This window comes from Erpetoichthys calabaricus, chromosome 13 (assembly GCF_900747795.2).
Source record: "Erpetoichthys calabaricus chromosome 13, fErpCal1.3, whole genome shotgun sequence".
NCBI lineage: Eukaryota > Metazoa > Chordata > Cladistia > Polypteriformes > Polypteridae > Erpetoichthys > Erpetoichthys calabaricus.
In genome coordinates, this window is record NC_041406.2 from 11,427,486 (window position 1) to 11,499,574 (window position 72,089).

Genomic DNA, 72,089 nt, shown 5'->3' on the forward strand with positions numbered 1-72,089 from the left:
AGATGTGAAAGGCACTATATTACAGATAGATAGATAGATAGATAGATAGATAGATAGATAGATAGATAGATAGATGTGAAAGGCACTATATTATAGATAGATAGATAGATAGATAGATAGATAGATAGATAGATAGATAGATAGATAGATAGATAGATAGATAGATAGATGAAAGGCACTATATTATAGATAGATAGATAGATGTGAAAGGCACTATATTATAGATAGATAGATAGATAGATAGATAGATAGATAGATAGATAGATAGATAGATAGATAGATAGATAGATAGATAGATAGATAGATACTTTATTAATCCCAATGGGAAATTCAGGGGCCTGCCAGAATTGTTCATGTGTATCTGGGGCAGAAAGATCAGAGGCCTGGCGCCAGAGATCAGGGTCTTAAGCCGCTGCAGCCCCCCACCTCCTGATGCCACTGTCCAATTCGACACCCATCCCGGGTTTCTATCACTTAGGGCAGCTGCCCCTTTCCTGTGTTATTAATGAGTTCAAAGCCCATTTAGCTGCAGGTTTATAACGTCAATTCTTCACAATTACAATCCTCAATAAGAAACAGGAGAACTCTGTGAGATTGCTGTTCATTGACCACAGTCCAGCATTCCATACAACAACACCCTGTTAACGAAACTGAGGGACTTAGGACTCAACAACCACTTGTGTGCGTGGGTGCTGGACTTCCTCACAGGCAGAACACAGGCAGTGAGGGTTGGCAACTGTGTTTCCTACAGCATCACCATTGACACAGGAGCTCCACAAGGGTGTGTTCTTAGCCCACTGCTGACTGCACAGCCACGTATTCCTCCAATACTATCGTGAAGTTTCCAGATAACACATTGGTACTGGGCTTCATCGCGAACAACGATGACACGGCCTACATGGATGAAGTTGCGAACCTGACATTGTGGTGTCAGGAAAACTGCCTCCAGCTCAACGTCAGCACAACCAAGGAGCTGGTGGATGACTTCGGCAGGACTATAAGCCCCTCATCATTAACGGGACTCCAGTGGAGAGGGTGAACAGTTTTAAATACCTGGGGGTTCACATCTTGGAGGACCTGGCATGGTCTGAACACATCCAAGTTCAGACCTAAAGGGCAAAGCGGAGACTCTACCATCTCAGACAGCTTGGGGTCTCTTCACGGATTCTGAAGACTTTCTACTCTGGCGCTGTGGAAAGTATCCTGAGACAGAACATCACATCCTGGTTCGGAAACTGCTGTGTTCAGGACCATAAAGCCCTACAGAGAGTGATCTCCGCAGCTCTACCATCTCTGCAGGACATTTACACCAGAAGATGTAGGACCAGAGCTCTCAGGATTATCAAAGACTCATCTCATCCCAGCAATGGCCTGTTTCATCTGTTAAAATCAGGTAAAAGGGTTTGTAGCATCCTGGCCAGGACAGAGAGACTCAGAAGGAGTTTCTATCCTCAAGCCATAAGACTGTTAAATCAGAACATGCCATCTCATCCATGATCCTCCACATACTTAGACTGGACTGCAACTGTACCATGACGTCTACCCATACCTTGTTTCGAGAATTGGTCCTTTAACACTCTGCACCTATGCATCTGTCTAACATTGGTTTTGCACAATAATCACTGCACTATTGCACTTTAACACTTAATTCTACTTTATTTCACTTAAATTTACTATACAGTCATATGAAAAAGTTTGGGACCCCCTCGTAATTCTTTGGATTTTTGTTTCTCATTGGCTGAGCTTTCAAAGTAACAACTTCCTTTTAATATCTGACATGCCTTATGGAGACAGTAGTACTTCAGCAGTGACGTTAAGTGTATTGGATTAACAGAAAATATGACATCAATACTTAGCTGAGCCTCTAGACGCTGTCCTCCTATAGCCTCTGATGAGTGTCTGATTCTGGATGGAGGTATTTCTGACCATTCTTCATACAAAATCTCTCCAGTTCAGTTCAATTTGATGGACAGCCTGCTTCAAATCATCCCACAGATTTTCGATGATATTCAAGTCAGGTGACTGTGATGGCCATTCCAGAACATTGTACTTCTCCCTCTGCATGAATGCCTTTGTGTTTTGGGTCATTGTCTTGTTGGAATATCCAACCCCAGCGTAACTTCAACTTTGTGACTGATGCTTGAACATTATCCTGAAGAATTTGTTGATATTGGGTTGAATTCATCTGACCCTCGACTTTAACAAGGGCCCTAGTCCCTGAACTAGCCACACAGCCCCACAGCATGATGGAACCTCCACCAAATGTGACAGTAGGTAGCTGGTGTTTTTCTTGGAATGCGGTGTTCTTCTTCTGCCAAGCAAAGCGCTTTTTGTTTTGACCAAATAACTCAGTTTGTGTCTCATCGGTCCAAAGCACTTTGTTCCAAAATGAATCTGTTTTGTCTAAATGAGCATTGGCATACAACAAGCGACTCTGTTTGTGGTGTGAGTGCAGAAAGGGCTTCTTTCTCATCACCCTGCCATACAGATGTTCTTTGTGCAAATTGCACTGAATTGTAGAACGATGTCCAGATACACCATCTGCAGCAAGATGTTCTTGCAGGTCTTTGGAGGTGATCTGTGGGTTGTCTGTCACCATTCTCACAATCCTGCTCATATGCCGCTCCTGGATTTTTCTTGGCCTGTCAGACCTGCTGGTTTAACAGCAACTGTGCCTGTGGCCTTCCATTTCCTGATTCCATTCCTTACAGTTACAGAAACTGACAGTTTAAACCTCTGAGATGGCTTTTTGTCACCTTCCTCTAAACCAGGAGACTCAACAATCTTTGTGTTCAGATCTTTGGAGAGTTGTGGTGAGTATTCCATGCTGTCACTCTTCAGAGGAGAGTCAAAGGGAAGGAAGCACAACTTGTAATTGACCACCTTAAATACCTTTATATCTCATGATGGACACACCTGTCTATGAAGTTCAAGGCTTAATGAGCTCATCACACCAAGTAATCAGCATTGAGCAGTGACAGGCATTCAACTCAGCACAATGACAAGGGGACCCACATTTGTGCACAGCCAGTTTTTCACATTTGATTTAATTTCATACGACTAAATACTGCGTCACTAAAAATCACGCAGCAGTACTCAGATGTTCCTAGGAAATGAAAGACATACCACTGTTATCTTTATTGTTGACAGGAGAGTCAATTATTATGCAGGCAGAGAGGGGTCCCTAACTTTTTCATATGACTGTATTTATTTATTTATGTCCTACTTGACAAAGAGCCCGTTTCGACAATGTAAGATGAAACGGGCACGAGTTTGTGTCAGCAGTGTATGAAGAACAAATGAGAAGTGACGAAGAAGTTGTTTTGTAATGATTGTAGTCCGCTTCACTCACTACTGTACAGGCTTGTACTGTTACTTGATGAATTTCCAGGCCTATAGTATAATATTGAATGATGAATGTTCCAGTACAATATGGAATAGTAATAAGTATAAGCACCACAGACCTGATATCGGTGTATTGAATGAATGCGTAATTAGGCCTCGAGCTGTAGTCGAAATCGCCTTTCAGGCCTCCAGAGCTTTAAGTGAAGTCGCCTTTCTCTTTGAATTTTTAAATAAATAAAAATAAACTTACCTTGTGCATCAGGTGGAAGGATTCAATCACCTGATAGCAGCGGGCAGTAAAGACCCCCACAGAGAGAGAGTACCTCCTGGGGGGTCGTTTCATGGTGGCATCCAATTTTGCCCCCATCCTCTTTTTCCACAGGGTTAGCCCTGTGATGGCACAGGTTCTCCTGATAAGTTTCTTCAAGTGTTGTGCTTCTTTTGCGCTCAGGTTGCTACCACACTGACCACCACACTGGCTACTATGGGTCAGTAGAACATTTCCAGCAGCTTGCTGCACACATCTAAAGCCCTGAGTCTTCTCAGGAGGTCCAGTCAGCTCTGGCCCTTCTTGTCCAGCGCCAATGTGTGGTCAGGCCAGTCCAGTGTGTTGTTCATATGGACCCCCAGGTACTCGTAGCTCTGCACCACTTCCACGTCCTCCCCCTGAATGGTTGACTGGTCTCAGAGGCTCCTTGATACTTCAGACATCCACCAGCAGCTCTTTTGTGTTGATCTTCAGCTTGTTGTCTCTGCGCCACAACACCTGACGCACCTCCATTATGAAAGTGGCCTGTGATGGACGAGTCCTCTGAGGTTTTCTGTAGATGGCTGGAAGTCCGTTGTGTAGACGGTGAACAGGAGAGATCACTGCGGTGCCCCAGTGTTACACCCCACCATCTCTGACACGCGCAGCCCCTCAGCTGTCTGGTGGTCAGGAGACATCAAGATGCATAGCCTTGAGCGTCTCCCCCAGTTAATGAGGCAGGATGGTGTCATTTATTTCGATCACCTTACAGTAAACGGCCATTAACAGACGGTGAGAGATTTGTGAAATACCAGCGGCTGGTGATTTTAAAAGAACGCAGAGGGTGAGGGTGCGAGGAGGGAGATGTTAAGAGTCGTGCCCAGCAGGGGGCAGTGCTGGTGCTGCGCTATTTAAATATTTATAAATGAGTAGCTGTGCCCCGCAGCTTTGCCCGCATAGTAGTGAAACAGGACAAACTTTAAAAATCAATAAAAAAAAGTAATAATTTATATTGAGAAGAATTTATATTACCTGTGGTGAGCTGGCACCCTGCCCGGTGTTTGTTTCCTGCCTTGCGCCCCGTGTTGGCTGGGATTGGCTTCAGTAGACCCCCCGTGACCCTGTAATTAGGATAATGGGTTGGATGATGGATGGACGGATGGAATTTATATTAATAGCTTTCATATCTGGCGGTCTCTTGATGTACAATATTTTTGGTTTTGGTATCAGGGGCAAGAATGTAGCTGTGATCTCTTGGCCAAAAATGTAAAAAGTTGTTGTGCTATCTCTGGCCAAGTGGAAGGTCGGTACCCTCAATCATCAAACATGTATCTTAGCTCAGCTCTGAAGGGAGAGCGTCACCCATGTGGGGAGAGGAGCACGTGGCCAATAAGCAGCTACCCTCTAAAACACACGCAGCTCTGATCTCTCTCTGAAAAACATCAAACGTTACTCCTTAAGAATCTGTGGATGATAATGTCGCCTGAACAAACAGGTATCACTAGCTCAGAGGAGGCGAGGTGCGCTCCAACATGTGGCGAGACGTAGAGCGACTCAAACAGAGGCTGGCGAGTGAATGAGGAGGGAAGGCCCCGCCCAGCTGCCCGCCTCCTGAGGTCCCGCCTCCTGCTCCCCTCAGCCCACAGCCTGACTCTCAGATTCATGCGAAAAATTCAGTGCCACAACCGAACCGTAATACTTAGCGCGATGAGAGAAGTCGCAAAATCAACTGGAATGTTCAAGCAAATTCTAGAAGAAAACCCAATCTAAATCTGTTAAGTAATTCTCTTGTGAAAAGCGGACAGACAGACAGAGAGACAGACAGACAGACATTGGATTGTATGTATAGAGACAGATTTGGAGAGGACTATCAATAATAAGATGGTTAAGTTGGCAGATGATACCAAAATAGGTGGACTGGCAGATCATCTCAAATCCATTGAATCATCACAGAGGGACTTGGGCAGCAGACAGGCATGGGCAGATTTGTCAGTAATGTCAGTAAATGTAACAAGTTACACGTACAAAGTCAAAATGCGAGGTTTGAATACACAATGGCAGGTCTGAAAATCAAAAGTACACCTTAGGAGAAGGACTTAGGAGTCATAGAGGACTCTAAGCTATCAACTTCTCATCAGTGTTTAGAAGCCATTAAGAAGGCTAACAGAATGTCAGGTTATATAGCGCCTTGATGTGTGGAGTACAAGTCACAGGAGGTTCTGCTCAACCTTTATAACACACTGGTGAGACCTCATCTGGAGTCCAGGGTACAGTTTTGGGCCCACCAGACATAGCAGCACTAGAGAAGGTCCAGAGAAGAGCAAATTGGCTGAGTCCAGGGCTACAGGGGATGAGTTATGAGGAAAGATGAAAAGAGCTGAGCCGATAGATAGATAGATAGATAGATAGATAGATAGATAGATAGATAGATAGATAGATAGATAAAGCACTATATGATAGATAGATAGATAGATAGATAGATAGATAGATAGATAGATAGATAGATAGATAGATAGATAGATAGATAGATACTTTATTAATCCATCCATCCATTTTCCAACCCGCTGAATCCGAACACAGGGTCACGGGGGTCTGCTGGAGCCAATCCCAGCCAACACAGGGCACAAGGCAGGGAACCAATCCTGGGCAGGGTGCCAACCTACCGCAGGACACACACAAACACACCCACACACCAAGCACACACTAGGGCCAATTTAGAATCGCCAATCCACCTAACCTGCATGTCTTTGGACTGTGGGAGGAAACCGGAGCGCCCGGAGGAAACCCACGCAGACACGGGGAGAACATGCAAACTCCACGCAGGGAGGACCCGGGAAGCGAACCCGGGTCCCCAGGTCTCCCAACTGCGAGGCAGCAGCGCTACCCACTGCGCCACCGTGCCGCCTACTTTATTAATCCCAAGGGGAAATTCCCATACTCCAGCAGCAGCATACTGATAATAACAATATTAAATTAAAGAGTGATAACAATGCAGGTAAAAACAGACAATAACTTTATATAATGTTAACGTTTACCCCCCCGGGTGGAATTGAAGAGTCGCATAGTTTGCGGGAGGAACGATCTCCTCAGTCTGTCAGTGGAGCAGGACGGTGACAGCAGTCTGTCGCTGAAGCTGCTCCTCTGTCTGGAGATGATCCTGTTCAGTGGATGCAGTGGATTCTCCATGATTGACAGGAGTCTGCTCAGCGCCCGTCGCTCTGCCACAGATGTCAAACTGTCCAGCTCCATGCCAACAATAGAGCCTGCCTTCCTCACCAGTTTGTCCAGGCGTGAGGCATCTTTCTTCTTAATGCTGCCTCCCCAGCACACCACCGCTCGCCACAACGGTCTGATAGAACATCTGCAGCATCTTATTGCAGATGTTGAAGGACGCCAGTCTTCTCAGGAAGTATAGTCGGCTCTGTCCTTTCTTGCACAGCGCATCAGTATTGGCAGTCCAGTCTAATTTATCATCCAGCTGCACTCCCACATATTTATAGGTCTGCACCATCTGCACACAGTCACCTCTGATGATCACGTGGTCCATGAGGGGCCTGGTCCTCCTAAAATCCACCACCAGCTCCTTGGTTTTGCTGGTGTTCAGGTGTAGGTGGTTTGAGTCGCACCATTTAACAAAGTCATTGATTAGGTCCCAATACTCCTCCTCCTGCCCACTCCTGATGCAGCCCACGATAGCAGTGTCACCAGCGAACTTTTTCACGTGGCAGGACTTGAGTTGTATTGGAAGTCTGATGTATATAGGCTGAACAGGACCAGAGAAAGTACAGTCCCTTGTGGCGCTCCTGTGCTGCTGACCACAATGTCAGACCTGCAGTTCCCAAGACGCACATACTGAGGTCTGTCTGTAAGATTGTCCACGATCCATGCCATCAGGCATGAATCTACTCCCATCTCTGTCAGCTTGTCCCTAAGGAGCAGAGGTTGGATTGTGTTGAAGGCGCTCGAGAAGTCCAGAAACATAATTCTTACAGCACCACTGCCTCTGTCCAACCATTTAATGTCCATAAATGTAGAGTATTACACATGGGAAGTAAAAATGTGAGGTTTGAGTACACAATGGGCGGTCGAAAAAGCGAGAGTACGCCTTATGCGAAGGATTTAGGAGTCGTAGCGGACTATCAACTGCTAGACAGTGTTCAGAAGACATTAAGGAGGCAAACAGAATGTCAGGTTATATAGCGCCTTGATGTGTGGAGTACAAGTCACAGGAGGTTCTGCTCAACCTTTATAACACACTGGTGAGGCCACATTTGGAGTACTGTGTGCGGTTTTGGGCCCACCAGACATAGCAGCACTAGAAAAGGTCCAGAGAAGAGCGACTTGGCTGATTCAGGGCTACAGGGGATGAGTTGTGAGGAAAGATTAAAAGAGCTGAGCCTTTACAGGAGATGAAGAGGAGACCTGCCTGAAGTGTTTGAATTAGTCCAGTGGATCGAGACTGCTATTTTAAAATGAGTTCATCAAGAACATGTGGACACAGTTGGAAACGTGTGAAGGGGAAATTTCACACAAACATTAGGAAGTTTTTCTTTACACAAAGAACCACAGACACTTGGAATAAATGACCAAGTATTGTGACGGACAGCAGGACTTTAGGGACCCTCAAAACTCAACTTGATGTTTTTTTAGAAGAATTAAGTGGACAGGACTGGCATATTCTCCTCCTGATGGTTCTGATGTTCTAGCGCGCATTTATTTAGATTCATATGGTAAAAAACATAAATAGATGGTAAGAGATTTGTGAAGTACCAACAGTTCCTGATTTAAAGGACTCTCACTGCATACGACAACACCAGCTAAGTTCAGGTTGTCTTAATCTATTTGGTGTCCTGCTAGGTGGTCTACCACACATTAAGGGCTTCAGTTTCTTTTTTCTACACGTTAACGTGATGCAGGGGGCCCTTTCCAGCATTGCCTTGTTAAGTTATTGGTCTACCACCCCAGTAAAGAACCATGAGGTGCCATTAAAGTCGCGTCATTTTTACGAGTGGCGGTTGCCCCGTTTCTATGCTTTTTATTTCTTTTCATTCGGTAGATTTGACCCCGCCGCTTGCTGGTTCTTCTCACGCTGTTATCTTCGTGTGTGAAAATAGCAACAACAAAAAAGGTCCTTTGAAAGGAAGCCCTCGTCCTGATTTGACTGAGCCGCTGGCCGACTACACCTGTGGCCGCAGTTTGCTCAAACGCCGCACGCCGCCAGCCAGGAGCGGCGACATGTCGACGAGATGATGTCAGGGATTGTAGGTGTCGACTGAGGAGGGAGCGATTTAGACGGGCGAGCGGCGGGACGGGCAGCACAACTCACTGATGCGTCGATCGAGGCAGAGGCAGGACCTGCGGGCTGCGGTTCAAGGGTGACACTCGGCGGCGGCAGGTGAGTCTCCTCTCCAGTCCGCGCTGCTCTCTTCCTCCTCCTCCTCCTCCTCGGCAGGAGCTTCACGTGCGCTTTGATGAGCCGACCTGACGCGCAGCGCAAAGCACTCAGAGATGGAGATCTCAAAGTGAGATATGGCTGGCGCGATTTAGGAAATCAGTAGCGCCGTCAGATAAAGAAAGAGCTGATTATCAATCGGAGCGAAACGAAGAGCTTCGAGTCAGAGGAGCGTCTGGCACCTCAGCCGCATGAACTTCCTCTGCGTGTCAGAAGGGCGCTGAAGTCCGTGGATCTCCGCTTTGTTATTTATAAGAAAAAGGCTCGGAATTACTGAAAGGTGTTACAGAGGCACCCCCAGAAGTGACCTGCTAGGCGCTATAGAAAGTAAAGGATCACTTCAGGAAATACTCGGCGGGTCTTGATCTTGATTCGGATCAGCGCTAGAGGACAATTGACACAAATGTCGCCAAACATAAACATTAATAATAATAATTAAAAAGTGCTTGGCTGAAGGGTCTCAACGTGCGGGGTGACCGCCTTAGACTTTAATTCAACGGAAATTCAGTATGAAGAAGGCAGGAAATAACTAAAAACAAAAAAATAAAGAAATAAATCATACACACACATATATAATTATGTGTGTGCGTGCATATATGTGGGTGTATGTGTGTGTACATATGTGTCTAAAAATGTGTGTATGTACGTGTGTGATTATACAGTAAAATGTGTGTGTATGTATGTATATATATTCGTCTGTACGTATGTCTGTGTACGTGTATATGTGTGTATATTTGTGTGTATGTGTATATACTGTATATATATATATAATATATATATATAAATAAATATGCGGTGTATATAATCATGTGTGTGTGTATATATATATATATATATGCATGTGTTTATATATCTGTGTGTTTATGTATATAAATGTGTATATAAATAGGTTTAAGGTTTCTTTATTTTGTCATTTTTACACAATAAAACATGAAATTTGCCTTATCAGTTGCATCTAATAACAGACAGAATGAAATAAAACAGACAAATAGAAACAAGAAAGGTTAAGGTAAGGCAGTTAAATAATACATACTGTATTTACACCAAAAAAAATAAGGTTACAGGATATATATCAACAACCTTAATCATTATCTCCGATATTTCTTATTGAAATATGTGTGTGTGTATTTAAATGTATATATATATATATATATATATAAATGTGTGTGTGTGTATATATGTATGTATATATATATATATATGTGTGTTTATATATATATATATATATATATATAATAATATATATTTATACAGTATGTGTATGTGTGTGTATATATAAATGTATATCTATATATAATGTGTGTGTGTGTTTGTATATGTATATATGTGTATATATATATATATATATATAATATGTGTCTGTGTGTTTATATCTATATGTAATATGTGTGTGTTTGTGTGTGTATATAAATGTATGTATATATATATATATATACATATATATATAATATGTGTGTGTTTATATCTCTATATAATATGTGTGTGTGTATATAAATGTATATATATAATGTGTCTGTGTATTTATATCTCTATATATAATATATGTGTGTGTGTTTATATCTCTATATAATATGTGTGTGTATATAAATGTATATATATAATGTGTCTGTGTGTATTTATATCTATATATAATGTGTGTGTGTTTATATCTCTATATATTATATGTGTGTGTGTGTTTGTATCTATATATAATATGTGTGTGTATATAAATGTATATATATATATAATGTGTCTGTGTATTTATATCTCTATATAATATGTGTGTGTGTTTGTATTTCCAAGCTGACTGTCTGATGGCCCCTCATTCTCCTTACTGACACTTCACTGGGTTGTGTGCTCCTCTCTTTCTTTCTTTCTCTCTTTTTCTTTCTCTCCCCACATATGAAGTTTCTTCTTTGGTCTTTGAAAGTCTCCCAGTATGTGGTCCAGACATGTTGTACAGCAGGCTGTTTAGCCAAATTGCGGCCCATCAGGGTCTTTCTCTTTTTTTTTTTTTTTTTTTATGAATCCCGTAATGAATTATTATTATTATTATAAATGTGTGACTCTGAGACTCGCCTGCTCTTTGCAGTTTATTAGTCTGTCATCCATCCATCCATCCCTCAGTTTTCTAAATCCGTTTATCCTGAGCAGGGTGGCAGGGAGGCTGGAGCCCACCGCAGCAAGCATAAGGCACAAGGCAGGAACAACACCTGGGCAGAGTGCCAGTCCATCGCATGGTGATCACACACACACACGGGCCACTTAGCATCACCAATCCACTGAACCCGCACCTCATGCAGACACAGGGAGGACATGCCGACTCCACACGTGGTGAATGTGAACACAACAGTCTGGTGGGCCTCCCAGCAGGACACTAAGAGCTCAGACCCCAGCACTTAGCCGGTGTTACTGTACGCCCCCCTTTTCAAATTAAGAAGGACCGATACAACCACAGATCTGCTGTCCTGTCTCCGTGGCTATTTATGGGACCTGTCACCGATAAACTGTACATAAATTAATGTTCTTTCTAGAACCTTCATGTGGGTGGTCGTCTTGAGAACCACAAATGGTTCCCTTATGGCATCTCTCTGAAGAACCAGTGTGTCACCTTTCTTTAGCAGAACCCTCAATGGGGTGAAGACGGACGGGGACATTTCAGTCTGAATGCGCCAGTGTGTGCCTGCAAAAGGAAAAAAAATTTGAAAAAAGAAAAATTAAATAAATTCTGAAAAATAAATTTATGCCAAAAAAAAAATGTAAAGGTATATTTTGGCTGTGTAGGCTTCATCAGATGTGCCGCCCTCTGAATCTTGTATATGTGCTAAAAATAAATGAGGATGGAAACACAAGAGGAGCAGCAGGGTGGCGTAGCACTTAGCACCTCAGCCTCCTGGTTTAAAGTTCTACGCTGACTTGTTTTCCTGTGTGAGGCCTGCATGGCCTCCCGTGTTCGTGTCTGTTTATCTCCCTCACGCCCAAACTGGCATCATTTGTGGGTGTACGACAGGTTGGAGCGGACCCCGCGATGAACTGGTAACGTTCCTTTCCAAACACTTAGTCACGTGAGTGTGCAGCCGCACCAAGAGGGGCCTTCTGTGCAGTTGTGCTTTGCTTTTATTAGGCGCTGGTGGGTTTAAATGTAGGAGAGCGGCTGCTGCCACCTGTCATCATGACAGTGCCACCTGTGCACCTGAGTCTGCGCCAAGTAGTTTGAAATCAATTTAAAAAACAATTACTAAAAAAAAAAAAAGTACTTCATTGTTTGGCCTTTTTGATTTTAACTCAAGTTTATTTTGTGCATCTCTTAGAAGGTTATATTTATTATTTTTATTTATCCATCCATCCATTTTCAAACCCACTGAATCTGAACACAGGGTCATGGGGGTCTGCTGGAGCCAATCCCAGCTAACACAGGGCGCAAGGCAGGAAACAAACCCCGGGCAGGGCGCCAGACCCACCACAGGACACACACACGCCAGGGACAATTTAGGATCGCCAATGCACCTAACCTGCATGTCTTTGGACTGTGGGAGGAAACTCATGCAGAGACGGGGAGAACATGCAAACTCCACGCAGGGAGGACCCGGGGAGCGAACCCGGATGGTTCTCCTAACTGTGTGGCAGCAGCACTACCCACTGCGCCACCATGCCGGCCCATTTTTATTTATTGCTTTTTGAATTTGTACTTGAATTATTCTGTTGGCAAGCCTTTGTGATGTAATGTTCAGTTCAGTAGGTGCCACCGAAATAAAGTTTTATATTCAAAAATAAGCCAAATAATAACAAGAACAGTTTCCTCCCACCGTCCACAGACCAGCAGGTTAGGTGAACTGGTGACGTTAAAATGGCCTCAGTGTGTGTCTGTGTCTCATAGTGGACTGGCGCCTTGTTCAGGTGGTGCTACTGCCTTGTGCCTGATGTGGGGTGGCATCGACTCCAGCTGCCTCACAACCCAGCCTTGCATGAGTGGCTTGGGAAGATGGATGGATGGATTCTTCTTCTTCCTCTTCTTGTTCCTATTATGTATACAGTGGAGAAAAAACTATAAATAAATTAACAGATGGGAGCAATTGCAGGACACCAATTAATAATTATAATATTAGGAGGTAAGGTGGCACAGTAGTAGTAGCTCTGCTGATCTCCAGTGAAGGAGACTGGGTGTTGGAGTTTGCGTGCTCTCCCCAGGTGGTCTGGTTTTCTCCCGCAGTCCTAACACATGTGGGTTAGGTGGTCTGCCGACGCTAAGCTGACCCCCGATGTGTGTGTGTGTGTGTTTAACCTGTAATAGACTGGCACCCTGTCCAGGTGTTGTTCCTGCATTGTGCCCAATGTTTGCTGGCATAGACACAATCTGCTCACAACCCTTGCCCTGGAGAAGCAGGTTAGGTGGATTGATGGACAAATTAATGATTATGTTGTTGTGCCCATAGTGAAAAAATATATATATGAATATGTTAAGGGCAGCACGGTGGCGCAGTGGGTAGTGCTGCTGCCTCACAGTTAGGAGATCCGGGTTTGCTTCCCGGGTCCTCCCTGCGTGGAGTTTGCATGTTCTCCCCGTGTCTGTGTGGGTTTCCTCTCACAGTCCAAAGGCATGCAGATTAGGTGCATTGGGAATTCTAAACTGGCCCTGGTGTGTGCTTGGTGTGTGTGTGCCCTGTGGTGGGCTGGCATCCTGCCCGGGGTTTGTTTCCTGCCTTGCGCCCTGTGTTGGCTGGGATTGGCTGCAGCAGACCCCCGTGACCTTGTCGTTAGGATATAGCAGGTTGGATAATGGATGGATGGATAGTAGATTTGCGTCTCTGTCCATGAGTGAGTGCGGGTCAGGCCAAGGCTGGGCGCATTCCTAGAATCCCTACCAAAAAAAAAAAAAAAAATCACCATCCCATCGATGGCATGAATCTGAGCAGCACCGGACCGCTACAGTGTGCTATACGATCATTCTGTCATTTTGACTATTGCATCGCTATATGATGTAATACTGCGGTGGATTGGCACCCTGCCCGGGATTGGTTCCTGCCTTGTGCCCTGTGTTGGCTGTTATTGGCTCCAGCAGACCCCCCGTGACCCTGTGTTCGGATTCAGCGGGTTGGAAAATGGATGGATGGATGGATGATGTAATAACAGCTAACAGAGTTTAGACAAGCATTGGAGTCTGTGGATATACAACGTGCTAAAACATGGCGGCTATTTTGTCATGGTGTATTTGCATTTCTAACTAGACAGTGATGTTCAATTTCTTTAATTATTCGTTTGGATGCGCAGTCAGAAGGTGAATGTTGTGCAGCCTTATTTGTGCTTTACTGGTGTCGATAGACAGATTTGTAGATTCAGGTGTTGTGAGCACTGAAATCATCATCTCCAGGGTTTCTTCGTTATCCACTCCCTTAACAGCAGTCGTTTTGTCAGAGTGTGACACGGTGTTTACGTCAAATGCGTATTTTGTTGTTCATATTTTCATGAAAGCAGCTGCAATTCTTTCAAACTCACATCGACTCCTACATTAGCGTCATGACGCTGAACAACAGAGAGCACACACGGCACCTGCGATGACGTATCACTCGTCCATCAATGCTGTTGAATGCCAATGTATAATCTGATGCTACAGAACGGTTTTCCCCTTGCATCACATTATATTTATCCTTAACACGTGTAATGTGCTCTCTGCACACGTAACACCCATTTACAGTATACAGGTGCTGGTCATAAAATTAGAATATCATGACAAAGTTGATTTATTTCAGTAATTCCATTCAAAAAGTGAAACTTGTATATTCGATTCATTCATTACACACAGACTGATGGATTTCAAATGTTTATTTCTTTTAATGTTGAGGATTATAACTGACAACTAATGAAAGTCCCAAATTCAGTATCTCGGAAAATTCGAATATTGTGAAAAGGTTCAATATTGAAGACACCTGGTGCCACACTCTAATCAGCTAATGAACTCAAAAGCCTTTAAATGGTCTCTCAGTCGAGTTCTGTAGGCTACACAATCATGGGGAAGACTGCTGACTTGACAGTTGTCCAAAAGACGACCATTGACACCTTGCACAAGGAGGGCGAGACACAAAAGGTCATTGCTAAAGAGGCTGGCTGTTCACAGACCTCTGTGTCCAAGCACATTAATAGAGAGGTGAAGGGAAGGACAAGATGTGGTAGAAAAAAGTGGACAAGCAATAGGGATAACCGCACCCTGGAGAGGATTGTGAAACAAAACCCATTGAAAAATGTGGGGGAGATTCACGAAGAGTGGACTGCAGCTGGAGTCAGTGCTTCAAGAACCACCACGGACAGACGTATGCAAGACATGGGTTTCAGCTGTCATATTCCTTGTGTCAAGCCACTCTTGAACAAGAGACAGCGTCAGAAGTGTCTCGCCTTTGGACTGCTGCTGAGTGGTCCAAAGTTATGTTCTCTGATGACAGTAAATTTTGCATTTCCTTTGGAAATCAAGGTCCCAGAGTCTGGAGGAACAGAGGAGAGGCACAGAATCCACGTTGCTTGAGGTCCAGTGTAAAGCTTCCACAGTCAGTGATGGTTTAGGGTGCCATGTCATCTGCTGGTGTTGGTCCATTGTGTTTTCTGAGGTCCAAGGTCAACGCAGCCTTCTACCAGGAAGTTTTAGAGCACTTCATGCTTCCTGCTGCTGACGAGCTTTATGGAGATGCAGATTTCATTTTCCAACAGGACCTGGCACCTGCACACAGTGCCAAAGCTACCAGTACCTGGTTTAAGGACCATGGTATCCCTGTTCTTGATTGGCCAGCAAACTCGCCTGACCATAACCCCATTGGGGTACTGTGAAGAGGAAGATGCAATACGCCAGACCCAACAATTCAGAAGAGCTGAAGGCCACTATCAGAGCAACATGGGCTCTCATAACACCTGAGCAGTGCCACAGACTGATCGACTCCATGCCACGCCGCATTGCTGCAGTAATCCTGGCCAAAGGAGCCCCCACTAAATATTGAGTGCTGTACATGCTCATACTTTTCATGTTCATACCTTTCAGTTGGCCAACATTTCTAAAAATCCTTTTTTTGCATTGGTCTTAATTGATATTCTAATTATCTGAGATACTGAATTTGGGACTTTCATTAGTTGTCAGTTATAATCATCAACATTAAAAGAAATAAACATTTGAAATACATCAGTCTGTGTGTAATGAATGAATCTAATATACAAGTTTCACTTTTTGAATGGAATTACTGAAATAAATCAACTTTGTCATGATATTCTAATTTTATGACCAGCACCTGTATTCCTATTTGGCCTTTTCTTGACTGGTTCATTGTAAAGAGAAGTTGGTGCGTCTATTGGACGAAGTTAGCGAGAGAACCTTTGATCTTTGCAGATCAGAAATTTGCGCCCCTACTGTGAGCTCTGCCTACACGGGTCGTTGGATTGGTTTAGAAATGTGACACTCGGTGAACCGTCTAGTTGTTCCCACCTACTTTTAAGTACGATTCACTCACAGTTGTCTCCAGACACGTCTATCTGACTTGCTTTTTAACCTAAACCTGAGCGTGACTCCGGCTTGGAATTCTATGTAAATACGGTTAAGCGCGAGTCGGACTTGGGGGTGCCATCTAATGATCCGCTTTACATTGTTAGGCCCGAGAAATGCTCCGGACAGTGTTCTGCTGCCATCTAGTGGATGAAATAACATCATGCTGCAAAAAGTCACGAATATTTCTATTACGTCATCAATAATCACGAGTGGGGCGGAGCTGTCAACAAAAAGCAAAATGGGAAATGAAAAGCCATAAGGTCAGTTTTACAACAGACTGAAACGGAACTATTGCTGGAATTGAGCGATAGTGATGAGGACGCAGATGTCGACACGGAGAGTACAGCACTGTATGACCACCCTGCCATGATGTGACTGGTGAATTCAATCACGAGAAGCTTCTCCATGGTGTGACAGTAGCTGCATGACAAAAAGGCAACATGATCGCAATCGAGTGCAAGAACAAAGAATACATCAGCCGCCTAACCACGGTTTACAATGTCAGTGTGCGTGTCAAGGGGAAATGTGGAATTCAATGAGCCTTGCACTGTGGTAGCCCACAATAACACAAGGGACGTGCCAATCGTGTGGTTCAGGCGCTGACATTCATCCCTCTCACATGGAAACAGCGGAGCAAACATAAGAAAGGTGTGTACAGAAACGTCCTGATTGTGACGTTGGGCTGTGTGCTGGTGACCGACTTCAAACCTGTCACTCGAAGATCGAGTACTAAATCTGCATCGGCACAGCGGTGGGCACACGACAGACCTTCCCTACTGTACTGATGTGTTGGCGTTTTCACATTATCTGGGACACGCAATGACAATTTTTCTTGTTGAAAAAAGATGCGTGTTCAGCTCAACCTTCTGGGGGTTAATGTGAAGGAGATTACGCCTTTGTCGTTCCTTTTTTGGGGAACCACAACAATTAAAGCACAATTTTGTACCGAACGGTTGCTCAGAGTGCTTTAGAATAGTAACAGGGTTACAAAATAATCCTCTTTAATAAAATCCCTGTGTGCGTCCATGTGTCTGTGTCTTCTGGTGAAGTGCGCATGCCCAGGGCAGTCTTTAATAAAGGACACCATTGCTGGGGAGAGTGCTGATTGGGTACTCACGGCTGCGCACATAAAATCCGTTGACGCCACACATACAATAATCAGCTGCACGCCAGCACAGATTAAAATACTTGCTGGGGAACTGCACAGTACTTGCTGGAGAGACGCCACAAGCACGAGTATCAGCTGCATGCCACGCATTACATCAGTTCCTGGGGAGACTCTGCTGATTGCCAACTGTTGTGACAGAAAATTAAACGCATATTACGGACAAGGCGGAAGTACAGGGAAGGGCGGAATGAGTGGCAGAGTCACCGGCATCTAGCAGATGCTTCAAAGGCCGCCTGACGCGTCACACAAGACAGAGAGGGCGGGACCTATAAAATATCGTGCGGCCGATCCAATCAGATTTCGGGAAATGAGGTACGACCTAAAACATAAGGCACGAAAAATCCAATCTGGTACTGAGACGTGGAGACCAGCTTCCCCAAAAGGTGGGATTAGTCTATCTATCTATCTATCTATCTAGTGTGTGTTGTTGTGCAGGTGTTCACTCTGAGGATGTCAGATTTGCGATTAAGAAGCCTGGTCCAGTAAAGTGTAAATTGTTGAAGGGGTTTTCCTAACTATACAAATTTTCATGATATTACAATAGGATGACTTTTAAATGTAGATTTATTTTCATGCACATAAAATCCGTTGCTGGGGAGACGCCACACATACAATAATCAGCTGCGAGCAAGCTAAAATAAAGAGGGGCAGGATAGCAGATCTTCAAACAGACACAACACGTCAATCAACAGCCACAGAGGAGAGGATAAATGTAATATTAATTATACTTACTGTATTGTCATATACGTTTCTATTTTATTTTTATTATTATTTTACTTTAGGCTTATGCGCTACTCTTCTAGTGCCCGTTATTGTAACGGGCTTAATGTCTAGTAATAATGTGTTTTATTTAAAAGGTGCCTTTCTTAGCACTCAAGGCCACCTTACAATAAAATTAAACAACAGTAATAAGATATAAAAACAAAGTGGATGATAAAATCAAATAGCAATAAGGTACAGAGGTAGTAGGAAACATCAAAGATACCCGGCAATAACAGAGTTAAATTCATAATTGGTATGTCAGTTTGAAGAGAGACGTCCTCAGGGCAGTTACTGAGTAGTTGACGGATACGAGAGGCAAGAGAATTCCCGAGTTGAGGAGGACTAGGAGAGAACACTTGAGCTCCCATAGAGCAGAGTGTGATGTGTGGTACAGAAAGTCGGGCTGCAGATGAGGATCTGAGGGAGTGTGAGACTGTAGGAGATCAGTAAGACAGGGAGGAGCGAGACTGTGGAGAGCTTTAAATGTTCGGAGCGGTATTGTCTGTTGTATTCGGTAGTAAACAGGGAGCCAGTGAAGTTGGGAGAGAATCGGTGTGATGTGTTCAATGGATTTAGAACGGGTGATTATCTTAGCAGCAGAATTTTGAAGAAGTTGTAAGCGATGGATATGTTTTTTTGGGATGCCAGATAGAATAGCATTACAGTAATCTACATGTGAAGTGACGAGGGCATTAACCGATACTTCAATACTGTGTTGCGTAAGAACAGGACGAAGTCTAGAAATGTTTCGGAGATGGAAGAAGGCAGTCTGAGAAACATTACTTATCTTCTTCTTCTTTTGGCTGCTCCTGTTAGTGGTCACCATAGCAGATCATCTTCTTCCATATCTTCCTGTCCTCGTCATCTTGCTGTTACATCCATCACCTGCATGTTCTCTCTCTCCACATCCATAAACCTTCTCTTAGGCCTTCCTCTTCTCCTCTTGCCTGGCAGCTCTATCCTTAGCACCCTTCCCTTCCCAGCATCTCTCCTCTGCACATGTCCAAACCAACACAATCTTGCCTCTCTGACTTTGTCTCCCAACCTGAGCTGATCTTCTAATGTCCTCATTTCTAATCCTGTCCATCCTCATCACACCCAATGAAAATCTTAACATCTTTAACTCTGCCACCTCCAGCTCTGTCTCCTGCTTTCTGGTCAGTGCCACCGTCTCCAGCCCATATAACATAGCTGGTCTCACTACCGTCCTGTAGACCTTCCTTTTCACTCTTGCTGAAACCCATCTGTCACAAATCACTGAGAAACATTACTTTTCTTCTTCTTCTTTCGGCTGCTCCTGTTAGGGGTCACCACAGCGAATCATCTTTCTCCATCTCTTCCTGTCCTCGTCACCTTGCTCTGTCACCCCTATCACCTGCATGTCCTCTCTCACCACATCCATTAACCTCCTCTTAGGCCTTTCTCTTCTCCTCTTTCCTGGCAGCTCTATCCTTAGCACCCTTCTCTCATTATACCCCTCATCTCTCCTCTGCACATGTCCAAACCAATGCAATCTCGCCTCTCTGACTTTGTCTCCCAACTGTCCCACCTGAGCTGACCCTCTAATGTCCTCATCTCTAATCCTGTCCATCCTCGTCACACCCAATGCAAATCTTAGCATCTTTAACTCTGCCACCTCCAGCTCTGTCTCCTGCTTTCTGGTCAGTGCCACCGTCTCCAACCCATATAACATAGCTGGTCTCACGACCGTCCTGTAGACCTTCCCTTTCACTCTTCCTGATACTCGTCTGTCACAAATCACTGAGAAACATTAACTTATATGGGAAGAAAAAGAGAGGGCACCGTCTAGAATGATGCCCAGGCTCTTAACCTGGGAAGAGATGTTTGTGTTAATGTTGTTAATTAAAACAGAAGAACGGTCAACCTTAGCGAGTGTAGATTTAGAACCAATGAGGAGCACCTCCGTTGTATTACTATTTAAATGGAGAAAACTAAACTGTGAGTCATTCATGACTTTATGTTTTGGAGACATGCCATAAGAGTATTTGGAGGGAAAACAGAAGTGTATTTAGTGGATAGACAGTGACAGACGATGAAAACTAAACAGTCATTAAAACATAAGAAATTTGACAAACAAAAGGAGGCCATTCAGTCCATCAAGCCCAATTCGTTTAGCTAATAGCTAAGCCACCCCAACATCTCATCCATGTTCTTCTCAAAGGTTCTGACGGTTTCTGCTTCAACTCCATGTCTCGGTATTTTGTTCCAAAGTCTCACAACTCTTTGCTCGGACTCAGGTTTCAGTCCTCAATGTACTTTTCCCCTTAATTTCCACCAAATTCCTTCAGAACATCATTCACCATTACGCTGATAGGATGTTGCTGGATATCCTCCTTCAGTGCCTTTGAGGATTTAGAAAATCTCAATGATGTCCCCACACAGTCTCCTCTGCTCATTGACTAAACAGGCTGAATTCTCAGAGTCTGTCACAATAGGACACATCCTTAGGTCCTGGGATGCTACTGGTTGCTCTCCTCTGCACAGTTTCAAGTGCTGCTGTGTTGTTCTTGTACTGTGCTGATCAGGGCTGCACACAGGACTCCAGATGTGGTGTTACAAGTGCAATTACATAAAATGGTAAAACAGTAGAAATGAGAAACAGAATGCTCAGCATATCACAAAATGCTGTGGTCTGATGGCCAGGGAGGAGGAGGAGGAACAGAAAATCAGCAGCCAGCAAGGACACTGGAGAACACCAAGCTGGAGGGGTGCTAAGGCCTAAGTACCCACCCAGCCTCACCGGGGCATTAGGGGGTCAAACCAGCAACAGGAGACTCTTGTGAAGCTTTCTTCATCTGCTACTATCAGACCATTCCACCATTGCAGATAGGGGTGGGAAAAAAAGACCATTACTGACCAGTCTATTAAAGAGCATTTTAATATTGAGCCCATCACCACCACCACGTACTATGAGGGAATGCTAGTAATACTCTGATAAGAGCTAAAGAAAACGCAAAATTAAAGAGATTGGCTTTTTAGCAGTTCTTTGAAGTGTTTTTCTGTACTGGCTCCAAAACATCTTCAACAGTAAACGGTGCAAAAGGTTAGGAATATTCTCCAAAATATAAGAAGGTGCGGGATTGTTCAGAGACTGATAGGCAGTTACGAGTATTTTAAAAATCATTCCAAAAAGACACTGGAAGCCATTGCAATGGTGCCCACACTGCTGACAGTTTTCTCAGATTTTCTTTTCTAAGCTACGATTCATGCTGATGCTTTTTGGACTAACGGCAGCCCAGGTGATCCTGGTGAGAGTGGACACTTTCATGGAGGGTCACCCGACTGTTACGTTGATTCACCTACGCCACATAGTTGTAGCAAACAGCAGTGTATGTGGATGTGTGTGTTTATCTGTATGAATACTTGGTATATCTGCTTTATAGCACTCCACACGCATGGCCATACCCACACGTAGACAGCTGGCTCAGAAGATGAGACTTGGACGTATCTGCTTTATAGTGCCCCAGAGTGTATGGTTTTACTTCCATGTGAATAGCTGCCTTAACCAAAATAAGAGAGCTGCTTTATAGCGCCCCACATGCATGGCCTTACCCACATGAGGACAGCGGCCACAAGCAAAGTTCGGTATGAGCAGATGAAATAGTTACCTTCTTCAGACATGTGCCAGTCACCAAAGTAGATGCCCGCTCACCACGCTGCTTTCTATTGAAGCCGTCGCTTCTTAGCCACTAACCTCTGTGGAAATATGGCAGTCACCCACACGCGGTGATCTTAGCAGAATACTCAACCAGATAGTAACAAACTGTGAAACCAATTGCAGCAGAGCTAAAAAAAAAAAAAAAAATGTCTTCTTAAATAGTCATATTGACGTAGCCATAGCTGAAGACACAAATGGCAATGTTGGGAACCTGCTCGGTCCTCACCAGGAAAAGCCATTTCAGGTGATGAGATGGAATGAAGTCCCTTAGGTACACAACTTCATAAGCACTTATTCGGTCGGCAGAGGCCCCTTTATCTTGCCAGTTTTTGTGGGATGTGTGTGTCTTGTATAGATCGTGGTGAACACACAGATCTCCAGATATGTCGGTCCTGAGCCAGTCACTCCAGCAGTTCCATCAGGTGTACCCCATTCTCTTAGCATCTGCCTCCATGTCACACCATGAAGAATTTTTGGATGGCCCATCTTCATCTCTTTCTATGTAATGACTTGTCTTGTGATGCTTGAAGCTGGTTTGTGGAGTTAGTAGCCTATCCACCTCCTTCACCAGCTGCGAACTCCTTCCTTGACTGGTCTTTGTCTTGGTTTGCCACCACAGTTCTTGGTTGTCGATGGTATCAGGCTAGCATATCTAGAGGATCCTTCTCTGGGTTTGGATTTTCTTAGTGGTAATAATAGTAGTCCTCCATGTCTCTGTTCCTTTGTGTAGGACTGACTTTATGTTGGTATTGAAGACTTTGATCTTAATTGAGACCGATAGGTCCCTGGAGCCCCAAACGTTTCTTATTTGACAACTTGATCTTAATTGCGATAGACCAGTCCCTGAAACTCCTTAATTGAAGAGTCTAGCCTTAATTTGCGATAGACTAGTCCCTGGAGCCCCAAACATTCCTTAGTTGAAGAATCTGATCTCAATTATGATTGAGGAGTCCCTGAAGTCACAAAAGTTCCTCAGTTGATGATTCTCATCTTAATTGTGATAGACCTGTCCCTGGACTCCAAATGTTCCTTAGTTGACCAGCTAAATCTTAATTATGAAAGAGGAGTCCCTGAAGCTACATATGTTCCTTATTTGAAAAGTCTGATCTTGATTGTGATATAAGGGACCCTGGAGCTCCAAATATTCCTTAGTTTAAGAAGATTCTGATCTCAATTGCAACTGACAGATCCCTGGACACGAAGTGTTCCTCAGTTGATGAGCCTGATCTTAGTTACCGTTCATTGGTCTCTGAACTCCAAATGTTCCTTAGTTGATGAGAGTGGTCTTAACTGCAATAGAGGAGTATCTGAAGCCACAAGCAGTCCTTAATTGAAGCATCTGATCTTAATTGTGATATTCGAGTCCCAGGAACTCCAGATGTTCTTTAGTTGAAGAATATGATCTCAATTATGATAGAGGGGTCCCTGAAGTCACAAACGTTCCTAAGTTGACGATTCTCATCTTAATTGCGATAGACCGGTCCCTGGACTACAAATGTTCCTTAGTTGACCAGCCTGATGTTAATTGCAATATAAGAGTCCCTGAAGCCATAAATGTTGCTTAGTTCAAAATTCTGACCTTAATTGTGATAGACAAGTTCCAGGAGCTCCAGATGTTCTTTAGTTGAAGAATCTGATCTCATTTATGATAGAGGAGTTACTGGCATCACAAACGTTACTCAGTTGACAATTCTCAGCTTAATTACGATAGATAGGTCTCAAGACTCCAAATGTTCCTTAGTTGACCAGCCTGATCTTAACTGCGATACAGGAGTCCCTGAAGCCATAAATGTTCCTTAGTTGAAGATTCCCATCCTAATTGCAATAGATGGGTCCCTGGAGATCCAAACATTTCTTAGCTAAAGGACAGCTACTCTTGCCTTGCCAATCTTGACTCTGATGTTAGCTTCTGTCCCAATGTAGATGAAGCTCTCCTCCTCCTCCTCTAGCGCTTCACCTTCCAGCATGATGGGTCTTGAATTGGCAGCATTTACCCAGAGGACCTTCTTTTCCCTCTGTGGATACTGAAGCCCAGTCGAGTTGATCTACCTGCAATGAAACTGATCTTTTTCTTCTTCTGATGGTAGGTGCGAGAAAGACAGGCCTGGTCATCACCAAAGTCTAGAAGATTCAGCTGTGTCCAGGGTGTCCACTGGATCCCATTTTACTTCTGCACTGTGGATGTCTTCATGACCCAGTCCCATCACCAGCAGAAACAAGAAGGGTATCAGCAAACAGCCTCCTGTCACACTCCTGTCCGTATCCGTAAGTTGCTCACTATGGACCAATGTAAGAGTTCTTGATAATGCTGCTGATCTGATCTCTCAGATCATCAGATGAAGCCCAGCAGTTAATAACAAAATATTTAAAAGACAAGAAAATGACAAAGTAAAAAAAAAATCCACTTAAGCCATCAACCAAACTGTGGCTATGCCATAAACACCTTGAGCCAGCTACAGCCGGGCTTCTCAAACCTTGTGATTTTGAGTTTATTCTGGAATTGCGGTTGGAAGAATGTTGTTATAAATGTAGTCTTTCAAGTGGTTGCCTTGTGCTCTTCTTATTTTTTATCATTTAAAATCATTGCAAATACCACACTTAGTCCCACTTGAGGCCCCACCTAAACCCTCAAACTTTATCCGGTAAAATGTCGCCTCCACCCAGGTGTGTCACCCTAACAGAAAACCCTGCCTGGGTCTGGGTCTGGCCATCTTCATGGTCTCATTTTTCATCATCCCCAACCAGATTCTCACACATCTTGGCCAGCATGTGATAGTTTCTTCAGTCAAATGGGGTTTGGACTGTGTGTTTAATAGAGAGACAGGCCTGTGGCTTTCAGCCCACACAAGTGTTTCAATGGATGCCCAGGTGTCACCTACAGAGGTTTCAGCACCTCGAGAAGCTGTGATGCAAAACTGCATCACGAGGAGAGCCTCGAGGAAACCTCGGCGGGCACGTCTCACAAGTCTTGAATGACAGTCTTACAAAGATGCCACAAGTGTTAATACACAGAACAGGTGTGAAAAGCACATGAGAGAGAGAGTCATTGGGACAGCCGTGAAAATGGCATGTGCTTGCTTTCAAACTGAATGGGTGAGAAATCGGTTCAGGGTGTCGCCCCTCTCTGTTTCAAGTCCTTATTTACATGGAGAGGCTTAGTCATGAATCCCGGGGGCCTCCCATTCCAAAAGTGAATACGTGTCAGCTGAGCAATAGGGTAATTTCCCTGCACCCACCCGAATGAGCAGCTTGTGACTTCTAAGCTCCACATTGCATTGTGACAGGCAAGTGCTCTCTCTGTTTGTCTTACATCTTCTACCACCCCTTTACAAGGCTGCAATGTCTGGAAGAACTTTGCACCGGGGAGCCAGAGTTTAGTAGTCTTACTTGATGGAAGAGTGGAACTGCATCAATCCATGTGTGACCTCCAATACAGTGAGGGTGCACACACTTTAATTGATTTGTCCTCCTCATGTTCATGTGGACTTCCACCAGGGACACCTTTACCCAATTTATGGTAATGGACTGTCAGGTGGATCCACAGCATGGTATTGGTACATGCTTGTGTGGCAATGCCTTGCAATGAACTGGTATCCCATCAGAAGTTGGCATTTTCTTAGAATGGGCCCCCATCTCCTGATAACCCTGCACTTAAAAAACAAATTTAAAAAGCAAATGGCTGCCAGACAACTATTTACACAATGAAGCTGTCTTTGTCAAATTTACTAATCATAAAATGGCTAAAATGACTTCATGATGGAGTGGGCAATGTATTCTTAGGCCAGACCCAGACCCCCAGACACACTAGAGGCCTCCCGGCCTGTGCTGTGGATATTAATTACATCATGGCATGTCTGTCTGCTCTTCATCGATATGTTCAGCCTTTTGAGTTAATATAAAAGGTGCTATATAAAATAATGACTTATGGTTGTTAAATACAGAAAGTAAATGACATTCGTGAAATTGCACTTATGAAAGGATGTGACATTCTGCATGTAATCTCTAGCTCAGGGACATGAAACATGCAAGAAGTTGGAGTTTCATTGTCATCAAGCCATTGTTGAGCACTGTCACTGTCCACCAAGAAACAACGAAGCTGAGACAGCAGGTGGGGTCAGTGAGTGTGGGTGGGCCTGTCCTCTGCTGAACTGGCATCCTGACTGACCCCCTAAAGAAATAAGTGGGCCGGGAAGTTGTGTGTATGTTAAAGACCAGTTTGAACTGGCCCACTGAGAAGGTGTCCTGAGATGAACTGGCGTCCCACCTGGGGTTGGTTTTTGATTTACACCAGACGTTGTCAGGGCAGCCTTCTGTCCTTTACTGGAAAAAGTGGGTGCAAAAAATTGGTGGGATGATAGATGTAAAATGAGCAACTGCATACACGAGGGATAGAGACATAGACACATACCTGTCTTACAGTTTTGTGCTGTCCTGTTGAAAACTAATTTCCCTCTGGGATAATAAAGTCTACCAACCTGCTGTGATAGATAGATAGATAGATAGATAGATAGATAGATAGATAGATAGATAGATAGATAGATAGATAGATAGATAGATAGATAGATAGATAGATAGATAGATAGATAGATAGATAGATAGATAGATAGATAGATAGATAGATAGAAAAGGCACTAGTGTTTGTAATACTGAGATACACAGATACAAAAGGCACTTCATAATAGGTAGATGATATATTACAGATACATAGGTAGAGGAAAGGTGCAATATAATAAATAAATACATATGTACACACAAAAGGCACTACATGGTAGATATTATATAATGCCTTTCATTTATCTAACTCTGAAAAGCACTGCTGTACATAAGTACATACTGTAGATAGATAAATGCATTCATACAAAAGGCACTATAAAATAAAGATAGATATATACTCTATATACATAAGACACTGCATAATTAGATAAATAAGAACATGAAAGGCACAATATATAGATGTGTATATATGTGTATATATATATATATATATGTATGTATATATGTGTGTGTGTGTATACTGTAAATATATATTATATATATATATATATATATATATATATATATATATATATATATATGTGTGTGTATACAAAAGGCACTATATAACAGACATATGAAATACTATAATGGATGAATAGATCCATGCATATATACAAAATGCACTCTATCATAGATAGGTAAATTAAAGGCATTATACTTTTGTATAATAGATATTAAAGGCACTATGTAATAAATGCGAAAAGCATTACTGTAGAAAAAACATTCATACATACATAAGGTTTTATATGATTAGATGAAAGGCACTATATAACAGATAAATAAATACAACAGGTACTATATAATAGATTTAAACACACATACAAAAGACAGTATGTCAGAAATCTGAAAGGTACTACTGTATGTAAAGCATAGATAAATACATAAATTCAAAAGGCACTTTATAATAGATTGTGGAAAAGCATCATAATACATATATACATAAAGCATTATATAATAGGTAGATAGACAGATGAAAGGCACTATATATATATATACACACACATATATATATATATCCTTTCATACCTATATAGATAATGTAGATAATGGAGCTATGTAACAGAGAGAACCACAAAAGGAGCAATAATCAATTAACAGATATGATGATAAATAGAGATAAACGAAAAAAGCTATTGTTAAAGAGCTAGACATGAAAGGCACTATAGGATAGGCACATGGACATGCACACCACTAAAAGACAAGAGAGCTGTATAAGACAGCATTATAAGTTGGCACTGTATGCACAAATAAGATGGGAGCTACTGTATATCACATCTCTGATCGTGTGAACAAAACAACAGAAGTGAAAACATCTGGCAATGCGCAGCGACTCTGCTCCTGTCCCCGTCCCCATGACTTCTTTTAAAAATGCAGACAGATCACCAAGTTTAAAGTTATGTAACGTGAGCGGCCACCTCCTGCCTTAACACCTTCACTGTTTAGCGTTCCATTTTTAGTATCCTGGGCTCTCCATACATACATACACATACCCATCGGCTCGTGAAGTTCAACATTAGCATCTTGCATGAGAAGCACAGCACAAGCTCAGCCTGCTCCACACGACACATCGCATTAGAGAACAAGACGCAGCCTCAGGTTTCATAGCGGATGCGCTGGTCTGTGGTCAGATCAAAGGTGACTTCTCTGGTTAGACATTTTCTGCAGACAAGAACATCTCACAAAGCGGGTCTCATGGTATCTCAGGCACAATTCATCATAAGCTGTCTGAATGACACACACGTATTGTGGGCAGTTGGTAAAGAGAAAAACAAAAAATTAAAAGTACCCGGGCAGCTGCATATTGACGAGGTGATCAGAATGGCTTGGCAGAGCCTCATGGAGCCACTGGCTATTTGTTCCATCATGTCTAGTGTCACCTTTGTCCCTCAGGTCATCTGGCTGCTCATGTAAAGTCTGGGGAGCACTTTAGTGGGCGTGGTTTATGAGCCCTGATTAGATTTGGGTGTGGTTTACCAGTTATGATTGAGTGTGGGTGTGGTTTATCAGTCCTGATTGACTCCTTGGTGAACGTCTGCATGGCCTTCCATTCCTGATTAACTGTGGGCCTGTATTACCAATCCTGATCGAATATGAGTGGTTTATTTGTTCTTACTGACTACATGTGTGGTTTAGCAGTCCCTAGCTTGATTGTGGGTGTGGCCTTCCAGCTCTGATTCAGTGTGGGTGTGATTTTTCAGTGTATGTTGAATAAGGGAGTGGTTTATCAGTCCTGATTGACTGTGGGCGTGGTTTAACAATCCTCACTTGATGTGGGTTTGGTTTAGCAGTCCTGATTGAATGGGGGTGTGGCCTACCAGTTCTGAGTAAGAGAGTGGATGTGATTTATCAGTCCTTGTTGGTGTGGGCGTGGTTTAGCAGTCCTTGAATGGATGGATGAATATGGGTGTGGCCTTCCATGTCAGGTCATGAGTGAATAAGGTTTAGCAGTCTTTACTGGATTTCCTTACTTAATGTGGGTGTGGCTTATCTGTCCTGATTGAATATGGGTGTGGCTTATCAGTCCTGACTGGCTAAATGTTTGGATTACCAGTTCTCATTAGAGGTGGGCTTGGTTTCGCAGCCCTCGCTGGATGTAGGCGTGGCCTGCCAGTCCTGATTGAATATGCAATCAATCATTGATATGAAAGGCACCACATACTTCGGTATAACCCACTGACCCTACATTCAATTCCAAACTTGGTGTGGATTTCATGTGATCTCTGTGGGTTTGCATGACGTTTCCAAGTATTCTAGATATCATGTTAAACAACTCGCTATTCGTGAGAGGGGACAAACTGATGTCTTTTTTTTAGATTTTTGAGTCCTGCTTGTGCTCAGTGACGATGGAATTGATCACGACTCCCAGTGGCAAGGTGGTCCACCCATTTTTTCCACAGAGTACCCCACTTATCCATTTAGGATCCTCTTGGCACTGGTTGGAAGCTGGGAGCCAACCCTGGACAGAGCAGCACTCAGGCACACACCCACACTTATATGGGGAGAGTAACATTATGAACTACTATAGCGCCTTTGTATAGTGTGCACTTTACAGGCACAGCCGAGTAACGTGTTACGCAACAAACTGGAGCGGGTGGAGCCTGTTTTGGAGGCACTGGGTGCAAGGCAGGAACCAAATCTGGGCAAGACGGCCACTGTGGTGAGTTTAGGACGTTAACCCGAAGTGCACATCACTGGCACATGGGAGGAAACCCAGAGAAAAGCAAACAGGGAGCGGGTGTGGGAGTTGAGCTGAGAAGGGGGGGATCCGTGAAAGCCCACTGCTAACCACTGTGCCGCCACAGAGTTGACTGTATATTTCTGCAAAGCGGGCACTGTTTCTTTAATTTCTGGCTCTGGGTCACATGATAGGGCAGTTGTAGGCCCTGATACTGCAACTCACAGACAGTGGCACGGCGCAGCGTTTGAACCGGGGCTACCGCAAGTGGGAGACAGAAGCGTTACCCACTGTGCCATCCAAATGCACAGACACTACATTTATTTTAGCACAAATGTATAGCTGCAATTCAGTGAGTCAAGTTTACGAGTGGCACAATGTGTGGGTGTGGGGGACACCGCAAGATAAATTTATTTTGTAGCTCAAAACAAAGACCAGTGAGTTTCCGTTGTCTGGTAGGTGAGGCAGGAAATGAGAAGTACAATGGCGTTGTGGGCAGAAAATGGGAGAAACTGCAAAAAGAAAAAAAAAACAGTCTTCACCTGTGCCCACATGCCAAGGCTCCAACTAACATTAGAACAATCTGGACGAGAACAGGCCATTCAGCCCAATAAAGCTTGCCAGTCCTATCCACTTATTTCTTCCTTACTGTCTACCACACTACTTGGTGGCTTATTCCAAGTGTCTATCGTTCTTTGTGTAAAGAAAAACTTCTTAATGTTTGTGTGAAATTTACCCTTCACAAGTTTCCAACTGTGTCCCCGTGTTCTTGATGAACTCATTTTAAAGTCACCGTCTCGATCCACTGGACTAATTTAAACACTTCACTCAGGTCTCCTCTTCATCTCCTGGCTCAGCCCTTCTAATCTTTCCTCATAACTCATCCCCTGTAGACCTGGAATCAGCCTAGTCGCTGTTCTCTGGACCTTTTCTAGTACTGCTATGTCCTTTTTGTAGCCTGCAGACCCAAACTGCACACAGAACTCCAGATGAGGCCTCACAAGTGTGTTATAAAGCTTGAGCAGAACCTCCTGTGACTTGTACTCCACACATCAAGGCACTATATAACCTGACATTCTGTTAGCCTTCTTAATGGCTTCTGAACACTGTCTGGAAGTTGATAATGTTGAGTCCACTATGACTCCTAAATCTTTCTCTTCCTTTAACCTGGGCCTTACTATCATATAGTGTCTGGTAGCAGGTCAGGCACTTGTGTCGTGTATCCCAGGCTGCTCTCAGGGTCAACTCCTGTCGGCCGAGCATGCCTAATGAACCAATAGGTTAGGGCATGGCACAGGAGTGAAGATGGCATACGAGTGAAACTTCCTCACACCCTGAATCCAAATGTGGATACGTGACCCCCTTACCAATTAATTACCCACGGTAGTGAAGTCTCCAACAAACCCAGTTTACACTTCTTTGGATTACCAGTTACGACAGCCTCTATTAAGCTTGTAGCAGTGTTACTTAAAATTGCCTACAACTCCCAGCAGCCCTGGCAGTATTATGCTGTTGAGCAGATTCAGAGGGCATAAGGGTTACTGGGAAGAAGGTTAATTAAGCGGACTTTTTAAAGAGGAGCCATAAAGATGTCGAGAGGATCACGATCGACAGTCTGCAATTGTCTCTACGCATCACCCACACTATTGGATGATGAAGTTAACTTCAACTACCAAGGATTACCGTTTTTATTGAGATGTATGTGTTGTCCTGTGCCTGCTTGTCCTTGTGGTTTTGTCTTCATCTGGTGAGGGGGTGCACACTCCCAATCACAGCAAACCTTCACAACGCAATGGGAACCTGGCAGTGATATGTCAGTTCTGATATTAATTGTAGTTTTTATTTTATTTATTAAAATTAATTTTAATTTTTTATTTTGTTCTAGTTTTCAGTGGAGTCAACTATTTTTATTTAGTTCTGTGTTTTAAATTTTAGTTTTTATTTTATTTAGTTCTGGCTTTTTTACATAATATTAGTGCAATTTTTTTTCCCCTGTTGCAAGACTACAAATGCTGGCCTACACGTATTTCAATGCAAGTTATGTTTCAGTCAACAAAATACACTCAGTTTATAATGTCGTTAAGCACAGCTTGACTATCAATGATCAAACAGATTAAGTGGCCTAATGAGTACAAGTATAGTCAGCAAGATAAAGGTTTCACCCCAAGAAACCAGTCTGTGCATCCACGTTGCTGTGAAGCTTTACAATCACGCATTTCGCGAGATTTGTTCATGTTGCAACAACATCCATTGCACAGAGAGCCACACAGTGAAAACCTTCGCCTGACAAACGCCTGTAATGCCGGTGGCGCCAGCAGACTGGATGTTGATGATTTGTGCTGCTAGTACTGAAGCAGTGACGTGAGGTGAGGTTCATGGCTGGTGACTCCTTCAGAGTCAGAGTTACAAACATATGAACCTCAAAGTGTCGCTTATTCACTATTCAAGTGGCGACCAGCATGCACATTGACTAACTGGTTACGTTTCATATCTCATCAGAATTCTTTACACACACACATAGGAAAGGTAAATATTTGGCTAAGGAAGAGCATTACATTTCTAGCGGTGAGAGAGAGCGGAGAGAGCGCATTTGCTCAGCACCCTCCATGTGTTCTAAATTTGCTGCTGCAATTCCTCAATTCATACTGGTGTACAAAAAAATGAAAGTATAGAGTGGTGTACAAAAAAAATGGATTTCAATTTTGACCTAAATTGAAATATTTAGTTGTTTTTAGAAGCTTTTAATTCTTATGCTTTAATCAAGTTTAATACAGACTGTTCGACAAAAGGATAACAAGAAAAACAAAAGAATATTTTAGTTCAAAATTTACTTTTTAAATGATCTCATTTTTTTTTTATAAAACTGAAAACCGTTTATGGTCTTACCTTTATTTGTAAATGAAGTCCATGTGCCTCTGTCACTTTCTTGTAAAAGTCCTCCGTATTTTCCTTTAGTTCTAAAAGTCTTAATCTTCCATTTTGGCAGTCAGTTCGAAATAAAAAATAAAAATAAAAATAAACGGACCACTGCATTGCACTTGACTTTCTGATATCATTAACTTATTGGCGCCTAGAGCACTGTCGGGCAACCGGTGCAATTTCCTAGGGGCGCCGCGAAAACTTTCGTAAAATATTTAAAATTGCTAGTGTTTTTAAACTTTTGGAAGCTCTTATCTCTGTGAGCAAGGTTTTTCAACACTTACGGAAATGAAGTCTATGAAACGTGATCGACAAGGAAATGCGCGTCTGTCTTTCGAAAATTGATCCTCGCATCAATCTCATATGTGCTGAAAAACAATCTCAACGTTCACATTAATTAAATTTAAGATTTATCCTTTGATTCCTTTATTAATAAAATGTCTTTCAAACTTGTAAAATTAACTGTTTTTATTGGCGATTGTCCATAGATTGTGTCGTCACGACTTTATTTATGGGCAGTCCCTCAAGTGCACCGCGAAAGAAAATTTTTGGACTTAGTGCGACGCAACTCGAAAAAGGTTGCCTTTCACTGGCCTAGAGCCTCTGCGTAGAACAGCAGCAGCAACGAGCACCTGCCGGGCTCACATGCGCCCCCATTCAGTTCGACACGGTACTGTCTGCTTTACCTTGTGCCTTTTCACTGCAGTTTAAGGTCCGATCAGCAAGACTAAATATGTCACACACATTCATTAAAGATATTAGCCAGCCTGTGGAAAGTCAGTGTGTATAATAAACGTGTCTGCAAACATTATATACTGAGAGACAGCAACAGGCATGCGCCAATGGCAGGCATCAACCCCGTGTGAGAAGGAGAGCGCAGTCCTATGTGAGGCGAGGCTCGTCGCTGTTGCACCTCGTGTTTGTCCCCTGTATTTGAACAGGAAATGCGCCAATTCAGCGATTTTGACTATAAAAATGATCAAAATTATTAGAATCATACAGAAAACAAATTTATAGCACAGACCAGTGGACAAATTTATTTAATGTTATCATTATTATTTTTTTTTTTACTTTTCTTGATTACAGTTGAGACCGCATGTCCCTGTATGAAGTGCAGTGCTGGTACTAGAGAAGTGCTGGACTAAGCACTAATCCAGTTGGCCCTGCACTGAATCTCTGAGACTCTTTTCTTATTATTATATATTTTTATTTTATTAATTTTCATTGTAATCATTCCATACAAACAGATCCATTTATAACCCAACAAATTTGAAAACAAATCAAACCCCATCCCTGAGAAGGAGAGCTTAGCTAAAGGAAAATTTCTTTAAGCTTTTTAATAAGGCAACATTAGACAAAAGAAGGGGAGAAGTAAATATCTATATAAATAAGAGATGGAGAAGGGAGTTAAATACAATAATAGTTAATTCTCTTATTCTAAAATAATATTGATTAAATCCTGCCAAGTTTTGAAAAAATTTTGTACAGATCCTCTAACTGAAAATTTGATTTTTTCCAATTTCAAATAATATAAAACATCAGTTTCCCACTGACTTATAAGAGGAGAATTAGGATTCTTCCAATTTAACAAAATAAGTCTGCGTGCCAAGAGTGTAGTGAATGCAATCACCGTTTGTTTGTCCTTCTCCAATTCCAGTCCATCTGGAAGGACACCAAACACAGCTGTTAGTGGGTTAGGAGGGATTGTGATACTAAGGCTGTCTGAGAGGCACTTAAAAATCTTTGTCCAAAATGATGTTAGTTTGGTGCAGGCCCAGAACATGTGACCCAGTGAGGCAAGAGCTTGGTTGCAGCGCTCGCAGGTCGGATCCTGGCCTGGAAACATTTTGGACAGTTTTAAGCGAGACAGATGAGCTCGATATATAATTTTTAGTTGAATAATTCTATGCTTTGCGCATATAGAACTCGAGTGAATTCTCTGCTTTGCTACCTTCCACTCCTTTTCTGATATATTGATTAAGAGATCTTCTTCCCAATGTCCTCTTGGATCTTTGAAAGGTAGGGACTCTAATAAGATTTTATATATTGCGGAAATAGTGTTTGTTTCCTCGGAATTGAGCAGTATTTTTTCCAGCATTGTGGAGGGTGCAAGGTGGGGGAAATCGGGCAATTTCTGTTTAACAAAATTTCTAATTTGAAGATAGTAAAAGAAATGTGTAGCTGGGAGGTTAAATTTTGAACGTAATTGTTCAAAAGATGTAAATATGTTGTCTATATAAAGATCTCTGAGCATTTTAATCCCAAAACTTTTCCAGGTATTAAAAACTGGATATACTTGCGAAGGTTGAAAGAGGTGGTTCCCTTGCAAAGGTGCCACTGATAAAAGATTTTCCATCTTAAAATGCTTCCTAATTTGGTTCCATATTCTGAGTGAGTAAAGCACAATTGGGTTATTAGTATATTTGTGATAACTTTCATTTATTGGAGAGCAGAGCAGGGAATATAAAGAAGTACTACAGGATTTTACTTCTATTGCAGACCAAGCCTGTGTATGTGCATTTATTTGTGTCCAGGTTTTTATGGCTTGTATGTTTGCTGCCCAGTAATAAAACTGAAAATTAGGTAAAGCCATGCCACCTTCTGCCTGAGGTCTTTGTAGGGTCGCTCTTCGGATACGTGGGTGTTTTGAGTTCCAAATGAATGAGGTTATTATTGAATCTAACTTTTTAAAAAACGATTTATTGATATATATTGAAATGTTTTGAAATAAAAAGAGAAGTTTAGGAAGGATATTCATCTTAACAATGTTAATTCTTCCGGCTAGAGTGAGATGAAGGGTTGACCATCTATGCAAGTCTTGCTTAATTTTTTCCATACAGACGCCAAAATTTTGTTGATAAAGAGCTTTATATTTACTTGTGATATTTACCCCTAGGTATTTAAACTGATCTGCTATGGTAAAAGGTAGGGTGTCTAATTTAATATTATATGCTTGTGAGTTCACTGGAAAGAGTATACTTTTATTCAGATTAATTCTAAGACCAGATATCTTTTGAAATTCTGTTAGTGCTGTTAAAACAGCAGGGACAGTGTTTTCTGGGTCCGATATATATAAGACCATATCATCTGCATATAGAGAAATTTTCTGTTCCAGTCCTTCTCTGACAATCCCCTTTATCTGATGAGAATTTCGGCAGTGAACCGCCAGTGGTTCAATAGCGATTGCAAACAACAGTGGCGACAAGGGACATCCTTGTCTGATACCACGTTCTAGTTTAAAGTAGTCTGAGCAAATTTTATTAATACAAACTGAAGCTTCTGGACTGGTATACAGTAGTTTAATCCAAGCACAAATATTCGGGCCAAACCCAAATTTCTCCAATGCAGTGAAAAGGTAATTCCATTCGATCATGTCAAATGCCTTTTCTGCGTCTAATGATAGTAATATCTCTGGGGTGTTTGATTTTGCTGGTGAATATATAACATTAAACAAGCGTCGGAGATTTGAAGATAGATGTCGGCCTTTAATAAATCCAGTTTGATCTTGTGATATTACCGAGGGCAGCACTTTCTCCATCCTTCTAGCTAGGATTTTTGAGAGTATCTTAACATCATTATTCAGGAGTGAAATTGGTCTATATGATGCACATTGTAACAAGTCCTTATTTTGTTTAGGAAAGACGGTGATTAATGCTTGTCGAAATGTTTGAGGTAGTATTTGGTGGTCTTTAGCTTCTGTAAATGTTACCAATAAGAGTGGAGCTAGCTGAGTGGAGAATTTCTTATAAAACTCTACGGGGTAACCATCAGGGCCTGATGATTTCCCGCTTTGTAGTGACTTTATAGCGTCTAGTAATTCTGTTAGCGTTAGAGGTTTATCTAGTTCCTCAGCACTTAAAGCATCTATTTGTGGTATTTGTGAATTATCCAGAAATGCATTAGATTGCGTGTTGTTTTTTTTGGGCTCAGTGGAATATAAAGACTTATAGTAATCTCTAAATGTGTGCATTATTTTATTATGGTCGATGATTTCTTCTCCATTCTTGTTGGTGATTACTGGTATTGCATTGTGAACTTCTTGTTTATGAATTTGTTGAGCTAAAAGCTTATTAGCTTTTTCTCCGTGTTCATAGTAATGCTGTCTAGACTTATAAATAAGTTGTTCAGTTTCTTTAGTTGTTAAGATGTTAAGTTCTGTATGCAAGGCCTGCCTTTTCCTGTGAAGAGCTTCACTTGGACGCCTGGCTTGTTCTTCATCTATTCTAGTAATTTCATTTCTTAGCTCTGACACTTTCTTGGTTTCTAATTTATTTCTATGGGAAAGATATGAAATAATCTGGCCTCTTAGGAAGGCCTTTAGAGTTTCCCAGAGTGTTCCTGCAGAAACCTCTGTAGACATGTTTGTCTCTAGGAAGAAGCTGATTTGTTTGGATATAAATTCTGTGCAGTTCTCGTCTGCCAATAAAAGAGGGTTAAGACGCCATCTGCGAGGTGAGTACGAGGGGCTTATTGATTTTAGCTCCAAGACTAGAGGGGCATGGTCAGAGATAACAATTGTGTCATATTTGCATAATTTAATTGTAGGCAGGAAATTATTATCTATAAAAAAATAATCAATTCTTGAGTAGCTATAATGCACTGGTGAGTAGAACGAATATGTTCTTGAGTTTGGGTTAAGAAACCTCCAGGGGTCTGATAAGTTGTGATCCTTTAAAAACTGTGTAATTATCTTTGCAGTATTAGATGTCGTCCCCCCTGTCACAGGAGTCCTATCTAAGAGTGGATTTAAAACACAATTAAAGTCCCCAGCCATTATAATTTTATGAGTGTTCACACTGGGAATGGATGCAAATAGATTTTGCATGAATTCCTTATCATCAACATTGGGTGCATAAACATTTATCAAAATCATTTTACTGTTATATAAGTTGCCCATGACCATCACATATCTCCCTTCAGGGTCCGACACTACCTCTGATGCTACAAAAGGAACTGTTCTATGTATGAGAATTCCCACCCCTCTAGTTTTCTTTATAAAGCTAGAATGGAACATTTGGCCAGTCCAGTCTTTTTGTAATCTGAACTGATCCTTGGTTAGTAAGTGGGTCTCCTGTAAAAATACTATTTTAGCGTTTAAGCCTGTTAGGTGAGAGCATACTTTCTTTCTCTTTAATTCGTGATTCAGGCCTTTAACATTCCAGCTCACAAAGTTAACTGTCCCATCATGGAGACATTGATTCTGAGTTTTTAATGTCATTTTATAGTTTTAATTGGTAATATGGCAGTTTTAATCTTAGTTTCAAGATTCCCCAGGAGTTGTTGCATGTTAGCCTGTTGCTGCATTGATATTTATAATTATAAGGATTATAAGAATAGATTAGATATAACCTGCTCTCCTTCTCTCCCCCCTTTATCCCCCCACCCCCCCCATTTTGCCTCCCCACATGAGGCTAGACCCCACTTCGCGATGTTCCAGTCCTCTGACATACGAAGAGACAGAGCACGTCCAAAACAAAACAAACCCCACCCTGCAGCGGCGTTACAGAATTAAAACAGAGATATCTTTTACAGTTAAATCCTTAATACTATCTGCCGAAAATGTTCTCATTAACAATATTTAATCTTGAAATAATCTTCAGCGCTTTTAAGTTAAGATATTAAGGTTAAAAAAAAAAAAAAAAAAAAAAAAAAAAAAACAACCCTGGGAGTGATTTTAAAAACTAGTCCAGGATAAACCTGGTAATTCATACTGTAATAGTATAATGGTAATTGTATAAATAGTAGAACAAGCATTAAACCAAGGGTATGAAGTTAAACAGTCTACTTTAAGGTATAGTAAAATAAAATAAATAAATAAATAAATTAATTAAAAAAAAATAAAATAAAATAAAATAAAAAAAAAAAAAAAAGGAAAAGAAATAAAAAAATAAATAAATAAAACGAATCCTACTTTAATCACTTCCACATTTTCACACTCACGTCTATAGCTCTATAACTCTGATTGAAACATAAACATATAACATATAAAGTCCAGATATAAAAAAAATTTTAAAAAAAGAGAATAAGAGATGTATAATTACAGTGGTGTGAAAAACTATTTGCCCCCTTCCTGATTTCTTATTCTTTTGCATGTTTGTCACACAAAATGTTTCTGATCATCAAACACATTTAACCATTAGTCAAATATAACACAAGTAAACACAAAATGCAGTTTGTAAATGGTGGTTTTTATTATTTAGGGAGAAAAAAAAATCCAAACCTACATGGCCCTGTGTGAAAAAGTAATTGCCCCCTGAACCTAATAACTGGTTGGGCCACCCTTAGAAGCAATAACTGCAATCAAGCGTTTGCGATAACTTGCAATGAGTCTTTCACAGCGCTCTGGAGGAATTTTGGCCCACTCATCTTTGCAAAATTGCTGTAATTCAGCTTTATTTGAGGGTTTTCTAGCATGAACCGCCTTTTTAAGGTCATGCCATAGGATCTCAATTGGATTCAGGTCAGGACTTTGACTAGGCCACTCCAAAGTCTTCATTTTGTTTTTCTTCAGCCATTCAGAGGTGGATTTGCTGGTGTGTTTTGGGTCATTGTCCTGTTGCAGCACCCAAGATCGCTTCAGCTTGAGTTGACGAACAGATGGCCGGACATTCTCCTTCAGGATTTTTTGGTAGACAGTAGAATTCATGGTTCCATCTATCACAGCAAGCCTTCCAGGTCCTGAAGCAGCAAAACAACCCCAGACCATCACACTACCACCACCATATTTTACTGTTGGTATGATGTTCTTTTTCTGAAATGCTGTGTTCCTTTTACGCCAGATGTAACGGGACATTTGCCTTCCAAAAAGTTCAACTTTTGACTCATCAGTCCACAAGCTATTTTCCCAAAAGTCTTGGCAATCATTGAGATGTTTCTTAGCAAAATTGAGACGAGCCCTAATGTTCTTTTTGCTTAACAGTGGTTTGCGTCTTGGAAATCTGCCATGCAGGCCGTTTTTGCCCAGTCTCTTTCTTATGGTGGAGTCATGAACACTGACCTTAATTGAGGCAAGTGAGGCCTGCAGTTCTTTAGACGTTCTCCTGGGGTCTTTTGTGACCTCTCGGATGAGTCGTCTCTGCGCTCTTGGGGTAATTTTGGTCGGCCGGCCACTCCTGGGAAGGTTCACCACTGTTCCATGTTTTTGCCATTTGTGGATAATGGCTCTCACTGTAGTTCGCTGGAGTCCCAAAGCTTTAGAAATGGCTTTATAACCTTTACCAGACTGATAGATCTCAATTACTTCTGTTCTCATTTGTTCCTGAATTTCTTTGGATCTTGGCATGATGTCTAGCTTTTGAGGTGCTTTTGGTCTACTTCTCTGTGTCAGGCAGCTCCTATTTAAGTGATTTCTTGATTGAAACAGGTGTGGCAGTAATCAGGCCTGGGGGTGGCTACGGAAATTGAACTCAGGTGTGATACACCACAGTTACGTTATTTTTTTAATACGGGGGCAATTACTTTTTCACACAGGGCCATGTAGGTTTGGATTTTTTTTCTCCCTAAATAATAAACACCATCATTTAAAAACTGCATTTTGTGTTTACTTGTGTTATATTTGACTAATGGTTAAATGTGTTTGATGATCAGAAACATTTTGTGTGACAAACATGCAAAAGAATAAGAAATCAGGAAGGGGGCAAATATTTTTTCACACCACTGTATAATACCAGTCTCTTTAAACATGGATCCAGCGATCAGATCATCGGTCTTTCCCGTGCCTTGATAGAATACGGCTCTTTAATTTTAATTAACTTTCAAAAAAAGTGTCGGAAACAGCTTCTTTAATTCTTTTTCAGCTTCTTCTTTGCTGAAGAAAATATAATGTCCGTCTTGAACTTCCACTTTCAGTTTGGCAGGATACAAGAGGCTGTATTTGATATCGGCTTCCCGTAGCATCCTTTTAATGTCGTTGTAGGATCTGCGTTTTGCAGCTGTTGATGGTGAGAAGTCGGGAAAAATACGAATGAGATTATTTTCGAATATAATCTCTTGCTTGTGTCTGAGAAGTGCCATCACATCAAGCTTACATCTTAGTCGTTCGAAGCGGACAATAAAAGACCTAGATTTAAAGGCGCTTGGTATCTTTGTGCGATAAGCCGTGGCTATCTCATTGTCGAGTTTAAAGTCATCTCCAATTATTTTAGACAGTAATTCTACTGCAAATTTCACTGGGCTTGAGCTTTCTCGTTTCTCAGGTATACCCTCAATTCTTATATTATTTCTTCTGCACCCATCCTCCAGGGCTGCAAGTCTGTCTCCAAGTTTTTTGTATTCCGAGTTCGCAGCTGTGGCTTTTTCATCGGCGTTAGATGCCATTTGTTCCGCTGTTTCCACTCGAGCCGTGAGTCCCTGCTTAACGTCTTCCAGCTGGTCTGAAACGTCATTAATATGATCATCAAGCCTTTTCAGTTTGGAGTTAGTTTCTTCAATGTGTTCCACTAATTTCTCCAACATGCCTTTAAAGTTCACGTCGAAACGTTCAAATAGACGCGTTTCCTTATCTTTGTTATCCTTCTTGAGCTCAGTGGCCACCTTCTTAAGATCATTTGTGTTATCTTTCTTAAGCTCATTCATGGCCGTAACCATGGCAGTGGCCAGTGTAGTGTTCATCTCTTTCTGTGTAGCTATCTGTGTAGCTATCTGTGTAGCGATCATCTCTTTCAGTTCGGACAGTTCGCTTCTGCTTTCGTGCTCCGCAAGTGAAAATGCAGCTCCTGTTACAGGCTCGCGATGAGTAGATGAGAGCACGTCCTGCAGAGCCCTTTCTAGTCTCGAATGATCCTCTGTAATCGGCGATCCCTCGCGACCTGTATCACTTGCGCCTTCGCTCCCATTTTCACTCTCGACTGGAGACGATACAATGGAGCGGGGCCCCAGGAATTCTGCGCACTCTTCTGCCTGTTCCAGGTCAGTCTCCGTGATGCCATACCTTACACCTGCACTCAGGCCGGAAGTCTGTCCGGACTTCGATGCAGCTTTAAGTTTCTTTTCTGGTTCTTTCTGACTTTTCTTCTTGTTACTCATGCTTGTATATTGTAGTGGAAGTTCCTTGGTCGGGTTAAATACAGGATACCTCTAAATAATATGAAATACGTGGGAAAATAAAGCCGCTGCTAGCGGAGCTCTGCTTCAGACGTCCATCTCCTATAAACGGACCAAACCAACCCCTCTCTTTTCTTCTTCTCACACGCTACATTTCTTTTTATTATCATCTGCGTTGTAATTAAAGTATTTCCATACATTACTTCCTCGCTTTCTACCCGCAAATATCTGTGGAAAACTCACCATCGTCAACCACACGTGCTTGCTGCTTCAATCTGATTAGCAACAAACAAACAACGGTCCTTTACTAAGTACTGGTAAGCCCAAGTTACAAGATCACCGCATAGTAAACAGCGCAACATAACTGAATACTCAGGGCGACCTACACACCCTGCACGACGGAACCGTACTGAACGAAAATGCTATTTCTGTTTTTTCCGTTTTTACTCAATTTTCGTTCTAGTTTTAGTCCATTCACATATCAATAATTTTTATTTAGTTTTAGTTTCTCAGTTTGCTTTAATTTCAGTTCTCGTTCATGTAAAACAAAAAACAGTATTTTTAGCTCTAGTTCTCGTTTTTGTTATGAAAATATCACTGGAACCTGGTAGGACAAAACGTTACATTTCCTTCAGTGGGCTTTTCACAGGGTCTTTCATGCCACTTTCCATCATCAGCTGCTTCTGCTGTACTGGACTGTGTTGGACTTTCTTCTTAGTGTTAATGGTTTACTGTGTAGAGTATGTAAATAATTATCACCATCTGGGAACTGGGGAGTGCAATTGCGTACATGTTTTTGTGTAATATTGTGGGGTTTTTTTTCCCTCTTCATTATTTGATGAATATGGTCTTTTTTATCATCGATTCATTGAGACACTTATTAGTGTCTCTGTGTGCGAGTGTCAGGTTAATGCTGGGTGTGTTCCTGGGGTCCCCCACAATAAAATAAAGAAATCACCATTTTTGGACGTCAAGTACATTTGCTAGTCATTACTGAAAATGAAAACATCATCGAGATATGTGTCCAAATATTCTTAATGTGGCCGTAATATTTGGCCCGTTATTCACATTCGCTGAAATGTGAGAGGTGCCCACTGAAGCCCAAATAAGAGGCCTAAAAAACTAATACTCCATCAAATGGCAAATGTGTATTTTAGATTCTTCGAGAGTCACCTGCTAGTATTCCTTCATCAGTCCAAGATAGAGATATATACATTTTCATTTCCTCTTCAGGACAAATGTAGTTTTTCAATATCCTATTATTTGTTTTCAGGAATGGACTGTAATCAGATTTTAATGGATGGCTGTAGATGTTATCTTCAGAATGAGAAAGCTGTGTTGAGCTATTAGAATGTGTAGGTCAGCATCGTCCATCATATATATAATTATATATTTTTTTTATTTAAGAGATCAAACATATACTGTACAGTAACACACAGTTCTGTTAGAGATACGCTCACGTGAGGAAAATGAGGGTAAATCAAAAAGTAAAGGCAATTTGAATATAAAGTGGTAACTGCAACAGATAGTAGCTGATTCAATACAACACGTTTGCAATGGCTTATGGGTAGTCCGAACACGCACTGAGCAGCACTCTGCCATTAGTCTTGTTGAAGCCAAGGTCGAATGAACATGGGCACTCCGCTGTGGGATTGCGCCATTGTTGAACAACGCAATATACTGAGATTTCTTTGGGCAGAGGAAACAAAACCTGCTGAAATTCACCGAAGGGTGTTGGCCCAGCACAGAACTGAAAGCAGCCGGACTCTCAATGAAGGGTTTATGAATGGGTAGCAAGGGTTAAAGGGGGAAGAACAAGTGGAACTAACAAAGCTTGATCTAGTTGACCATAAACATTGCTGTGATATTATGTCTTCATCTCTTTTTCAGGTGAGCACAGACACACTATAAGATGGAGGCACTGAATGAGTACAACACCACCGACGTTACTGCAGAATCACAAAGCACCACCACGTGGAGCGAGCTCACTAGCACATTTGATTATGGCTCAATCCCATATGCTGAACCCTGTGCAAGTATCAAGTCTGGCAAGGTGTTTCTCCCAGTAATCTATTCCCTGCTGTTCATCGCTGGGCTTCTGGGAAACAGCCTTGTGCTCTACGTTGTGGCAAGATGTGTAAAACTGAAAAGCATGACTGATATCTGCCTGCTGAATTTGGCGATTTCCGACCTGCTGTTTGTTTTTTCACTTCCGCTCCAGGCCTATTACTCGGCGGATAGGTGGATTTTTGGAGATGAACTCTGTAAAATGACCATGGGAGCTTATTATATTGGCTTCTTTGCAGGAATCTTCTTCATAACGCTGATGAGTATAGACAGATACCTGGCGATAGTCCACGCTGTGTATGCCATCAAGGCCAGAACCTCCTTCTACGGCTCCATTGCCAGCGTCGTGGTTTGGGTGTCAGCTCTACTGGCTTCTTTTCCTGAGATCATATACAACAGGCTGAATGAGGAGGATGAAACATGTAGGCTTATGTATTCAGAAAATGAAACAAACCACCACCTAGTGATACTTCACAACTTGAAGCTTAACATTTTAGGACTTCTCATCCCGTCGTTTATAATGGTTTACTGCTATTTTCGAATCATATACCGTTTATCGCAATGCCGGATAGTCAAAAAGCAAACAATCAAGCTGGTATATTTTATCGTGGCGGCATTCTTCATCTTTTGGACTCCATATAATATCGTATCCTTTTTTGATGTTTTACGGAAGCTTGGGGTTTTCGATGACTGCGAGTCAAATAAAAAAATAGATCTCTTTCTTCAAATTACAGAGGCCTTTGCATACATGCACAGCTGTCTAAATCCATTCATTTATGTTTTTGTTGGGGAAAAGTTTAGGAGGCATTTACTACACAACTTACCTTTATCATACTGCAAGGTAATGAAAAGGCGCCTGACATTAACTACCATTTCCACTTATGAACAGTCGAGCAGCTTTGCCGAAAGAAGCTCAGGTCTGTAAACATGCAGATAAACATCATGGAGTCAGAGAAGTGCTGTGGACACTTGTATCTGCAAAACACGAGGGGAAAAATAGGTAAAGGTTGAATTTCACTTTGAAAGAGTTCCAAATACCATATACCAGCAGCTTGGCTCAAATTTTATTTAGTCGATTTCCAGCACCATCTGAAGTGAATGGAAAAAATAAAATAAAAACTGAAGTCTCCAGCATGCAAAACTGTTCTATTTTATTATGGAGAATATAATAAAAGAATCATATCTTGATGAAAAAAAAAATCAATATTCTCCTTCCCCAGTTGTGCTGTAGTTATGCTAAGAAAGCTAGCAAAGATTATTTAAATAGTAACTGGGAGAATAAGGCCAAGTCAAAACTTGGCTGAAAACCATGAAATCAACCATAATGGACAAATCATGAAACAAAGTCAAAAACCTGAGTCAATATTAAAAAAACAAAAAAGCAAAGGGCTTAAGGGTGATTTGAAATCCGCAAACTCGGACAAGTAAGTGCTTCCAAATATGGCCATTTAACCTGTTGTGTCATTAATTGGAGGTCTACCTTAATAATGACAAAGTCAAAATGGTGGCGACTGTGAACAAACAAAAATGGCTGCAATAATGACCCAAAATAATAAACAAAAAAACAAAAGTAAGCTTTCATTCGAAAACGGATGTCAGATTCTGATTTCAAGACTCAAGAAACCCCCAAAATGAGTGGTAGACCTTGCATAAAAGATGGAGAATAACGTGCAAAAAGTGAAATAACAAACTCATTCATGACAGTTGGGGCACAAATACACACAAATTTTACTTTTCTGTAGAGCAAAATCTACTGGAGCAAGTTTGCTAAAAAAAAAAAAAAAAATTGGTTGACATCTCGAATTTCTCCATGCTAACAACTGGCCAAGCTTTCAATTAGACTGAGTGATTCAGCGAATACCCTGTGACCGGTGAGCAGACTGTGAAGAAGCCACTAGGGGCAACCAGCCGGGCTACCCTGTTTAATTGTGGGTGTCAGATTTCTTTAAACACTCACTAGAGGACACAGCCCAGTATCCAAACTGAGAAACAGAATCTAAGCAGTCCGTCCATTACCATAATTACTTGACCTTGTCACAGGGCTATCCCTTATACCATAGAGCAGACTTTTTTGATCCAAATTTGCCTTTGAGACCCAGAATCTCCGTCGACAGTTTCCACACCCTGACAGACATCGCTGTGATCTCCTTTGGGGAATTTTCCGCCAACAATCACCGTATTGTCCTTGGAGAATGGCCACCACAGGTCATAGCGGAGCGATGTCATTTGCTTACACTGTCTGTGATGAGACACATCACTAGTCTTTCCCATTGAGTACAATTGTGAATCATAACTCTGTGTGACACAAATTTGGACAACACACAATCAATTTTGTTTAAGTTAAGTTTAAGTTTAATAACTGATTCTGTCGAGCAACATTCACTGGAGTGATTTTGCACAACTTCAGTAAGCTTCTAGAATCTTCCAAGAGTAACAATTGTGCCAAGTTTCAGTTAGACTGAGTGACTTTTTGTATTTTTTGAGGTCACATCCTGACACCCAGATGTCACTCCAAAAGTGGTCAAAAATAAAATTCAGTGATGACTAAAATGTTAAAAAATTTTCATCCTGTCAAAAAAAATCAGTTACAGTTAATTCCATGACAAAAAAAAAAATGAAATGATGTTAAAACCATTTTGGCTCCTGTGTTACTCTGTTTACATTAACAGACCCTTTAATCCAACATGACTTGTGTGTGAGGTCCCACCAACAGATGAAGGTGCAGAATTTAGAAAAATTTTATAAAGCGGAAAACACCGCCTTGTGACTGCCAACTTTATAATGCTGGTAGCCATTGCAAGCAGCTATTGACAATCATTGTTTTAACATGTGATAACCCTTATTAACCAGGCATAGAGCAATGAAAAATGACAGTGCCATATTTCAAAAATCTTCACATATGGAATTTATTATCATTAATAACACAGATAATAAAACGTGTAAAGAACGTCAATAGCTGCTTTATAATGGATACTGTAGCGGTGTGGGTGATAAGGCGGAGCGAGATCCAAAATAGCTGGGACTCGGGGCAAACTCTGCTTAATTTGAATTTTGCTTTGAATTGTTAAATTTGTCTTGTGTGTATGGAATGTTCTCAATTTCTAATTAAAATCAATAAAAATATAAAAAAGAGAGAGAGAAAAAGAAGTTAACATGTGCAAGAAGGTACTACAATAAACAATCAGCCTATAGCCTCTTGTTGCCCTCTAGTGGCATCACTAGGCAGAGCTGGTCTAGAGTCTTACCTGACAGTCAGGCCTCTCAGGTCCAAATGAGACCCCGCCTTTTATATCAGCCAGACCAGAAGAGGCGGGGCAGGGTAGGGTGGGGTGGGGTGGGGCGGGGCTTCTCTGGCTCAGCTGCCCTCAATGGACAGTTTTGCGCTGCTCTGAGGGAAAAAAAGAAACAAGACTGTTAGCGACAGCGCCCCCCTAACAACCCAGTTACCCCCCCCCGACTCTTGCCAGGGTGGTACCACATTACCTGAGGTGAGCCTGGAAGGCGATCCTCTGGCACACATGTATGATGATACCCAAAATAAGGCGTGGCCATAACATTTATTTGACATTTTGATTTTTTTTACCCGATTGTTTGTTTTCCTTTTACTAGTGATGGTACTGGAAATCAAGAAACAAGAAATTTAGGAATAAATCTGAGCCGTCACAAGGTATAACAGAAAAGAGCAGTTGCTATTATTTCATTTTTTTCTGCAGTGCATTTATCTTTCACAGTTTTTTCATTTAAAATCAAGGAAAACCTACAACTTTCTTGAAAGGACAATTTATTGGGTTTTCATTCATTCATTCATATTCCACTGCTTATCTGAAGGCAGGTCACAGGGGCAGGGGTCTTAGCAGTGACGCCCACACGTCCCTTTTCCCAGCCACACTTGCCAACTCATACTGTGGGATCTCAAGGCATTCCCAGGCCATCTGGAGGATATAATCCTCTCAGCGAGCCCTGGGGTCCTTCCTTGGGGTCTCCACTCAGCTGGTCGTGCCCGTAAAAAAACATATCAAACCACATCAATCATTCCCTTTTAAATCACTGAATTAAAACTGTTCTTTTTGCAAATGGAGGAAGGAGCCACTCAGAAAAAGCCATCAGAAGGTTCCTCAGGTGTGATGCAGCAATTCAGATGTCTTTTGAACATTCCAAATCCCGCAGAGTTACACGGTTTCTCCCTAAATATGTTGCTTCCCCTGATTTACCGGACTCATAAAGGAGTTAGAATTAGGGAGAACTTAAAGCACTTTATACTTCAGGGCCATCAAAATAAAAAGACAAAAACAAGATGTGGGCAAATTTCATAGATAGCTTCCTGTAAACATCTTTAATTAACTTATCACCAGGTGTACACGTTCAAAAAAAAAAAAAAAAACAGCATGCGGTTAAACTCAGTGCAGCATTTCTTGGCTCATTAAATGTAGTCATTTTGCTTGACTTTTCACTACATTCATAATGGCTAACACGGTACAACACCCTAGTACTATTGGCTCATTTAAAAAAAAAAAAAACTTAGCAGAGGATTTGTGGATTTTTAAGTTCTTTTTGGATCCCTCGCTGCAACTTGGGGGGGTCTCAGTGTCAAAGATTTTTCTACAAGTGCCTTAAATTCTTGCAGGTGCTTTAAATAAGAAGTCTCCAGCCAGGACAGCCCCACATGCCCACCCATCTTACCATCCAATCGTCTCCCCTAACTGCCTTAATGGTGAGCAATGGTGCTGTAAACAGATGATGAACGATCTGCTGGGTGCTCACTTCCAAAAACGGACCACCACCAAGGGCTGTCCCACACCGCGCCTTATGACAGTCAGTCGTCATGCTAAAGATCCCCCTGCGGATAAATAAAGTGCATACTAGCTAATCATCTACATGGCTACGGTCGGCTCTGTTCTTCTTTAGGATTTGGATGGGTTGTCCAGTTGTGGGAGCTTCAGTGAGTACTTTTGGACAATTTAATGGCAAAGATTACATGGCTGGAGCAAAAAAAACCACAGGCATCACACAAGTACATGATGAGACTAGTGTCCATCCAGCCATTTTCCAAACCCACTTCTTCTATTTCCTGAATCTACTCAACAGTCTCAGGTTGGCACACTCCTGTGTGTGCCCACACTGTCTCACAGTGGACCAAGACAGAACGTTGACCCAATCGTCACGAATTATGGGGAAAGTGCAACATAAGAGCAGCCAACACTCAAAAACAGCACAGAATACCCTGTGACCGGTGGGCAGACTGTGAAGAAGCCAGTAGGGGCAACCAGCCGGGCTACCCCATTTAATTGTGGGTGTCAGATTTCTTTAAACACTCACTAGAGGACACAGCCCAGTATCCAAACTGAGAAACGGAATCTAAGCAGTCCGTCCATTACCATAATTACTGAGATGATGGAAGGAGAGGAAAACACAAACTCTGTCAGTGGCATCCATAGAGGGGGTCCACAGTCAGTTACAGCAGAAAAAGTGAAAGAACATGAACAGACAATCTCATTTTTGACACATTATAATATAAAGTTTATATTTTCTCCCCTTGGCCAATACAATGAAGCTGTTATGAAAGAAGTTTAAAATATGTTATTTAGCAATTGTCAGCAAACCCCTGAGCTATTGCACCTCAAGCTTAAGCGAGTAGAAGCCCCCTTGGGGTCTCCGTGTGGCCGAAGAGAGGACAGCACTGGTGGCCTTGTGGTTGGGAGGACTTTGTAAAATAAGGCATCAGTCTTATATACGGAGTGTGTAAATAGAAATAAAGCAATGCAATATGTGACTTTTTATTATTTCGATTGGTTGTGCTATGGCATTCTGGATCTGACATTAAATATTCTTAAGATTTCAAAATGATTATTGTAAAAAATGTATTGCCAATAAACTTAATGATTTAAGAGTTAAAGAAATGGAAATGCGATAAGCAAGCAGAATTATTAACAATTATAATTAAAATTGTGACTGTTTTAAACATGTGTAATATAAAAAAAAAGAAAAATGTATATATAATATATCCAAAAGCAACATTAAACATCTATTTTAGATTAACTTAAATGTGTTTTCTTCACACAAATGTGTAAATACATGTCTAAGTGTTGTCACTTTATTATTATTTTTATTCCTCCTTATATAACTTTTTTTTGCTAGATTTTCTTGAGTTTGAGTTATACAGAATCCATACAACGCACTCATTGGCCACTTTATTAGGTACACCTGTTCAACTGCTTGTTAATGCAAATATCTCATCAGCCAATCACATGGCAGCAACTCAATGCATTTTGGCCTGTAGACATCGTTAAGATGAACTGCTGAAGTTCAAACCGACCAACAGAATGGGGAAGAAAGGAGACCGAAGTGACATTGAAAGTGGCGTGGTTGTTGGTGCCAGACGGGCTGGTCTGAGTATTTCAGAAACTGCTGATCTCCTGGGATCTTCACACACAACCATCTCTAGGGTTTACAGAGAACGGTCTGAAAGAGAGAAAATATCAGTGAGCGTCAGTTCAATGCCTTATTGATGCCAGAGGTCAAGAGGAGAATGGGCAGACTGGTCTGAGCTGACAGAAAGGCAACAGGAACTCAAATAAGCACTTGTTACAACCGAGGTGTGCAGAAGAGCAGCTCTGAACACACAACACCTGAAACCTTGAAGCAGGTGGGCTACAGCAGCAGGAGAACACAGCGGGTGACACTCCTGTCAGCTAAGAACAGGCAACTGAGGCTACAATTCACACACACTCACGAAAATCGGACAACAGAAGATTGGAAAATCATTGCCTGGGGCCTCATGCATTAACGGCGTGCGTAGAATTCACACTATAATATGACGTAAGCACAAAAGCCAAAATGTGCGTACGCACAGAAAAATCCAGATGGAGGAATCTGTGCGTACGCAAACTTCAACATTCTTCTGTTCTTAAGATGTAACATTCATCTTAAAAATGATATCGTCATCATATGTAAATACGTGCTTTATAACATGGCTCAGGTTGTGCAATATTATAACTGTAGTGCAAGTTTACAGTGAGGTGATTGTACTTATAAGTCCAAACAGTTCTACAAGGAGCAGTTGATGGATTAAGTGCGTTTAGAGTTCTTGGGATGAAACTCTTTCTGAACCGCGAGGTCCGTACAGGAAAGGTTTGAAGCGTTTGCCGTGTGAGAAGCAGTTCAAATAGGAAGCATGGCTGAGGCAGCATGTGCTTGATGCTGTATACCGATAATTCTCTTTCCGATCAGCTGCTCCAAGTGGTGCAGTGAGAGTAACATGGAAAAAGATGATCTGCTGTGGCAACCCTTAATGGGAGCAGCTGAAAGAAGAAAAAGAAGGTGCAGTGAGAGTAACAACGTTAAAGCAGTTATGGTATTTGGAATAGTATGGCCATTCTGTGGACCATTATATCGTTACAGGTTAATTACAATCAGATGCATTAAACTAATAAACAATATGCAGTTAATTTCAGTGTATTTATAAAGCTGCATCAGGGATGTGGATCTGAAAAAGAACAATAAACCACACAGGAACAGTAGCACTGCTTTGATGCTGGGTGCCGCCAGTCTGCAAAACCGAGCGGAGAACTGTGGACGACAGGGTATGAGGTACCGTGGAAATGTACGTGGCTTTACGCCAAGTTTAGGTTTTATACATCGCGATTTGAACGTGGAAACTCTCGTACGCAACATTTCTGTGCATACGCACCGTTTATACATGAGGCCCCTGCTCTGATGAGTCTCGATTTCTGCTGTGACATTCGGGTGGTAGGGCCAGAATTTGGTGTCAACGACACAAAAGCATGCATCCAATCTGCCTTGCATCAAAAGTTCAGGGTGGTGGTAGTGGTGATGTAATGATGTGGGGGATATTTTCTTGGCACACTTTGGGCCCGTTAGTACCTACTGAGCATCATTTAAATGCCACAGCCTACCCGAGTATTGTTGCTGACCATGTCCATCCCTTTATGACCCCAGTGTACTCATCTTCTGATGACTCCTTCCAACAGGATAACACACCATGTCACAATACTCAGATCATCTGAAACGTGACAATGAGTTCACTGGACTCCACGGTCACCAGATCTGAAACTACTAGAGCACCTTTGGGATGTCCTGGAACTGGAAATTCTCATCATGGATGTAGAGACGACAAATCTGCAGTAACTGCATGAAGCTATTATGTAAATATGGAGCAAAATCTGAGGAATGTCTTCAGTACCTTGTTGAATCTACACCATGAAGAATTACGGCAGTTGAGTACTGCTGACTCCAAGAAAAGGTGAATGTGTGAAGGAGAAATGAAATCCCAGGGTTAAGAAGGGACCCTCTTTAATCAGTAGGGAGTCCCAAACTGTCCGGAGGCCACAAAGAAACACGGGCAGTCCCGCAAAAACGGAGGACTCGCCCAACAGAATGAAAGCAATCACTCCAGCAAAGCAACCGGAGTCGCGTGAACCTTTAGGGTTACCTACATGGAGTACGTCACAGGAGGACATGCCCAGAAAGGACACTGCCACAGAAAGAATTGTGCAAGAAGGGACAGAATACATTCAATTCCCCTCGCTGCTTTACTAGTCTGAAGGGTGGGGGTTATATATGCCATAGGTGGGGTCACTGCTGGAGATACTGCCCCACACGACTTGACATGAAGTCTGAGCTGTCAGTTCTTTTTAAGCAGCTGCCGCGTACCCATGATAAAGGTTTTTTTAATTTTGACCCAAGTTTCACATGTGGTGGAAAATGGGCACAACTCATCACCTGCACAATACTATTCTAATGGTGAAGAATGGTGGTGGCAGCTTGGGGACTGGGAGGATAGACATGGTAGAGGGAGAACTAAATGGAGCAAAGCACAGAGATCTCCTTAATGAACACCTGCTGCAGAGCCCTCGGGACCCTCGACTGGGCTGAAGGTTCACCTACCAACAGGACACAAAGCAAAGACAACACCAGAGAGGCTGAGGGACAACTTTGAGAATGTCTTTGAGTGGCCCACCCAGAGCCCAGACTTGAATCTGCTCAAAGATCTCTGGAGAGACCTAAAGATAACCGTCCACTGATGGTCTCCGTCCAACCTGACAGAGCTTGAAAGGCTCTGCAGAGAAGAATGGCAGAAAGTCTCTGAATCCAAGAGTGGGAATCTTGTTACGTCAGATACAAGAAGACTTCTGGGCTGGAATGGCTGCCAGAGGGGCTTCAACTAATTATGGAGTAAAGGGTCTGAATACTTGTATCAATGTAAGGTTTCAGTTTTACATCCTTAATAAATTTGCAAAAATTCCTAAACTCCTGTTTTCGCTTTATTGTGTTGCTTAATGAGATAAAAAAAAAAATGAACACAAATGATTTTAGCATATGCGGTGGGCTGGCACCCTGCCCGGGGTTTGTTCCTGACTTGTGTCCTGTACTGGCTGGGATTGGCTCCAGCAGACCCCCGTGACCCTGTGTTAGGATATAGCGGGTTGAACAATGACTGACTGATATTAGCATAAGGGGGGGCAACATAATACAATGTGGAAAAAAAGGGAAGGGGGTCTGAAGTAATGCTTGATTGCTATGTACGTTTGTGACTGTTTGTACTTGCATCTCAAGTTGGTGAACCACCAGGAGAACAGACAAGAGGAGAATGGAGTGAGGTCATCAGTGGGGTCCCTCAACAACAACAATACTTATTTCTAGAGCACATTTTCATACAAATGATGTAACTCAAAGTGCTTTACAGGATGAAGAAAGAGAAAAAAGACAAAATAAATAAAATAAAATTAGGCAATACTAATTAACATGTAGTACTAGGGTGTTGTACCGTGTTAGCCATTATGAATGTAGAGAAAAGCCAAGCAAAATGACACCTTTTATTGGCTAACTAGAAAGATTACAATATGCAAGCTTTCGAGGCAACTCAGGCCCCTTCTTCAGGCAAGATGTAATACAGAAACTGAAGTTTCCTATGTTTATATACACACTCTAGGACAAGAAACAACATTGGTAAATCTTTAAATGAGAGATTTTGTATGTAAAAAATTAATAGATTCATTCAGGCTAGGGTTAATTTAGCAAGAGAGAAAAGAACAATTGTATTGTCAAGATCTCTGGATAAGATAACTGTCCAACAAAGTCTTTTGAAGTTTGTAATGAGTTTTTCAAAACAATGTGGGTCTGTAGACAGGTTGTCTGTCAGTCTGAGAGATGTAAACAATCCTCATATCTGGCCACTGACACTGCACTCTATGTGGGAGAAACTGGACAAACACTCCGCCAGAGAATGAACTTACACAGGTTCCACATTAAACATGGCAACACAGATGTTCCTGTGGCGGCCCACTTCAACAGCCATGGACACTGTGAGAAGGACTTTAAGGTCACAGTGCTTATGGGCAACTTCAAAACACAGCAAGAGAGAAAAGAATGGGAAGTTAAACTCATGCTAAAATTTAATACTTTACAACATGGATTGAATAAAGACAAGAGTTTTATGGCCAGATATGAGGATTGTTTACATCTCTCAGACTGACAGACAACCTGTCTACAGACCCACATTGTTTTGAAAAACTCATTACAAACTTCAAAAGACTTTGTTGGACAGTTATCTTATCCAGAGATCTTGACAATACATTGTTCTTTTCTCTCTTGCTAAATTAACCCTAGCCTGAATGAATCTATTAATTTTTTACATACAAAATCTCTCATTTAAAGATTTACCAATGTTGTTTCTTGTCCTAGGGTGTGTATATAAACATAGGAAACTTCAGTTTCTGTATTACATCTTGCCTGAAGAAGGGGCCTGAGTTGCCTCGAAAGCTTGCATATTGTAATCTTTCTAGTTAGCCAATAAAAGGTGTCATTTTGCTTGACTTTTCTCTACTAATTAACATGGAATAAAAGTAAGGTCTGATGGCCTGGGAGGGCAGAAAAAACAAATAAAATCCAGACAGCTACAGAAAAAAAACCACTACAGAAAACCGGAAAAAGCATTGCAGAGAAAGTAGGGGTTAATACAGATTGTGGAGCCATGATAAAGATGATAATTCAATACATATGCAGAATATCAGGGTAACACTAAAATGAAGCCATGAGAAAGCCATGTTACAGTAATGTGTTTTTAGCAGTTTTTTTTAAAGTGCTCCACTATATTAGCTTGGTGACTTTCTATCCGTAAACTCGTATTCCAGATTTGAGGTGCTTAACAGCAGAAGGCTGCATCACCACTTCTTTTAAGTTTACCTTTTGGAATTATACGCAGACCCTCATTTGAAGATCTAAGGGGTACAATTTGGAGTGTAAGGTGAGAGACATTCAGAGATATAAGATGGAGCAGATTATTGAAGGCTTTATAAACCATAAGCAGGATTTTAAAGTCAATTCTAAATGGCACAGGTAACCAATGTAGTGACATCAGAACTGGGGTGATGTGCTCAGATTTTCTTTTCCTAGTTAAGATTCTAACAGCTGCATTCTCAGGGGTCTGTCCTTTGGACTTTTACAGTTTCTGGTTTACATTAATGATGTCGATTCTGGAGTAGTTGGTAAATTTGTGAACATCACAAAATGACACAAAAATTGGAGGGCTGGTAGATGCTGAGTCAGCACCACAAAGGATTCAAAAAGTTCTGGAGAACCTTCAGAACTGGGCAAACACCTGGAAAATGGAGTTTAATGTAGAAGTGCAAAGTGCCACACATGGAGAAAAGGAACATCAGTTATAAATACAAGATGGGAGAAGCAACTTCTGAAGTGGAGCTAGGGGTTTATGTTGGTACATTTTAATCAACTAACCAATATAATGAAGAAATTAAAAACACAAATAAACTGTTAGGTTATATCATTTTTTTGTCTTGGTAGAGTTCTCTACTACTCTCCTTTCTCCTTTTGTATTCTTTATTGTGTAGTCTTTGTCATAATGCCTCAAATCCCATAGACTTACCTCTGTTTATAAGGTACTGTTCTTTATCATTTCTCCCAGACTTTCCTTCTACATCTGTAACCTCTGGAAACTACATAGAGGAAAACACAAACATGAGTGAAGTTACAACTTAAATAAAGTATTATTGATAATATTCATAAAATAATAATAATAAGCAAAGTACATTTGAGTAGTGGTAACCAGGGCAGTGAAGTCAGAGTCGGAGACAATTTTGGGTACCTGGGGTCAGAGTCGGCAAAAATGTACTGACTCCTAATAGATTTAAATTGTTCAAATGTCCCATTTCACAAACAATAGTCCTAATTAAGTACTTCTCTGATGTAAGAATAAAGCCCAGTGCACAGTTGTGTTACTACTAGTGTGAAGTTCAGTTGGAGCGATTATACAACCTGACATTCACATATTGTAATCTGGATTATGGTACATTACAAAAAGTGTTTTCATTTTATTTCAGATATGATGTGTTTAACAAGTTCATCTGAGTGTAAACAAGTGTAATGATGTAGGTGTAGATGTGTGCTACGGCCTGATGTGTGTTCAGGGGTTCTTGTCTTTTGTTTAAACTGGCCAATACGGTAGAGAGTCAGCTTCATAGCCAGTAGTTCTGTGGTTAAATGATGTGCATGTTGCCTTTCTTCAATCAACATTAGCATATTAAATACAGAGTTGGAGTGTCAGAGTCAGAATTACCAGAAACTAAGGAGTTGGAGTCAAAAGATTCATCTACCGACTCCACAGCCCTGGTGGCAACCATACAACCTGATAAATGTTGATATGTTCTTTCAGGCGGCACACAGACTTGCTGTTACTTTAAATGTCTCTAGTTAAGTCATCATTTCTAGCTTTCTTCAGAACAGGCCGCATATGCCTGTTTCAATATAGCTGCTGAGTTAGTTGTGCTTCTCAGTGTGGTCTTCTTTTCTGTCCATGGTGTGTGAGATGCTCCTTCATCATGATGGTGAGAGAGAGAGAGAGAGAAAAGGGGTAAAGCAATCAAATAAATTCATTCTTAGTCCAAATCCTTACACCAATAGGACACTGTGCTACAGAATGGCCTCTGATTCAAACCAATCCCAAACAGCCATACTTCAGACCAGTGGGGGCACACAATGTCTTTCACATCTGCCCCCCAAAACTATTGGTTTAGCTGATGCTTGCCAGCCAGGTAGTTTAGCCTCCAGGCGGGGGTTGGTTGAGAGAGAATGTCCTGTAGAGAATCATTTGCCAAACTGGTTTGGGGCACTTCCATCCATGTCCCCCCACAAATGACTTTTGTTTAAACCCTCAAGTAGTGGATACCATTTGCTTAGCTGAAGCTTGCCAGCTTTGTGCACATATACCCCTTGCCAAACTGGTTTTAGGCACTTTCTTCAACCCTGCAAAAAAATTCCTACGTCAGTCCCAAAGATTGGGGGTTTTGGGGGTGGTTAGTTAAATATGAAAGCTTCCCACCAATGAAACACTAATATTATCTTTGATTTTGTCCAAGTTATAAATAAAGACATACAAAATATTTATCAACTTGTACACAGAATTTCACACCACAACAGTCATAAAAACTGAAGTCAAGGAACGTTATTCTCAGGACTACACACTGCACTGGTGAGACCACATCTGGAGTCCTGTGTCTAATTCTGGTCTCCATGTTACAAAAAAAGACATAGCAGCACTTGAAGCAACCAAGTGCATCCCAGGATTTAAGGATGTGTCCTACTGTGACAGAGCCAGAGAATTAAACCTGAGGAGACAGTGGGAACCCTCATCTAGGTATTTGAAATCCTCAAAGGCATTGATGAAGAAGATCCAGCAGAACTCTTTCATCTTAACAGTGGATCTCATACTCAAGGACATCAGCTGAAATTAGGACTGAAGACAGGAAGCACTTCATTACTCAAAGAGTTGTGGGAACAAACTACCAAGACATGGAGCTGAAGCACAAACCTCAAGAACCTTTACAAAGAATCTGGATTAGATTAGATTGATAGATTGATAGACTGATAGATGTGAAAGGCACTATATAATAGATAGATAGATAGATAGATAGATAGATAGATAGATAGATAGATAGATAGATAGATAGATAGATAGATAGATAGATAGATAGATAGATAGATAGATAGATAGATAGATAGATAGATACTTTATTAATCCCAAGGGGAAAGTCACATAATCTAGCAGCATTGTTAATTAATTAAGTTAATTAAGGTTAAGAGATGTTGTGACAGCTGAGCTAATAGCTAAACAATCAGGCCTGATGGACTGAATGGTCCCCTCTCATTTGTCAAATTTCTTCTGTTCTTGTAAATCTTTTTGTTTTGAGGCAGCCTTTCATGAAGAGTGCTATATATGAATAAACTGAACTGAACTCAGGTCAGCTGCCTGATCATACCCAAGAGCAAGTCCAATGCAGCACATTATCCCCAATTTGGAAAGCTGCACTGGCATTAAATTTTCAGGTGAACTGATCAGAATGTCCGATTCCCATTTCTCCTGACAAGTCAATGACTTCAGCTCTGTGAGGAGGAGGAGGTGAGCAACTGGAATGAGATCAGAGACCTCATAAAGCTACCATCACACTACACAGCTCTGCTTGGAATGTGCCACAGATGCAATGACCACAGTTCCTGAGTCTCTTTGCTAATGAGGAATCACAGGGGGTGAGCGTGGGATCCTTTCATTATTACATTTGATCAAGGCTCCAAATCTCCTGTTAGGCAAAAAAACTATCACAAGATCGCCTCATTTTAGCATCAAATTAACATGAACTTCTGGGGTTAGCTATGTGACTGAATGAGTGCTTCACAGGTGCAAGGACATGTTAAACCTGAGAAGAAGGGCCTACATGCGGACAGAAGATCTTCAAAATTCTCAAAGGCATCGATAAAGCATATCCAGCAGAATTCTTTCAAATTAACAGTAAATCACATATTTGATGACCCAAAGCAACTCACCAGTGGCTTCAAGACAAATGTATGAACGTCCTTGAGTCACCCAGCCAGAGCCTGGACTTGAACCCAACTGAACAACACTGGAGAGACCTGAAAATAGAAGAACATCAAGACCCTATCCCCCATACAACTGCAGAGTAGACTGGGAGAACCCAAATTTAATTGTTCCAAATCTTATAGTATCACCCCCAAGACGACTTGAGGCTGTGATCACTGCCTGCCAGGGGTGTTTCAAGAGACTCCCAAGAGAAAGGATTCAACATTTGTGTACAGGTGATATTTCATGTTTTAATTTTCAATAATTTACAAAGGTTTGTTGAAGCCCATTTTTGCTTTCGGATTATGGTGTATTGTGTGCAAGTGATTAGAGTTCGGTGGTGATGTGCGATTTTAATAAATAATCACAGGTTCCAGAACAAGCAGGCGCTTGTGTCAGTGTGCACGCACACCTCTGAGGTTAACTGGAGTGCTTGGCTGATCGCATAATCATAGGCAAAAGCGAGAAGGTCAGTCAAGAGCTTCATTGACACCTCAGAGTAGGTGGAGGTGCACCCAATTGTTTCTACAAAGGGTGCCTGTACAACAGAATCGAGAGAGAGGAGATCCAGAGAAGAAAAAAAAAGGAATGGCAGCCGTTATGGAAGCGGAAGAGACAGGATCGAGAAGGAGACCATGTGAGTGGGATGGAAGCAGGCGGTCAGGAAGATGGCTGGCGCTTGAGGAGCATGGGCCACTCCTAGCTGAGTGATTTTGGGGAGCAGGTGTTTAGCTCCAGCAGGAGGTGACTGCTCCCTGGGATTGTGTTCTTTATTTAAATGCAGGACATACTTGAACCTATGTGTGTACCCCTTCATTAACCATGGCGGAAATAAAGAGACATGAGAAATATGGTACAAAAAAGATATATATTTAATTTGCTTTAAAAATGCAGCTTTCACTCCCAATATACAATGTAGTATAATCATTTATTCATACATATCCAGGCCGAAGAGAAGCCATTGGAGCAGTACAATCATCATCCAGTTCTTCTGTGGGGAATGCTGATGACTAAGTCCAGTTCGGTGGAATGCAGACGGCTTCTGGCTTCTAGATGGTTATAAATACCCACACTTGTTACACATTCAGTGAGCTTTTTATGAAATTAGGTCTGGGTAACTACCATCTGAACCACGTTATTTTATCTAAGACCCGAATAGCACCCTTTTCCCAAACTGTCTCTAATTACTCATGGCCTCTGCCTGAAGATGGATGGGTCAGGCCTGCTTTCATCAACCAAAATCCTTGCCTCAAAGAACTTTCCTTACATCAGCTGCATGCATGCTAAACAATCATGCTCACAAAATCACAAAGATTAAATAGTTATTTTTCATTTCTGGTTACGGAGTGACCGACTGTTCCAGGAAGGGACCTGTGTGAGGCCGAGGAGTGGCAGCTGAAGGTTGACTGCACTCCTTGGTGGACGTCTCCTCTGGGATCACAGCTGAGGTAAGCGGAGAAAACATCGGTGTTTTGGCACTGTGATGGGAATGGATTCAAAATGACAGATGCTACTTGCGATTTTAACCTTCTTCTTATGGGATATATTTATTGGACATTTTTAACCTCTACTTGGCACTTTGTTTTTATGGATTATTTGTTTATTTACTGAAGATCTGGAGCACTGCACTATTGAACACTTTGATTTTAACTTCAAGTAAAAGCCACCAACACTTTGCACCAACTGACTGCTGACTGTGCGTGTCCTCATCTGCCCGGTTCACTCTGGGGTGCTTTATCGATGGCTCCGGGTTCAAGACATTCCCTGAAACGACTAGGGATTGTGGAGCCGACTCGGACTGTCACAGTTCATCCAAAAGATTAAAAAAAAATGTATTTGAACTTTTTTTAGGGTATGGCTGATTTATGTAACAAAATAAGTAAAAAGTGCAGTGGTTTACATATTTTCTGAATGCACTTTATGTGTGTATTCATCATAAGCGGATAAAGCGGGACCTCAGCTACTTTGTGCACCTGTTTGAACTCCTTTACAACACCACGTGCAATGGTCCATTGCTGTACAGAGAAACCAGTGTGACTGGGAGAACACTCGACATCTGCCATCCGCCTTGATACAAGATTTAACGACACCACTCTAGTACCAGACACGGCATAATAATCTGCAGATAACTCAATACTGACATCTCATAAAAATTAACTGCTCATGAATTGTGAAGTACTGGTCAACATTAATCAGAAAACACTTTCACTATCAAGGGATAAGAGACACTCTTGTGATTCGTTTTGACATTACAATGGTTTTTTTGAAATGGCACAACATTCCCCAGATTTATAATATACCATCATTCTCACAAGAACTTATATGCAGTTGAATTAATTTAGTCTTTATGCAATTAAAAAGCAGCATTGATATTGCATTTTCTAATTAAAAGTCAATTTCAACTTTTTTGTAAGGACTTCTCATGAAAGATCTGCTTTTCTCCATATACAATTTCATTTTTTTTTACAGCAGAGCTGGATGTGCATCAGTGCGAATTAACAAGTGCAATTTAAAATACACAAAAGTGTAAAGACTGCTCACCTTGCTTGGATTTTAGATTTTTTCACAATATGATTGTTAATTGTAAAAAAAAATATATATATATCAAAAATAAACATCCTGAGGTGAATTGTTTCAGTCTCCTTATACAAAGTCTTTAACGTAAAGGTGTTTGTGTTTAGTGGAGTGAGGGACGGTTGCATTCAGGATTGGTGTTGACACAAACTCCACGACACAAGGTCCGTATTCACATGGTGACCTTTCCAACTCCAGCACAGTAACGTTGTTGGGTGCAGAAGTGCTCAGAATATGAGCCGGCACATATAAAGTAATCTGAGGTCCCCGGGCGGGCCAGTATCGGCCAAGATTAAAGCCATTAATCCAGACTTGGCCCTATAAAACAGGAAAAGGAAATCATTTTATTTCACTTAAAATAACTCAGAATCATACAATAATAAAAAAATAATACATTAACCAAGAAGAAGTTGTGAATGTACCTATTATTGATAATATAATGGGTGCCTTTAAGCAGTGAGGACTACATGTTACAGTTTATTTTTATTTTTGTTGAAAGCCAGTATCAGCAAATGAGTCTGTCAGGGAGATACCAGAGGACAGTTGCTGGCCTAGCCATTATCTGGATGGAGTCTGCAATTTTCCCCCAGAGTCCCTCTTCTAATTGCAGATTTCCTAACACATCTCAAAAACATGCAGGCCTGGTTATCTGTCACAATGAAGAATACCTTTAAAAAGTTTGGAGTCACCCAAAAATGCTTATGTTTTTGAAAGAAAATGACACCATTTTTATCAAGATACCATTAAATCAGTTTAGAAATACAGCTAAGACAATTACTTGTGTTGCTAATGGCTGTTACCACTTGAAATGACGGGTTCCCTTCCATGTCTCCAAAACATGTGCAAGTTTGGTTGATAGAGGATTCTAAATGACCTAGTGTGACAGCAGGTTTAGATAGATAGATAGATAGATAGATACTTTATTAATCCCAATGGGAAATTCACATTCTTCAGCAGCAGCATACTGATACAATAAATAATATTAAATTAAAGAATGATAATAATACAGGTGAAAAAAACAGACAATAACTATGTATAATGTTAAATATTAACGTTTACCCCCCCTGGTGGAATTAAAGAGTCGCATAGTTTGGGGGAGGAACGATCTCCTCAATCTGTCTGTGGAGCAGGACAGTGACAGCAGTCTGTCGCTGAAGCTGCTCTTCTGTCTGGAGATGACATTATTTAGTGGATGCAGTGGATTCTCCATAATTGATAGGAGCCTGCTGAGCGCCCTTCGCTCTGCCACAGATGTTAAACTGTTCAGCTCCATGCCAACAATAGAGCCTGCCTTCCTCACCAGTTTGTCCAGGCGTGAGGCGTCTTTCCTCTTAATGCTGCCTCCCCAGCACACCACTGCGTAGAAGAGGGCGCTCGCCACAACTGTTTGATAGAACATCTGCAGCATCTTATTGCAGATGTTGAAGGAAGCCAGCCTTCTAAGGAAGTATAACCGGCTTTGTCCTTTCTTGCACAGCGCATCAGTATTGGCAGTCCAGTCTAATTTATCATCCAGCTGCACTCCCAGATATTTATAGGTCTGCACCATCTGCACACAGTCACCTTTGATGATCACTGGGTCTATGAGGGGTCTGGGCCTCCTAAAATCCACCACCAGCTCCTTGGTTTTGCTGGTGTTCAGGTGTAGGTGGTTTGAGTCAGACCATTTAACAAAGTCATTGATTAGGTCCCTATACTCCTCCTCCAGCCCATTCCTGATACAGCCCACGATAGCAGTGTCATCAGCGAACTTTTGCACATGGCAGGACTCCGAGTTGTATTGGAAGTCCGATGTATACAGGCTGAACAGGACCGGAGAAAGTACAGTCCCTTGTGGCGCTCCTGTGTTGCTGACCACAATGTCAGACGTGCAGTTCCCAAGACGCACATACTGAGGTCTGTCTTTAAAATAGTCCACGATCCATGCCACTAGGTATGAATCTAATCCCATCTCTGTCAGCTTGTCCCTAAGGAGCAGAGGTTGGATTGTGTTGAAGGCGCTAGAGAAGTCTAGAAACATAATTCTTACAGCACCACTGCCTCTGTCCAAGTGAGAGAGGGATCGGTGTAGCATATAGATGATGGCATCTTCCGCTCCCACCTTCTCCTGATATGCAAACTGCAGAGGGTCAAGGGCGTGTTGAACCTGTGGCCTAAGGTGGTGAAGCAGCAGCCTCTCCATGGTCTTCATCACATGTGATGTCAGAGCAACAGGCCGAAAGTCATTCAGCTCACTAGGACGTGATACCTTTGGGACTGGGGTGATACAAGATGTTTTCCAAAGCCTCGGGACTCTCCCCTGTTCCAGGCTCAGGATGAAGATGCGCTGTAGAGGACCCCCCAGCTCCGATGCACAGACCTTCAGCAGTCGTGGCGATACTCCATCTGGACCCACTGCTTTGCTGGCACGAAGTCTCCTCAGCTCTCTGCTCACTTGCGCTGTTGTTATTATGGGTGGGGATGTTTTTCCTATGCTGGTATCAGCAGAAGGATGTGTGGAGGGTGCAGTACTCCGAGGTGAGAGTGAGAGTGGGTTAGGGTGGTCAAACCTGTTAAAAAAGTTGTTCATTTGGTTTGCTCTCTCCACGTCTCTCTCAATGGTGACACCCCGCTTCGAGCTGCAGCCAGTGATGATCTTCATCCCATCCCACACTTCCTTCATGCTGTTATTCTGCAACTTCTGTTCCAGCTTTCTCCTGTACTGCTCCTTCGCCGCCCTGAGTTGGACTCGGAGTTCCTTCTGCACGCGCTTGAGCTCATGCTGATCACCGTCTTTAAAAGCCCTTTTCTTCTGATTCAAAAGGCCCTTGATGTCACTTGTAATCCATGGCTTGTTGTTAGCATAGCAGCGTACTGTTCTTACTGGAACTACAATGTCCATACAGAAGTTGATGTAGTCAGTAGTGCAGTCAACAACTTCCTCAATGTTCTCATTATGAGATCCCTGCAGGATATCCCAGTCTGTAGTTCCAAAACATTGTCTCAGAGCATTCTCAGCCTCCGGGGTCCACTTCCTGAATGATCGTGTGGTTACAGGTAGGACTCTAACTTTTGGTTTATAGTGAGGCTGAAGCTGAACCAGGTTATGATCTCCTTTCCCAAGCGCAGGCAGCGGGGGTGGCGCTGTATGCGTCTTTAACGTTTGCATACAGTAAATCAATAGTCTTATTTCCCCGGGTGTTGCAGTCCACATACTGGGAGAATGCAGGCAATGTTTTGTCCAGCGTCACATGGTTAAAGTCTCCAGCGATTAGCACAAGCGCCTCAGGGTGCTGCGTTTGTAACTTAGCAACAGCGGAATGGATGATGTCACTCGCTGACTCCACGTCTGCCCGAGGAGGAATGTATACAATAACAACAATGACATGTCCAAACTCTCTGGGCAAATAGTAGGGACGTAAACTTACGGCCAACAGTTCGATATCCCTGCAGCAAGTGGAGATTTTGACGTTAACATGTCCAGAGTGACACCACCGTGTATTAACATAGAGAGCGAGTCCTCCTCCTTTGTGCTTACCACAGGTACTTGCATCTCTGTCCGCTCTAACTGTGCTAAACCCGGGTAGCTCCACGTTGGCATCTGGGATGGTGTTATTTAGCCACGTTTCGCAGAAACACAACAAACTGCATTCTCTGTAGGTCCTTACATTTTTCACCAGCGCAGCCAGTTCGTCGATCTTATTTGAGATTGAGTTTACATTCCCCAGAATCACAGAAGGCACCGAAGGCTTGAAACGCCACTTTCTCGCAAGCCGCTTCTTTTTTAGCTTAGTGCCGGCTCTGCTGCCACGATACCGCCTTCTTACCTCGTCGGGTAAATATGGAACCACACCGGCACTGGCATTTGTTCTCAGCGCCCGAAGTTGAGTACTTGAATAGGCGAGTCTCGGCGTGTTAAAATCCATGCCCACGTTGTAAAAGTAAGTGTGTCCAGGGAAGGAATCCACATAAAATAAAGTGGTAGGAGTGATCAATAAATAAAAATAGAAAAATAAAAGTAGAAAAGTGCACATACATATACAGTCATACACGGAGCTGCTGAAAAGGCTGCCACTCACAGCGGCGCCGGATGTATGTTTGTATGCAAGTGAGCTGTGGCAAGGACTGGCATCCCCATCCAGGTCTTGTTCTAGCACTGTACTTGATCTTCCTGGGATGGACTCTAGCCCTCCTCCTCTCTACGACCCTGAACTGCGAATGTTAGGTTGTGTTTTTATTTTCTGACCACAGCTTCGTCCTTGCTACTCTCATATTAAACTCTCTCTTGTGGAATGCTGTGTTGATTTGTCACCTTTAAATCACAGACCCTCACTTTTCAGCCTCCCCATGAAGGGTCCTTGCTCTTTAGAGATATCTGTGGTTCTAGGCAGTCTAGTGTTGCACAGAGGACTGTACTGAGCTCTGACATTTCTAACTAGCTCAGAATGGTCCTTGGTCTTCAATTTCAAGCTTACCTTAGACAGTTCCTAGCAACCCCTAGGAAACCTAATTACTTACAAATATGAAGACCTTTAACAAATTACACTGGAAAACAAAGACTTTACTTCTTGAACACTTTTTTGGATTTTTGGTCTGCTGATCAAAACTATTACCTTTAAAATTTTCCAGTCATTTACTTTGATTGTAATAATCCATTTTTGCGATTTCCTCTAATATTTTGAGTGTAATAATATGCTGAAAGCAGTTAGGAAACTAAAGTCTCACGAGAGTCACTTTTTGAATTGAAGATCTGCCTCTCCTCCCTTATTTGTTGGTCAAGAATCCTGTCTTCATTTCAAAAAGTGACTCCCATGAGGTTTTCGTTTTCTGCTTATGATGTGCACTGATTATTCCAGATTTATATATTTAGCTTTTTTTTTTAATAAAAAGGAATGTTTTTTTCAAATTTTGAGCATATAACTGAATAACTGACACACGGATTATGCGACAAGAGTAACATGAGACATTTTTTTCCACCCATGAATGTTATTTACATCATTTTGAATTGCATAGTGTCGTTCACTATTAGCCACTACTGTATCACAAATGCTTTTCTCTCCATTCTGCATGAAAACGTAATTACAATTTTTTTTCTTTGCCCCCACTACCAACTACATGAAGTAACACACAAAAAATATATTTTTTATGTGGATATTCCTTTATGCCTGAAAGCTGCCTTGTTAAACAATGGTGATGTTCACTCTTTAATACCCTTTGGCTATGCATTACATGTGAAAGAGTCCTACAAAGACATGGAATTGTTGTAGCAAACATATGCAGAAGAAGAAGGAAGAGCCTGCGCCCAGGAGGCATGGCTATCGGTGGTAATGAGGGTGCGCAATCCCCAATCACACCGCTTCAATTCCTGTCGGGAATCCACATGGCAAGCCAAGTGCAAGACGAAGAGGTACAGCAGGAAGTTGTACCGCTTTAGATGGACCCTTGGTGGGACAGGTTGGGATTCCTCACCTCTGCCCTCGCTGTCATGAGTGGCTCTATCAGGAGTACACGAGTGCTGATGGCATCACACAGGGGATCATTAATCACACAAACCACTCCGCCATGTTAAGGCACTGACTCAGTGGAGGGATACGGTTCAGCAAGTACAACTACAACATCAGTGGTGATGTATAATTAGAATCACAGGCACTAGAAATGCAGCTCAGATATATCAAGTACTGTTGTTCTATTTGAAAATGGGACAGCCATGCCAAACAGACTCATTACATTAAGAAGAACTGGCCACTGTGTCAGCATTTGATTAAAGGGCAGAAAAGTGTGGCATATAAACCACTGGTCAACCTAACAAAGATATTTTTGCCTCTTCATTTATTTTGGAAGGTCATTCCAAATAATGTCTGGCCACTAAAGAGCTGAAGGCTCTGTCCAGCCCTGGTCGAAGAACATTTAGACCTCTAGGGAGGGTGGATGGATGTTGTCTCTCATTGTCCTTAGTGGGTAGTTGGTATTTTTAGACATCAATGACTATTGGACCCTCTCCTGGTCCCCCTTTGGTAACCGGAATTCACACCCCTTCAGTAACATACCAGGCACCTCTTTGCCTGCGGGTTGTGCACACTCTTACTTTTAAAAATGGTGCCCAAAGGGCAACAGTGCCCACTCAGTATCATCAGAGTTTGAAGACTTTCCTACTCGGTATCTGGATCATGCGCCACTTCATTTTCATAAATGGTGCCCCTCAGATGACAGTGCCCAAGGTGTTGCCTAATGGATTGAACGGCTCTGGCACTGTCGTCCATAGAGCAGAGGTTAGTTTAGGAAGAAAGCGATGAAGGAGGACAGTGAATGATTTTGAGAACTGAGAGAGAAGTTTCCACAAATAATTGATGCTAAGATTTAAGGAAGGCATTTTTGTTGGTCCACAAATCACATCATCAATTCATGTTCCTCCAAATTCCTACGTGATACAGTCAATCTAAAGTTATATTTGTGTTCAGCGTTAAGCTGTTTATCATAATCAAACTTTAAAGGAAGCAAGAAGTTTGAAAAAAAAAAAAAAAAAAGTGTTGTGCAGTGTTCCAGATCTTACTGAGGTATTAGAGAGCACCTGAACAAATTGACAGTTGGAAATAAGAAGTGGGTGAAGAGGTATTCATTGGAGGTAAAATGTTGAACAATTTGACATGGCATGCAAAGTTTTGTAAATCTAATTTCATCTATTTCAAATTCAAAAGAAGAAACTGCTAGGGGCTGAAATGTTTTTGTTGGGGTATTGCTAGTTCACGGAGATTGGAGTTAAAATGATCGCTCTCGTCAGGAGAGTAGGAGGGTAGGAGGCCAGGGTTAAGAGACATACAGAAAATTACATTTATGGGGTGAATTGATAAAGGGGATGAAACAGAGTAAAGGAGTCAGGTGAAAAACTTTGTTTCTTGGTGCAAAGAGAAATGTCTACATCTTAACATCAACAAAACCACGGAACTCATTATTGACTTTTGCCTCAACAAAGAGCTTCCAAGTCCAGTCACTATCCAAGGAGTGGAAGTACTTGGGGGTCCACATTAATGACAGGCTGGACTGGTCTCAGAACACAGAGGAACTACTGAAGCAAGGGCAGAGCAGGCTCTTTTTCCTTAGGAGACTGCATTGCTTTAATGAGGGAAGTGACATCCTCAACATCTTCTACAACTCTGTGATGGTCAGTGTGATATGCTGAGCTGGTAACATCATTTCAAGAAAGGCCCACCAAATTAAGAAGCGGATTAAAAGGGCAGGCTCAGTTACAGAATGCACTCTGGTCCCCCTGGAGATCGTAGCGGAGGAAAGGATTAAAACAAAACTTACTTCCATTATGAACAGCTCTGCACATCCTCTCTCTGACACACCAACAATGAGGTTACTATCAGGCAATGAATCATTCAGCAGAAGTGGGTCAAGAAATTGCGACTGGGGGCTTCTTTATACCAATAGCAATATGTCTGCATAATACCTCACTGAGACTGGGACAGCCAAGTCAGAACTTTTCTTAATTTTGAATTTTCTTGCTTTATGGTAACTCTAGTGTGTGTTCAGACCAAAGTGTGCGTGTATATTTATTTACTTACTTAACTACCTATGTATTTATTGAGCCTCTATTAAAAAACAGATTTCTCCCTGGGGTCAAATAAAGTGAGTTAATTTGTTCTTTTATTTTTGTTATATAGTGCCTTGTCTGTCTGTGTTGGGAAGGCATGCATGTCACCATCTCAGCCAGATGGTGGCATAAGTACCTGCATTAATGAGCCCACGGTGGTAAGAGTGGTTTAATTTTATTAGGTCATTGTTACTGCAAACCTCTTACTGTATGCTTTTGAAGTTCTGACACTTGATAACAAAAATAAATAATAAATAAAATGTGTGCAGGTACTGCATGTTGGTACAATGTTTACTGTCAAGAATGTTACTTCAGCTCCCAGGCTGGTAAGTAACTGCCCAATGCCCAATATCTAGGCATTAAAAACAGAATGTATGAGTGAGATGTGCAGCAGCGGTTAGTTGCTGCCTCACAGCTCTAATGACCCAGATTAAAATATTAGGCTGGTTATCTTTCTGTAGCAAGTGAACTGGTCACTGGTGCCCACATGGCATTTGGTGAACATACTGTCATTCAAAGTTGGATTCCGCCTTGCATGCCCCATTTCCTGTGGTAACAGTGTGGGTTTAGAGAAATGGATAAATATCAGTGAGCATAATGTTCTGACCTTATTCTGTTATAGCCACAGCCCCCAGAACTATAAATGCTATGTGGATATATTTTTAATAATATCCTGAACGCAGGGCAGTCGAGAGAAATGTTCATCAGAAATCAGTTTTATCATCAGGATTGTAGGACATCTAGGGGTGAAGTAAAGCTTTACAGCTTTATTTTTTTCAAAATGCATTGTCAAATGCATTGAATGTTAATCAATCACAGAAAGTACCAGTGCAAAGGATGTAGGTTTACAAAGAAAATACACTAAAGATACCTGGAGAAAAAAACAACTGTAGGAGTAAACATGTTCAGTGGTATAGTATCCTCATGCATTTTTGTTTTACATATTGTTATTTAATATATGTAACATTAAGAATGAGATCAAAACAACTTTAAGGCACCGCCTTGCAAACAATAGGTGCAGCCAGACAGCTGGTATTTGTCCCTTAAAGGTGGATGAAGGGCCAAAGGACTGAGTGCTGTGGTATGTGGGTTTCATCTTCAACATTCTGTAGGGAAAAGCACCATGGCAGGCAGTAAGCATATAGCCAGCCGAGATCATTCAAGAGTCACTAACAGCCGGCCAGTGAAAACAAAGCCATGTTCTTCTAATGACATCATGCATGACTGATTAGTCAATATGATATATTAAAGTGCCACATTTAGCATCTGTTAAAATATATGAAGCTGTGTATATGTCATTCGGCAAGGTCATCACCAAGGTGGTAAAGGGTAGCGCCGACTCCACCGGGAAAACTCTGAATAATGAAAGCCACATCTCCAAAAGGAAAAGACCTGTTCAAAGTGTTTTTTCTTTTTCTCATCTCAAAGTGGCTAGTGACTCTAAAGTGACAATGTAGGAGAGAGTGCGGGTGTATGGAGCATTCATAGTTGTCTTGTGTCAGTAGAATTGGTACCTTCTCCTTGTAATAGATATTCTGAATTTTTCATACATGTCTGTGGGTTTTCCTTGCATTGTCTGTTGCTTTAATAGAAATTGCCACTGTGGACAATACAGACGTTAGCATCTTTGCTTCTAATCCCTAATGGGGCCAACTTTTGATATTATCTAATTCAGGAAAAAAAAAAAAGATCAATATGTGCTATTGTCTGTTTTTGTCTCTACTCATCAGTATGATGTGTCCAGAATCTCTACCTAATGTAGTGAAGAACCATATAAAAACTTTAAAAGTTGTTCACGTCTGGGGTCCTCCCTGCACAGAGTTTGCATGTTCTCCCCATGTCTGTGTGGGTTTCCTCCCACAGTCCAAAGAGACATGCAGGTTAGGTGGATTGACGATCCTAAATTGGCCCCAGTGTGTGATTGATGTTATCCATGTACCCCCCAATTAGTAATTTATTTATTTAACAAGTCCATTACTAATGTATATAATTACTAGCTTTCATAAAGAATTCATTTTGGCTAGTCTACGTGATTTACTTTTACCTTTTCAAACTTTGTAAAACATTACCCTTTAATCTCCAAGCTGCCTAATATGACCCAAATCCTCTTTGCAGCTACTTCTGTTTCTTGCATGGAAACATCAGGAGGAATAGTATTTCATGCTGTTCATAATCGCTTCTGTATTGTTACTATAGCTCATAATACACTTCCTTGACCATTTTACCTGCTCAAAAGCTGAAATAAAAACCTATTCAGTTAAAGTTTTGTCTTGTTTTTGCTTGTTATAATAGTTCTTAAGCTTCTGTACAAAACCTAAATTTCTCTCTTGGGATAAATAAACATATTATCTAGAAAAGTGAAGATCTAGGAATATTCTACTCCAGATGCTTTTTCTGTTGATCTTGCATGCTTTATGAGTCACACGGTGAAGACACGACAGCCACTCCATCACAGACTTCACTAAGTTTTGTGCGGATACCACAGTTCCCACAAAGACAGTGTACTGTTTTCCCAATATCAAACCATGGATCACAAAATAAAAAGAATAGAACCTTCAGGTTAAGGATGAAATTAAGCAGGTGCAGTCTGAACTTGGGAAGCAGTTTTGTGAGGTGAAAACCCACTACACAGACAAACGTGAACACCAGTTACAGTAAAATAGCGGGAAAGAGGTGTGGAATGGGATGAGGACTGGCTAGAAGTTGGTTGTAAAACATGCAGAGGAAGAGAACAAGAACAGAGCAAATGAAATGAAGCAGCTCTTTAACAGATTTGACTCATTCTTGTCAGTCCACCCCAGACCATGTATGTATGCGGCAAGCTGCTGGAGATATCAGTCCATAGTAGCCAGTGTGGTGGTATATACCGCAGTCCCCTGGGGATGCAACGTGAGCTCAAAAGAAGCACGATGCCTGAGCAAAATTATCAGGAAAGCCTGTGCCATCACAGGGTGAACCCCGGAAACACTGGAAGCTGTTATGGAAAAGAGGATGTTGGCAAAATTGAATGCCACCATGAAAAATCCCCTCCACCTCCTCCAGGAGGCACAATCTTGGAGCACTATTAGGCATAGGCTCATTTCACCACAGTGTGCTAAGAAGGATCTCCAAGGGTCTTTTTTACCCTCTGCTATCAGATAATTGCTATATAAAACTATTCTACAT

The 72,089-nt window shown here is 41.7% G+C and overlaps 2 protein-coding genes across 2 annotated transcripts in view; one reads left to right on the plus strand and one right to left on the minus strand.

Moving 5' to 3' along the window:
• The first annotated feature begins 8,776 nt into the window (after positions 1–8,776).
• LOC114663985 (C-C chemokine receptor type 4-like) lies at positions 8,777–46,452 on the plus strand. The gene is made up of 3 exons (XM_028817958.2): positions 8,777–8,967; positions 24,239–24,416; positions 43,714–46,452. The coding sequence occupies exon 3, from the start codon at positions 43,736–43,738 to the stop codon at positions 44,813–44,815; it is 1,080 nt and encodes a 359-aa protein (XP_028673791.1). The 5' UTR covers positions 8,777–8,967; positions 24,239–24,416; positions 43,714–43,735; the 3' UTR covers positions 44,816–46,452.
• Positions 46,453–60,612: 14,160 nt separating this feature from the next.
• Positions 60,613–72,089, minus strand: part of glb1 (galactosidase, beta 1) — a 94,819-nt gene continuing 83,342 nt past the window's right edge. The window contains exon 16 of the mRNA XM_028817960.2: positions 60,613–61,669. Coding sequence (XP_028673793.2) covers positions 61,421–61,669 — 249 coding nt within the window. The 3' untranslated portion in view covers positions 60,613–61,420. The remainder of the gene's footprint in view (positions 61,670–72,089) is intronic.

What these genes read in the sequence shown, in the direction of transcription:
- LOC114663985 (XM_028817958.2), top strand. Translation starts at nt 43,736, where the DNA reads ATGGAGGCACTGAATGAGTACAACACCACCGACGTTACTGCAGAATCA.